The 72,089-nt window shown below is 44.4% G+C and overlaps 1 protein-coding gene and 1 pseudogene across 1 annotated transcript; both read left to right on the top strand.

The window, feature by feature from the left end:
- Nucleotides 1-17,684: 17,684 nt before the first annotated feature.
- On the top strand, nucleotides 17,685-62,779 carry ELOB (elongin B). The gene is made up of 4 exons (XM_086931705.1): nucleotides 17,685-17,820; nucleotides 51,906-52,040; nucleotides 55,417-55,525; nucleotides 62,202-62,779. Exons 1-4 carry the CDS (start codon nucleotides 17,818-17,820, stop codon nucleotides 62,312-62,314), a joined length of 360 nt encoding a protein of 119 aa, XP_086787831.1. The 5' UTR covers nucleotides 17,685-17,817; the 3' UTR covers nucleotides 62,315-62,779.
- Nucleotides 62,780-70,317: 7,538 nt separating this feature from the next.
- Nucleotides 70,318-72,089, top strand: part of LOC147703168 (small ribosomal subunit protein uS3 pseudogene) — a 2,406-nt pseudogene continuing 634 nt past the window's right edge.

Here is a 72,089-nt window from a genome sequence, read left to right as displayed (position 1 = left end):
CATCTGACTTAGACTACCGATGCTCTGGAATTGATGGTTGCACTGGGAAGCGCTGAGGCGAGACACAGTTTACGCTTGCTGCGGCTTACGTTTGGTTCTCCCATTAAGCTGTCTCCAGGGACGTCACTTCACCTTGGTGGCTGTCTTGTGTCTGTGGGAGCACTAGTGGTATGAGTCCTTGTTCTTCTCCGGTTGTTGATGTCTCGAGTGCACCTGTATTTGCACCTGTATTCGTCTGGTTCTTCAGTGTGACAGGAGTCGCTCTTTTCTTCCTTCATGATGTGGCGCTGTGCCACATTCTCTTCTCCGTGTTGCTGTGGAGGCAGCTTGCCCCTTGGGGACATGTGACTCTCATCCTGACTGTTGTGGGCCAATGTATGATGCAGACTTAAGGCAGTATTTGGGGCACTCCCTTGATTGTATCTGGTCCACTGCAGGGCTTTGCTGGTGCAGTGGAGATGTAGAGGCTCTCGCTCCTGCATTCATGCCATGCTAGGCCTTTCCTCTTATCTCTTCTCTGGGGAAATGCTGGGTTCCTGTCAGGCAACCAGGCCCTCTCTGTACATGACAGTCTCTCCAAGGGTGCTCTCACTCCTCTCAATTGTGGTGATGGTGGCCCTTTGCCACTAGGGACGTACAATGCTTTCTTTCGCCTTTTAGGAGAAAATCAGCCAGTTTGTCTTCTCTGCCCTGGTATCTTGCAGGGGCAGCAAGAGACCACTAGATGTGTGCAGTGCTGAGTGTGTTGCCAGCTGACAAGTTGGTCCTTGCGGTGCTCTAACAGTAGCTGTTTTGGCTGACTGAGGTGAGGTCACAGGACCATGAAGGCTCTTAGTGATCAGGGCAGCAGAGCATCCTTGTACAGATCACTATTGTTCTGCTGGGGCTGTTTATTTGCAGACTGCTGTGCTCTGATACAGAAGCTCGGTTTGCCCCTAGGTGGCACTACAGGCACTTTTGCTGCTGCAGCAGCTTTCTTCAATTCCGGGTCAGCAGTGATGGAACCGCGGGCCTCCTTACACTCTTCTTAGCATGCGCAGTTTCCGTTGAGGCAGCGGGGGCATTTCAGGCTTTATATACATGCCAGACGGCAACTACCTTTAAGCAGGCTTAGCCACGGGATGCTCAAGGTTTTTTTCCTGGTGTAGGGTGATGAGGCGGCAGCTAGGAGGCGCAGCCAGTGCTTCTCATACCATTCCCCTCAGCTGCAGTCTTCTCTGGAACCGCAGGCCGCAATGCAGGTTGAAAATGCAGGCTGGGGATCGGTTTGCAGGTGCAGCTAATTTTTATTGGTGACCCCTGTCAGGGCTTCCACTGCTCTGTGGACTGGTTTCCACTCCCTGTTAGCAGTGTTAGCCTGAATGCCTCAGAGAGGCATGCTCTTCTACGGCTTTGCTGCAACATGGTCAGGCAGCTTTCTCCATGTTTGGCTGTCACGGTAGCCTTCTATCACTCTGTGGGCCTACTTGTCTTTCTCGAGCACAGGAGGCACAGCAGAGGCACCTCCCACATGGTCGCACCACCCGAATCCCAATAAATTCAGACCACACAAATTTTTGTTTTATCGAAGAATTGAGGCCGCAGTTTATAAGGCATTTCCAACTTACAAGCGATCCTTTTACACACTATTATTTTTGTCCGACGAGCCTGTGTCCTTAACCCATCAGCCCTGCACTGTGCCCTACATTCAGTACAGCTCTCTTTGTCAAGGTGACCTATCTGGGGACGCAACCATTCCCTTTCACTCCGGGCAAGCTTTTTGCTTCCAACGCTACCGGGTAACCTTTTACTTCCGGTTGTCACACACTCCTTGGGTAAGCGTCTGCTTCAACCCAACCGGATGGCCCTTTCGCATCTGGTGCCCACACACTCCCAGGTAACCAGCCGGTTCCCACCCGGCAGGGTGACCTTTCACTTACGGTGCCCACACATTTCCTTCCGGGTAAGCGTTTGTTCCCACCCCCGCCAGGTGCCTACTGTTTCCCCACCCATCTCTCCGAAGGTGACCCGGTAACCGTTACCCAACTTCCTCCATGCCACAGGCTCTGCCCTCAGTTGCGTCATTGTTTACTTCCAGTTCACCTGAAAAAAGGGCCTTGGGGAGCTTGCCAGTGACCCCCTGGGTCCTGACTGCCCCGTTTGCGGTCTGTGCCCGCTTCTCAACCTGATTTTTTGTATTCCTCTTGGATCGCTTTGTATTTTTTAAATATGTGGCTGTCCCTTTTTCCGACCAAAGGACCTCTTGCAAGTCCGCTATGCCTCTGCGACAAATGTCTCCCCCCTTTGTCCCGCTCCCCCCTCAAAACCTTGTTTCTAAGCGGGTGGGTAGGCGGGTCTTCTCCTGACAAAATTCCCCGGAGAAAGAGGGCCTTGAGCCCGGTGCCCACCTTTAAATACCCCTGCCTCCCTACCACATTCCTAACCCTAGATTTACAGCTGAGCTGGCCCAGCCCTATTATCTGGTGGTCCCGCTCTTTCCTAGTCTCCCTTTTCTTATCTCTAACCAATCCTGTAGATTGGTGTTCGGGCTCTGCTCCCCAAGGGGTGGCCTCCACTGAGACCCCCGGTCCAGCCACTATCCCCCTCCCACTGGGTAGTGGGGGGGCCGAACCAAGGGGTACAGCAGATGCACCCCCCACATGGTCGCACCACTCGAATCCCAACAAATTCAGACCACACAAATTTCTGTTTTATGGAAGAATTGAGGCCGCAGTTTATTAGGCATTTCCAACTTACAAGCGATCCTTTTATACACCATTATTTTTGTCCGGCGAGCCTGTGTCCTTAACTCATCAGCTCCTCACTGTGCCCTAAATTCAGTGCAGCTCTCTTTGTCAAGGTGACCTATCTGGGGACGCAACCCTTCCCTTTCACTCCGGGCAAGCTTTTTACTTCAAACCCGACCAGCTAACCTTTTACTTCAGGTTGCCACACACTCCTTGGGTAAGTGTCTGCTTCAACCCAACCGGATAACCCATTTGCATCTGGTGCCCACACACTCCCGGGTAACCAGCCGGTTCCCACCCGGCTGGATGACCTTTCACTTCCGGTGCCCACACATTTCCTTCCGGGTAAGAGTTTGTTCCCACCCCCGCCAGGTGCCTACTGTTCCCCCACCCATCTCTGTGAAGGTGACCTGGTAACCGTTACCCAACTTCCTCCATACCACAGGCTCCGCCCTCAGTTGCGTCATTAATTGTTTACTTTCGGTTCACCTGAACAAAGGGCCTTGGGGAGCCTGCCAGTGATCCCCGGGGTCCTGACTGCCCCGTTTGCGGTCTGTGCCCGCCTTGCAACCTGCTTTTTTGTATTCCTCTTGGATCGCTTTGTAAGTACCGCCACGCCTCGCTGGGAGCTATCGCTGCCAGTGAGGCCCCCCATGCCATCCCTGCGGCCCCATTCTTGAGAACTACCAACAGCCCCTTGCATTCAATGCTGCTAGCATATTCCGTAGCAGGACATCCATTCCAGTGTCCGATAGGTACACCCCATCTGCACTGTAATAATGCGGCTGCCGCAAGTTCATCAGGGTGTGCCTGATGCTGCCTAAACCAGACTCCCCTAGAAATTTGGCCATGAGGCTGTTTAGTCTCTTCCTTGACAACTCCATGCCGTTTTGGGAGTGCGCACTCGCCCATACCCTTCTAGGAATGATCTCGGACAATACCACTTCCGTGGTGTCCATGCTCCTGGCTAAATTGGTGAGATCCTTCTTTAACATGTGAAGTAGTTTACCCCGCCCCAGCACTGGAAGGTCATTTCCCCCTAGGTCAATTACTAAAACATTTGGTTCCTTCAAGCAGGTGCAAAATTCTTCAATGACGCTCCCCAATTCACTCCAGTGCAACCCTGGCTTTCCAAACCATCACACCCTTGTCCGTTGAAACGGGAACGTTGCATTCCACCCAATGCTGTGGGCTGTGTTAGCAGCCCTGGACACGTAAGAGTGCCCGATGACCCACACTGTTTTGTATTCTGTGGAGTAGAACAGAAGCACAGAAAGGTTGAGAACGAGTCTTTAATCAGCCCTTTATTATACGTGTAATGTACATAAGTGTAGTAAAGACCCCTCCAACTAATTCCCCGCCACCCTCTCTTTTCTAACCTTTATCTGCTGAGTGTTGGGCGAATGTATACCAGAAACCTGTCTGATTCCCATCTTCCTATTCGTTTTATTGCGTTTGCCAACATACCCTCCTGGAAGGCTGTTGTGGCTGCCCCAATGAGTAAGGAATGTGTAGTGTAGTGATACCCTTGGAGCCCAGCTATTTGGACCGTTGCTGCTAACACCCTTTTAAACTGATAAAGTGTTGCCGGGGTCTCATCTTTGTGGGTGAGAAGGTAGTTGTCGCCGTTGACACCTTCCCTTTCCTGGATGTACCCTCCCAAAAGCTTAACTTAACACGCTGTGCTGCTCCATCCCATTCAGTTTAATGTACTGTCCCCTTCCAACTTGATCCGTCTTAGAGTGTCGCAGCCGTAGGGATACCTGAGTGTGCCTAGAGATATGTCCTTCACCAACAGGGCCCTGTTGCTTGTATCCCCTTTTGCTCTTGCTACCATTTCGCTAATGCCTAAGGCCCCAAAGAAGGCCAGGGAAAACGTTACTCTAAACAGTGTACTTTCAAATTCCGAGTAGCACACCAAAGGGAGGTGGTTCATTACGGTTTTTAGTGTGTTAAAATCAATTGGGGACCTGTGATCCTGCTTTTTGCTTTCCCCTTTGGCCCAACCTTTCAAGGCAGCCCTCAGAACAAAACCTGGAGTAGGATCGTCAAAACCCTGAATGGTATGCTATTGCTGATAGGCGCTCTCCAACCCATGACCTAGATTTACCGGCTCCACTGGCCTACACCACGAACTGTTTGACCCGCATCCCTAGTTGCTGAGCATTGTCTGGAAGCTTAGAAACATCTGCTTTAAACTTCTGAAAAGTGTCCACACAACGCTGATACCGTTGCATTGTTCCCACTGCTAAAGCCTCTTCAGGCATATTCTGTGGTTGACCTTCAAATGCATTAATCTCCAATATTCGTCTTCGAAGGGCGTCATTTCCTACTGCGCCTCTGGCCATTCTGCCCGGAATCTTTCCAACTGCGATCAAAACAAAGCATCAGCTGCCTTGTTCTGAACCCCTGGTACATGCTTAGCTGTTATCTGGATATTATACAGGAGAAACCTGCTCACTAAATGCCTTAATAAGCCTAATACTATGGGACATGACGCAGCCTGATTATTAATTGCCTGGACGGCTGCCATTTTGTCTGACCGGACGACCAGATTCTTGTTCGCCAAGGTGTTCGACCAGAGTGACAATGCCACCAGAATGGGAAAGAGTTCTAACGCTGTGATGTTGTTGGTGAGACCACATTGTCGCCAAGCAGGTGGCCACCCTTTATTTATTTATTTATTTATTTATAAAAACATTTGTAAAGCGCGAAACGAAGGCCTGTGGGCATCTCGGCGCTAAGTAGCTGCAATGCTTAACCAACAAGGGGACTGAAAGTTCACTGATTAAACAGCCAGGTTTTCAGGCTTTTGCGGAAAGACCAGAGGGAGGTGCTGGTCTTGATTGAGTGAGGCAGTGTGTTCCATAATTTTGGAGCGGCCACAAGGAATCTTCTGTCGCCCCAATTGACAGATTTAGTTCGGGGGATCACTAGTTCCAATGAACTGGAGGAGCGCAGTGTTCTGGACGGGCAGTAGGGGGTTAGGTTCTGAGTGAAGAACACTGGTCCGGCGTTGTGTAAAGCTTTGTATACCAAGCACAGGGACTTGAACTTAATCCTCTTTTTCACCGGGAGCCAGTGAAGCTGTCTTATGGTGGGTGAAACCGGTTGGAATTTGGGGATTCGCCCTAGGAGCCTGGCGGCCGCGTTCTGGATACCCTGCATTTTCGATAATACTCTCTCCTGGGCACCTAGAAACAGCGCGTTACAATATTCTAGGGTAGAGAGCACCAGGGAGCTTACCAACAAAACCTTCACTGTTCTACATTTAGGTAGAAAGGGCAGGATTTTTTTGATAAGCCTTAGTTTATGAAAGGCTGATGAGGATATTTGGTTGGCATGTGGTAGGAAGTTCAGACGGTTGTCGAACATGACTCCCAGGTTCCTCACCTTGTCAACCGGGTCTGGGGGCTGGCCCATGGGTGAAGGCCACCAAAGGGGGGACCACTCCGGGGAGAGAGTGCCAAAAATTACAACCTCCGATTTGTCGGACTTTAACTTCAAACAATTGTGTGACATCCAGTTCCCTATTGCCGACATGCCCTGGTTGAACAAGATGGCTTTCTGAGGCCCATCATTTTTGACGGCAAGGACCAATTGGGTGTCATCAGCGTATGACGTGAGGCTCATCCCGTGTGCCCTGATGACATTGGCAAGGTCCGACACATAAATGTTAAATAGTGTCGGACTAAGGGATGAGCCTTGGGGAACTCCACATGGTAGCGACAGGGGGGAGGATTCAAAAGGTCCTACAGTGACGACCTGGGTTCTGTTAGCCAGGAAGGAGGCAAGAAGATTTTTAGCATTGCCTTGAATGCCTATGCTCTCGACACGGTCGACCAAGGTGGTATGGTCGACCGTGTCGAAGGCCGCCGATAGATCCAGTAATATCAGGACAGCGGTGCCTCCCGCATCCCGGATAGATCTGATGTCGTCCGCCGCTTTGACCAAGGCCGTCTCAGTTCCGTGGAAACGACGGAAGCCAAACTGCGATTCATCAAGGCATTTGTTTTCCTCGATAAAGGAAGAGAGTTGGGCATTCAAGATTTTTTCCACTATCTTCGCTAATAGTGGGAGACTGGCGATAGGGCGGTAGCTTTTGGGTTCTTCTTTGTCAAGGGTGGGTTTTTTGAGAAGCGGCTTTATTAGAGTTTTCTTCAGTGTCTCGGGATAGATACCAGTGCTAAACATGGAATTGCAAATATTGGTTATAGTCGGTAGGACTGCATCCATGATTGGTCGCAGGACCTTCAGGGGACAAGGATCAAGGGCCGAGACGGATTTAATGGAGGATACAATGTTTAACACCTGCGGACACGTCACCTCTCTGAACTGAGGGAGGATAGGTCCTTCAAGTTGAGTTGATGGCCTGTGGGAGAGGGTTACGTTATTGGCGAAGACCCGGTAAATATCGTCAACTTTACTGAAGAAGAACTTTGACAAAGCGTCACAGAGATTTTGGGACGGGGGAGGTGTGAGATCAACTGAGAGACCTGCTAGTTGTTTAGTGGTCTCATATAGGGATTTATTCGAATTTTGTGCGCTTTCTATTTTGTTGCAGTAGTACTTTTTTTTTGCATCAAAAATAAGTTGTTTGTATTTTGCTACAGACTCCTTGTATAGGTATTTGGCCTCAGGAGAGTAGTCCTTCCGCCAGTGTCTCTCTCTATTTCGATACTGTTGCTTTTGTGTACGCAGTTCCTCCGTGTATCACGGGGCCGAAGGGGTAGATCGGTTGCGTGACCGTTGTTTAACTGGGACCAATTCTTTTGCTGCCGAGCTCACCCAGTTGTAAAATTGGGCTGTGGCGTTGTTAGGATCGGGAGATAGCGTGGGGAGGGTGTCATTAAGCAAGGTTTCCAACCTGCCTACATCTATGTCATCCCATGCCAGGTAGGGATGACGGGGATTGGGGTTGGGTTTGTTGACCAGGAGGTCGTCCACTTGTAACGATGCCAAGATGAGATGGTGATCCGACCAAATCAAGGGGAGTATTTTAGTGAGTTGGAGGCCCGTGGCGTTAGAGAAAATGCCGTCTAACGTGTGGCCTCCTTTGTGCGTAAGGGAATGAACCAGGGGAAGTAGGCCAAAGGTGGACATGTCTGCTAAGATTGTAGCCGTATCGGGATTGTCGGGCACATCAAAATGAAAATTAAAATCGCCTAGGATGGTGAAGGAGTTGTCCAGCGCGGATGTTTCCAAAAAAGACCTGTGAGCCCCCAGGAAATCGCTTCTGGGCCCCGGGGGTCGATAAAGGAGGATCCCTTTAAAGGTGTAAGAAGGGGACAGTTTGATAGCAAATTCTAAGGCTTCACAGGAAGTCTGCGGAATCATCGTGTGCCTTACGGTATAAGTGTCTCGAGCAATAATGGCGATACCACCACCTTTTTTCTTGGTTTGCCTATCCAGTCTGTAGGTGGTAAACCCTGCCGGAACGGCTATGACTAGATCCGGATCGGACGCTTGGCCCATCCATGTTTCTGTCATGAACATGATATCTATTTTATGGTCCTGGATCAGGTCATGGATGTCTTGGCTGTGTTTGCCAAGTGAGCGGACATTCGTAAGCGCTATGGTGTGAGATTCCGTAGGATAGTGCTTAGCACCGGGGAGTGATTTACGGGTGGACGGTAACATGGCGTGACAGCCTGGGCATTTTGCGGCTAGGTTTGTAGACAGAGAGTCAGGGTGAGATATTAGACATGATTGACTGGTGATGGGGCGAAGAAGCTGTAGCTGGGCGGCCGAGTAATGGATAAGTGGGGAAGGAAGGGGCAGACCAGGGGGGGAGGCCCTAGGCCCGGGCCAGGCGCGGACGGGCGCAGACAAGCTTGCCTTTGGCGCGCCTTCGGCGAGCCGCCGGCGTGCCCGCTGCGCAGCCGGGCGAACCTGTTGTTAATATGCATAGTAGGGCGGGGCGGGAGGAGGGTGGGAGGGGCGCAGAGCAAACCGGCCAGCCTTCCCAACTAAAGATGGCGCCCAAAGTGATGCTGCTAGCTTCCCAGCGCCTCAAACAGAGTCGCTGTGGGAAGATAAGGTACCAGAGCCTCGGCGAATTAATCTCGCCTTGAGGTGGGGGGGCGGGACTGTAAAATAGCACCTATTAAAATATAGTACAGATTTTAAAAAACGAATTTAATAAATCAATCGTTTTTTCACAACAGCAAAAAATTAACAGAGCAAACCTCCGGCTTCCGCCTCAGAGGGAAAACATTGACAGATTCTGGGGGAGTGAAGGTAATGCCTTTAAATACCCTGGGAGGGCGGAAGGGGCGCAGAGCAAACCGGCCAGCCTTCCCATCTAAAGATGGCGCCCAAAGTGATGCTGCTAGCTTCCCAGCGCCTCAAACAGCGTCGCTGTGGGAAGATAAGGTACCAGAGCCTCGGCGAATTAATCTCGCCTTGAGGTGGGGGGGCGGGACTGTAAAATAGCACCTATTAAAATATAGTACAGATTTTAAAAAACGAATTTAATAAATCAATCGTTTTTTTCACAACAGCAAAAAATTAACAGAGCAAACCTCCGGCTTCCGCCTCAGAGGGAAAACATTGGCACACCACGCAGAACCCAATATTGCCCCAAAACCCCCTTGCCTGGAGGCATCTGTGTACAGTTGCGACCTCTCATCAGCTGTCCATAGAGATGGCCATATTCTAACCCCTTTGAAATCTTGGAGAAAAGACAACCACATCTGCAAGTCTTGTTTCAGCCCCTTATTCAACCTTACAAAGTGATGTTTCTGAGTAATGCCCCCTGTAGCCCCTGCCAGCCTCCTTGAAAAAACTCTCCCCACCTGAATGACCCTGGATGCAAAATTGAGCTTCCCCATTAACTCTTGGATATCCCTTAATGTTGCCTTATGTTTTGCCAATACCTTTTCAATAGCTGCTGCAAAGTCCTGTACTTTTTCCACTGGAAGGTGTGACTCCCCTTCCACTGAATCCAACTCTATCCCCAAGAAAATTATCTTAGTTGTGAGGCTTTCTGTTTTCTCTGCTGCCAATGGTACTTCCAAGCCCTGCGACATGACCGTGAAGGCTGCCAATGCCTGGGCACACTCGGGGGAGTTAGCCTCGCCTACAAACAAGAAGTCATTCAGATAATGGAGCTTGCCACCAACTGGCTGGACCTTGTTTGTTGCCCACTCCAAAAAGGAACTAAATGCCTCAAAATAAGCACATGAAACTGAACATCCCATGGGTATACACATGTCATAGTACAGCTTTTCTCTGAACTGGAACCCCAGCAAATGAAAGCTGTCGGGATGCACTGGTAACAGCTTGAAAGCTGATTCAGTGTCTGCTTTCTCCATGAGGGCTCCTGTCCCCGCCTTCCTGACTAACTCAATGGCTTCATCAAATGTTGCATAGGAGACTGTACAAATATCCTGGCTTAGCCAGTCATTTACTGAGTTGCCTTTAGGATAAGAGAGGTGGTGGATCATTCTGTATTTGCCTTCTTCCTTTTGTTAACAATACCTAGTGGGGAAATAACAAAGTTGCTTAAGGGGGGGGGGGGTTCAAATGGGGCTGCTATTCTTCCTAGCTGCAACTCTTTTTGTATCATTTCCGCAACTATGTCCGGAAGTCCCTCCCTGCTGAGAGACTGTTCCTAGATGACCGGCTTGCTAAAGGGCCACTGTGAGGGATTTTTTAAACCCTTTTATAAAACCCCAAAAAAGTAGTTCCCTCTCCTCATCTTTTGGGTAATCATTCAAAAGTGTTGCCAGCAATTCAAAGTTTATTAGGGATGGGCCTTTTGTTAACCGGCCCAGACTATGGCTGCCCCAAGAAAGTGGTGGCAGGTGCCAGTCTAATGAGGGCTTTGCACGCCAAAGCGGAATGGTCTCCGCCACACCCGGAGCACCCATGCCGAAATCTGCATTGCATTCCCCGGGTAGAATTGCCTGCATTGAACAGGCGACAGGTATTATTCCTCGGTTTACGCTGCAGCAGCTGCTTAGCTCCGTCTGCCACTTTTGGCGCTCGAAATGCCTGCAGCTGCTCCTGGAGTGGCTGCTGTGCCTCCCCATGATCTGTCCCTGGTCTAGCACTGATCCTGGGGCAGTTGGTGTTGTCACCATGCCGCCCTGACCTTGTTCCCCTTGCTGCCCCGCTGTAATCTCCCCCACGCCAGCTGAGAACCCCAACGCCGTCAAGGGCTGATGAGCCCTTCCCCCGTTGAATTGCGCACTTGATAGCCCATTGTTGCCCTGCGGTAGCTGCCCCCCAGGCTGCATGGCGGAAATTGGAAAACCTGTGCCTGACTGCTGGCTAGGCCCCACTTGTGTGAACTGTGGTCCTGCTGATCCCAATTGCTGTTGTAGTGTTTGTCCTCCACTTGCCTGTTGCTGCATGGGACCTATCCACGTATGGTGTTGCCCCCCGCCATCCAGAAGGGACTGCTGACGTGGCCCAACTCCGGCACCTTGATGCTGGGACCCGTCCATCATTCCATTCCCTGCATAGGTGATCCCGTGTTGAAACTGTACCTGTCCCACTTGTTGCTGTGGGAAGCTTGCCCCTAGTTGTTGACCCAATCCGGATAGAGCATTCGCCAACAAATGTGCCTGTGTGTTGTTTGCCTGCCAACCCTGTCCTGATTGTCATGTGACCCACTGCTGCACTCCACCCTCTGCCCCCAATAATCCTAACCCGTAACCTGCTTTGGACCCCATCTGTTCCATCCATTCATTCGCCTCTCTTTGATCCCAAGACATCGAAGGTGACTCCTCCATGCGTTGGCGGAAGTTTAGATCATATTGCAGCCACCCCATGCCTCCATGGCGCCTGAACCTGTCCAGGATAGCTTGGTTGTATCTACTCAATGCTGGACCTTGCTCCAATACTTCTCTAACATTATGGCTGCCAGTAATGCAAAAGCGTCCAACCAGTTGTTAATATTTTCTTCGGGCCTGATCCTCTTCTTATCCTTGCTCTCTCTGCTGGGCCCGGATACCCGTAATGTGTCTACTCCCCTGCGCACATGCTCCAGTAGAGTGAAAATATCAATGAATTCCCTCTTCAATATTCTCTCTTTAACCTCCAGTGGGATATGCCATGCTTCTGACCGTGTTCTGTTCAGCCCCCCTAACCCTACCCTACTTGAGGGTGTGGTGTTTGTGTCACTATCCTGGGATGCATTTGGCAAGAGACCTTTTCCCAGTGTAATGGTGTTACTTTTAACGGACTGAGCCGAAACTTTCCTTCCTGCCTCCTCTTGGACACCATGCTCCCTACTCCCCCCTCCTAGACTTGTATTGGGGACCCATCCTGCGCTCCGCCTGCCTTGATCCCTTTAACACCTACTACCGCCTCCCCATTGTTTTTTTCAATGCGCTTAATCCAATTATTGACCAGTCTTTTGATTACTTCCGACAACTCATCCACTGAACCACTTTCCGATGTTAGTGCCCCTGCTTTGCTTGACTGGTCTTTATCCTCTCCTATTTGCCTACTTGGCACAAACGCCCGCAAATCTGCTGCTGCTGCCTGTGAATCCTCCCCCATTAATGCCTTTGTTATGTTCTCTGTAGGCATCCTTGCCTTTTTCGCTCCCTCGACTGAACCGCCCCACCCCCTAGCCTTCTTTTCCATACCCCGCTTTTCCACATGTGTCGCTGCATAAGTATGTATGAAACACAACAATTAGAGAGAGGGTCCAATGGCAGGATTAATTACCCACATCTAGATACATGCCCCAATAAATAGCACTAACAACAAACAATATCTAGGGGTCAAACAAAAGTGGAACTCAACTATGAAAACCGTCCAGGGCACGACTAATTGTTAATTATTAATAAAGGTGGGAAACCCAAGTGTGCAAATATGTGTAACAAACTATACGTGGGCAAAAACTCAAAGGCATAGGTGAAACTTTTCCCATCAGTAGCCGTTCTGTACCGCCCTTTTACATCATATGGGTTCTCCTTACCCAGGAGAGAATGTCCACAGCCTACAGATGTTGTCGGGGCTGTGGCATAACCATTGAGTAGTGTGTTAACAAATGGGTGGTGCAGGGATTAAATTAGTGTGGATGGCGACTGAGTAAGCAGTGCATAAGTGTATGTGAAAATTAATTAAAATTGGATAGGATTGAGTAAAAACCCAATTTTAATATTTTCTCTCAGCTCTTCTAAATCTAAAAAATATGTGAAAAAAATAACAGATTTAACATAATATCTGTTAGCAATAGAGGCCGACATGGTTCAGCATTAGTGTCAGGTATGCCACAGCTTTCTTCAGGACCAGAATGGTTGCTACTGTTATATAGTAAGAATAAAAAATTGTATCACCTGCAAGTTCCAGGTTATGTAATCCACCACAATACAATTAGTTGTAGGGATGGCTGCAGCTCAGGTTTAGAGGAGCACCGCTCTAACCGTCGGTGTCTCCCAGCGTCCTTCTGCGCTGTCTGTGGATTACGTAACCTGGAACTTGCAGGTGATACCATTTTTTATTCTCACTATATAGCAGTAGCAACCAATCTGGTCCTGAAGAAAGCTGCGGCATATTGGGTTTCTACTCAGTCCTATCCAATTTTAATTAATTTTCACATACACTTTTGCACTTCTTACCCCTCCCACCCCACTGCCTTGGTATGTCAGCATGCGCTTGTGGTGAATGCACCCCCCCCCACTCACTCTTTATCATTTTTTGTGTCAATGCCCCTGTCTTCTCCCCTCTGCACGCATCCCATCCATTTACTTATTGAAAGCAATTACTTGATCTTGACCCCCCCCTCCTTGTGCCGCACCTTCCGAACTCGCGGACCCACCAAACCCCCGCCCGCCGGATGCCCCGCGCATCACCTCCCACACCCGCTCTCTCCTTATCGACCGCACTGCAAACCCACCAACGACCCACCCCCACCCCCACCTCACCTTACACTCTGTCGCTGCCGCACCTCTTCTCCTGACAAAATCCCCCGGAGAAAGAGGGCCTTGTGCCCGGTCCCCACCTTTAAATACCCCTGCCTCCCTACCACATTCCTAACCCTAGACTTATGGCTGAGCTGGCCCAGCCCTATTATCTGGTGGTCCCGCTCTTTCCTAGTCTCCCTTTCCTTATCTCTAACCAATCCTGTACATTAGTGTTCGGGCACTGCTTCCCCCGGGGTGGCCTCCACTGAGACCCCAGTCCAGCCACTATCCCCCTCTGCTGGCCTTGCCTTGACTGCGCTGCGAGCTTCTCTGCAGTCTGCGACACACGCTGCTTCAGCAGGGTCACGGGGGCCTTTCTGGCTGTCGGTGACCCAGAGCAGTCATCTTTGTCGCAATTGTCTTTGTTTTCCTCCCCACATTCCCCCGGACAGGACCGCCACATTAGCTGGTGCTTACTTTGTATGTAGCTGGGCTTGAAGCTGGGTTAGAAGATGGCAATATGCCCAACCTCTCTGCTTTCTTGTTCCATTGAGGGAAAATGTATGTTTCAGTCAAAGGTGATGGCTTATTTGGATGGCCACAACAGAAGGTGTTCGGTGTTACTCTTAATTCTAGCAGCGCACTGTAAGTGCAGGTACAAGAAGTAATGGATACTTTTGTAAAATTTAAAAAGGAATTTGGAGCAGAGTTGGGCTTTCTGAATGCCTACAAGTGTAAAATAAGGTTACACAAGAAAGCACAACCAGTTGCAGTGAAAGTTAGAAAAGTATTACTGAGTGTGTAAAAGAGTATGTGCAAGGAATTGGAGTGATTGAATAACATGGGGGTAATCAAACAAATAGAAGCTACAGAGTGAATGGTGCCGGTGGTAGCTGCATAGAAGGCTAACGGGGATAATCGAATATGCACTGATTTAAGGGTATTAAATCAAGAAGTAATAGTAGATAAGTTTCCATTACTCACCATTGAAGAAATTGTCACAACTCTTGCTGGAGCCAAATATTTCACAACATCAGATTTGACTTTGATGTTTCATCAGATAGAGTTGAAAGAGAGTTCCCAAGATATTACCACTTTCATAATACTGATGCTCACATTTGAATGTAAGAGGATGCCATTTTCGACTTCTTTTGGTATCCTTTGTATTTCAGAGAATGATGATGGATGTTTTGGGATTAAATGGGCTAAATGTTATTAAGACAACTTATTAATTTAAGGAGAGAATTTTCAGGAACATGATATCCGTGTTCGTGAGGTGATGGGAAGGTTGATGGCTGCTGTGTTACACGGAGGTTAGAAAAATGCAAATTTGGCATATGTGAGGTGAATTATCTAGGGACATCTCATTATAGGTTCAGGCTCATCTCCCAAAAAAGACTTGGTAGACATGATTGTAAGATGGAAAGAACCAAGTTACAAAGAATAAGTAACTTCCCAAATTTATGAAATAATTTACTGACAAGCTGGTTCATTTGTGGAGGTTTCTCACTAAAAAAGTAGAATTCCAATGGGGAAATGAATGTCCAAAAGATTTTTAACAAATAAAACAGGATTTGCTAAGTGTACCACGTTTACAAGTATTTGTGCCTGATGATGCAAAAATGATAGCGACAGCTGCCAGTGCAAAAGATATACAAGCAGTACTTCCAAAGAAGAGTAAGGGAGAAGGAAAACTGATTGTGTGTGCTTCAAGGTGTTTAAAAGGTTTCAAGATAAATTACTCTGTAAGGGATAGAGAAGTGTTGACCATTGTTTGGGCGGTGAACAAATTTAGAAACTTGGCCTGGGGAACACGTTTTAAGGTATGCACTCATCTCAGACCATTAAAAGCGGTTTCTATGAAAAAAAAAGATTTGGATACAATGTAATCCTGTATAAGGAAGTGGGTAATATTTTCGCAAGAATTCACTTTTAGTGTGTAGTATTGAAAATGAGAGATATAGAAGAATGAGCAGGAAATTCAGCTAATAGGAAAATAAACTTTGATGGCGAAAAAAGGGTAAAGACTGCAAAGGCAAACTTAGGTGAATGAGCAAAACTGAAAGCACCTATTTAATATCAGGAATGGCCAAAATGTTTCAGGGCTATGAAAGTGCTAAAGACTTTTAAAAACGCTATCAAAACGAGAAATGGAAGGGAAGGATCTGGATTAAAAGCACATTGTAAATGTTCTTCCTCCGTTGTTGAGGAATGAGCAGAAAACAAAACAAACTGAGGTGAGAAGAAAAGGATGTGGTTGGTTAGGATGCTAGTGAGGGGAGGCAAACTGTGGGAGAAGAATTGAGAGAATACAAAGACTTCTGGGGTACATAAGTGAATAAGTAGGACACTTTTCACACTTCGCATTCATTATTTATCCATCTGAATCCAAATAAAGAAAATCATATTCTGTTGTTTCAATGGTTGTTGCACATAATTATGTTGAGAATGTTTTATATAAAGAAAGAGAATATGTGCTACGTGCAGGTATGTTCAATTTATGTTAATTGCTGTATGGGAAATTTATTATATAGCTATAATTTGTCATGAGGGAAAAGTGTGATATATGGATATGTTAGTATTTATTTAAGTAACGGTTGCCAGTCCAAGCCATTGAATGTTCTTGTGAAGCATTAAAATGTAATGATTCAAGTTGCAGGGGTGTTGGAGCAAGAGCCTGCGTGGATGAGGTGCATAATATTTCCTGCAGCATCTCATTATTTGGAGTTATTTGCAACGGTGATGTGATATGTGTAGAGTAGGTTGCAATTGGACACTGAGTCAGCTGGATGCAGCATGCCGTGGGTGGCAATTACTTCTAAATAAATAATCTCAAAGCTGTAACTTGCTCTATTGGCTTATTTACAACAGTGACACTGAAGTTATTCAGGGAAAACCAAGGATAACATGTAAATAATTGAACTCTGGGACCTCAAATTACAGAAACTAAAAGAAAGTTATACTCAGACTTTCAGCATTTACATTTAACTTCATGCGTGCTAGCGGAATTCCGCTCTCATGCTGTGATTTGCGAAAACGCATGTTACGTGACGAGCTGGGCTCGTCATCAGCGTGCGAGGAGGCTACGCCATGACGAGCCCAGCTCGCCATCAGCGTGGAAGGGGTTAAGCATAGTTGGAATGTATGACTGTAAACTGTGCCTGTTCCAATTAAAAAACAGTCTTATGGTCTGCATATTAATTCTCATGCAGGGCAGGTTAATCAGTGCACAATCCATACAGTCCACAATTTCACTTAACATTTGTGAGGATCATTGCCTTTCAAACAGCATAGTGTTGATTCCCTGCAAATAAGTATGCCTAGATCATTAATCACAGGATTTACTTTGCTTTAACACTACAAGAGCTAGGCATAAACAGACAAAATATGAATCAGTTTCACTTTTCACACAAACAGTACTCATCCTTGATATTAACAGGAGACTTTAGGTGATAGCAAACATTTTAATATAATGCAATGGTGTATTAGTGTTCATTTACCCAAAAGGTATATATTTTGTGCTACTTTTTATATTATTAATTAGTGCACAACTCTAATCAGTAAATACAAAAAAAATCCAGTTCACTTTGTAGGAGAGGAGCGCACTTAAAAAAAATTCCCTTATCCATGCTGCGCAGCATCGGGGCTGCTGTGCATTGCTAAAAAACCATTGGCAGAGCCAACAGCGATCAAAGAGGAGACCTGTTGGATTTGCCAGTGCTCGTTTGTCTGAAAAGTTGACAGGCAGTTGAGTTCTCAGTTATAATTTTAATATATTTTGAAAACTTCAGCAAGCGTATATCGAAAGTCCATTTGTCTGTAATAATTTTATCATTTTAGACAAAAATACCCGGGAGGCAAAAAAATAGATCCCTTGTATTAACTTTAAGGCGGCTATGCAATTTGCAACATAACCTTGTTGCTGCATACTTTCTTTTGTTGCCGTGAGGCGTTCTTCAGATTCTAAAATAGACTTCTGCTTTTTATTAAGCCAGCATGTGTTAGTAGCATTTCTTTTTATGAAAATGACAGTCGAAAGATGGCGGCATTTCCAGTAGCATTGTCCTCCCCAAGATGGGCACTAGTGGCACTTCCGGCGGATTGACGCGGCGCATGTCGGGAAGTAGGAGGGGGTACTTTCTATGGGCAGAGCGTCGCTTGACGGACCTCCGGGCTCTGCGAGAGAAGCCTTCTGAGCGCCCGGGCGGGACACAGCAGCTGCCTCCATGGTAAGCGCCTGCTAAAGAAGGGAGCAGTGTGTGAGGATGAGGATGGCTTTTCGTCCGCTCTCTTTTAGCGCAACAACAGGCGTACACTAACGGGGTAACACTGGGAGACCGAGCCCTGGTTCTGACCTTCTCAATATGGCGGACCTGCCAAGACTCAGTATTTTCGTAACGTCATTTTCAGGCATTGTTTGAGTATGCCTGGACTTCGTTCCCTATAGCAGTGGGCATTTGAGCCTAGTTGCGTTAAATCCTGGGTGACGCTATTTTGCTTTATTCATAAAATCGTTCTCTTCCTTCTAAATCGCTGCCTCCACCCCTTAAGATCCCCATTAGTGCAACCTCGCCTACACCGAGAGCGGGAAGGTAGTGATTTTGACATACTATCTCAGCATAATGGGAACATGATTTGGAAAAGGACTGGTCAGATACAACAACTCACCTTTACATACCCACTTTGGTGGAGTTTTGGCCGTTTCCGGTGCTCTTTTAGTGGACTGCCACACTTAATATGGCACCGCTTCCGCTTTAGCTCATTCTGGATTGTCAAGGGCTGGGGATTTTTTTGGGAAAGCCACTATGAGTTTTTTCTCATAAGAGCACAGCGAACCATACGAACTGCTTATTTCCTCTTATAGCCACACCGCTCCATACCATCCCAAATAAACGTTTTCAGTGAAAGTTGTAGGGCATTACTATTCCTAGTGACATCAATTTCAATCTGGTGTTCTTGATTCTATGCTTGTAGTTCAGTCTGTGCTGGTAGTAAAAGGTGAAATATCACAGCATCTAAGTAATCAAAATTCAACAATCGGGCTGTGTGTATTTTTCCGTCGTCCGATTCTAATAACTTCATGGAGATCCGATATTCTTTTCGTATTTCTGTGTAGTATTAATCCTTCTCATCCATTGTGCTTAATTGTAGACTGGCTCGCCAGCCCATAGGCCTAATAGTGAGGCCCATGTGCTCTCACCAGACACCCATCAGCGATCTAACGGATAGAATGTGTCATATGAAGTAAGGCAAGGTTCCTCGGATAGCTGAGCCAGCCCTTCTCTGAGTCTAATTTGTAACCTGGGAGTTACAAACGTCTCTAACCTGTCCTAAACAACTGAGCTGTTTTAGTGTCAAGGTTGTCATACAGTAGGGACATCGAATTACAAGCTTATTGCAATGGTTGTGGATAAAAACAGTACTGTTAATTTGTGACGAAGTGTAAAAAGCGACACCTCAGCCCTGTTGAGCGCTTGAAACAAATAATATATTGGCTTACATCTTAAAGTGAACCATCTTCGTGCCAATAGCTTCTTGTGTTATACTTGGCAGTCATCACTGGCCAAAAAGAAGTAGCAATTTTTGTTTAAAAAATGATTTGTGTAACAACTACATCACAAACGAACATTTCCAATGTTGGGGGTCTCGTATTAGTAAAAGTTTGAGCTATTGGCGCAGTAAATAATATTTGTTAGTTATTTTGTTGTTTAAAAATACCCCAGCAGTAGAATAAGTAAGAAAAAAAAGTTCTGCAAGGAAAGTGTGCAGTACCACAGGCTGTTACTATGTGTGTCTGTGGTGTTGTAAATGGGCCTCTATTAGCCACATTAGGTACTGCACCATTTCCTTGCTTCATGGAATTCTTTATTCCCTATGCAACTAAGGTGATATTTAAAAAAAATAAATGTAACAAACATTTGGATTTGCAACGCCAATAGCTCTGTCACTAATGCAAGGTCTATTGTGTTGTAAATGACAGTGTTCTAGCTACAGAAAAAGTTGTAAATGTAGTGTGTTCTAGCTACGGAAAGAGGAAAGAAAAAATGGAAACGGAAAGTATGCCGGAGAAAAAGGAAACTGGGATGGAACTCTAGAACTTGGAAGAAGCCTACATGACGAAGGCAACTGAAACAAAAGACAGGCCAGTTTGCCTAATGGCTGAGTGCTGTGACTATAGACATTATACTTGGCGGGCATTATAAATTGATAACATCCTTGTTAACCTTTAAAATCCTGAGCCAGTTACACAGGCAAGCTGAGCCTAATAATTTATTTGAGTGGAAAGAAACAGTTAACAGGGTAAGAAACAACATACTGTGACAGTACTTGATGCAACATAAACAGTTCAGTGAGTCGAAGTGCACATCAAACACCAGCGCTGATAGGTTTGACAATGTCACGTGACGTGGAGAACGCCCATTGGGAGACCAGGTATGTTCTGTGAGTTGACTTGCACAGAAGTAATGGAGGGAGGAGTAGAGAAACAATGAGTGAATGCTCCATGGGAGGGACCAAGTGCACAAAGGCAGGAGAATTATCACAAATACTGTACAAAGAAATCCTACTGATTATTATGAAAAGATCCTCGGGAGAAAATATAACTGCAGCTTCCAAAACTGGAAAACAATGCCTCCTATAAAAAGCAGAAACGCAACTTCTCCCAACTGTGCAGCTGTTACTGTACACAATCATAAACTCTAATGCGCACCCAACTAGGCACGCTGTTACTGTACAAGGCAATCCCACTGATCATTCTGAAAACATCCTGGGTAAAAAAAATTTAAGTGCGGCTTCAAGACCTGGAAAACAATGCCTCTGTTAAAAAGCCGAAACACAAAACTTCCTCCCAACTGTGCAGCTGTTACTGTACAAAGCAGTTGTGCTTATTATAATTAAGGGATCCTCGGGTAAAAATAAAGTTGCAGTCCGGAAAGTATGCGTTGTGTGTGGAGCATTCATTATAGGAGCTGTTGAGGAAAAAAAAAGCCACAGTCCGTAAGGTGGCCGCCGTACATGCAGAATGTTAATACACAAGCCATCGCCGAAAGGAACAAGCATTTACAATGCAATGGTTTCGCCTTTGGAAAAGTTAGACCTATTGGCATTGTAAATGACACATTTTGTATTTGTGTTGCTTTTGAAAACAGATAAATAAATGGCATTGTCATTTACATTGCCATTAGCTTAATCTCTGCACTCCCTAGTCACTCTGCACTCCCTAGTCACTCTGCACTCCCTAGCACTCCCTCGTCACTCTGCACTCCCTAGCACTCCCTCGTCACTCTGCAGTCACTCTGCACTCTGCCTTGCATCGCCTTGTGCAACGTACAGACAACGCAACACCTTTTATAAATCCGGGCCTCGGTATTCAATTTTACACAGAAATCAACTCGGCAAACACATTCTGCAAAGTCTGCCTTCCATCCAACATAAATAGCTCCACGCCGACTGCAGCCCCACCGCATGCAAATTAAAAGGTCCACTGGATTTTGGAATAAGTGATAGACTCTGGACATGTCACCGAGGGCAAAGGAACTCAGCCACGCTGTCTTGTGACCAGCACAACACCGGGGATGCGAAATCAGCAGAGCAATACTTCTGCGAAAAGAAAGCTGTTCAATTCCTGGCCGATTTTAGGAAGGTGCCCGATTTCATACGATATCCCTTTTCCCTGATGTGGCGGATATGTAAGAGTGCTATTTGTGTTATATTGAAAAACAAATATTAATAGCGTGTTCTTCACTGAGGGGTCTGGAGCCTCACTGTGCTCGACTCCAGAAGCCCCAAACTGATCCGCCGAATGTACACGCCTTATATTTCAACCACACAGTCGAAAACGCTCTTTGAAACTCACAACCGAGATAATACAACCTCAATAAAAACAAGAAAAGTGAAATGGCGCAGCCCACCCCTGCTCGGAGTAGGGAGTGGGTCGGGTCTGCGTCCTCACAGGGAGAGCGAGCAGGCTGGTGTGACGAAGGATGCCGGCCTGGAAAAAAATATTACATCCGCCCACCGCCGCATGACGTGGCGGAAAGCCTAAAAATCTCAGGAATGCCCACGAATCTGCTCGCAGAATGACTAGCAGTTCTCTGTTCCAATGGCTAGCCTCAATGCAACAGAGGGGCGGGACTACACACACATACTCTATACTTGCGCAGCTTTCGACAGGCGAAACCTAAGAATAAGGGGGCACATCCAGAAAACGAGAATAAACCACAACTTCCCTGCTTAACTCGTGTGATCTTGGGCTACATGGCCAAAAGACATTAACATAACAAAGCCAATAGCTCTCCCATCAGTGAGACCTAGTATTGGCTTTGCCAATGCGCTTTAATTATAAGAATAGCATATTGTTATTACTTGCTGCCATCCCTCCTCTCCCCCCCCCCCCCCCCCCACACACACACATTCAGCTGGTATTTTTCTATGCATCGCGAAGACACGTCATCAACATAAAAAGACTGGTGAAAGGCTGAGTCAGCCTGCTGGGATTCGAACGCGTTCACTACAGGTTGCACACTCATCTCGTGAAAGGCACAAACACCTGAATGCTGTATCTCGCTAGCCATGAAAGAAGCACAGAAGAGCAGAGGAATACATCACTTTTTCAGATCCAGGCTTTCTGGAGTGGTGGATGTAGGTCAGCGGTGCCATTTGAAGCCCTGGTTTCAGGGCGGATAATGCACTCCACGCCCACATAATCCGGTGGAAGGAGCTGGTCCGATTAAAGACATTATTCCACTTGGGCCTGAGCGATGGTACACGCAGCAGAGACTGGGTGGGGGGGTTGTAAAGAACGCCTGAGAGTGCGTCACAGAGCCAGGCTTGTGCCCCGGAAACTGACGCTTGCTGGGCGCGAGCACAGTCGCACAACACCTTCCGGTTAATCAGATCGGTCTGTACCTGGCATCATCCTCGATTCTAAGTATTCGATGCAATAAATTGTATATTTTATTCAACTACTAGAAAAAAATGCACTGTGACGGCATGCCAGGTTCTGGATAATCGTGCCTCTGCAAGGCTGGTAGCTCTAGGATGAAGTCAGTCACATGCAGCGTTCGAGGGAGTGTGCAGGTTTCGAGGCAGCTTGCAACTCCTGAAAGAGGGTACGATTGAGGCGCAGCCAGTCATGTGTCCGGCTGGAAATCTGGACATTACGCGACAGTTCCCTTCTGAATGGCTTCTAGGGCTGGGGCCGAGCCATTCATACGTCCAAGTCACGGAGCTCTGAAGCTATTGAGTCAGCCACTACCTGTGAATGGCTGATAGTTGGTCGCCCGTGGTAGTTTGAAAATTGTGTGATAAGCAACTGCCTCTGCAGGACAGGGAGGACCCGAGGAAGTATCTATCACTCGTCCACCTTGGGAACGCTGGAGATTCTGTGACAGGCTGCCGGCTGGTAGGGCGGGGATAGAGTCCTTCACATGGCAGGCTCACCAGGCTGTGGTGGTAACTCCTGCGCTCCCTATAGGTAAGCCAGGTATAGTGCACTGTCTGGCACCACCGTGAATGCAGGGACCTAATTCTGTGCAGGGAGCCCTACGTATGCAGCTCTGTATATGTAAGCGGAGGAAGGGCAGATTCTGGAGTACAGGGCTAATGGAGCAGCAGGTGGCCCACTCTGTCAGCCTCCCATCCCCCGGCCACACCGCGGGCAGAGGCGGCCATCCTGCTTTAAAATGGGGGGTTTGTGACGACCTCAAGCGAGTGTCGGTGGTCATCTGCAATGCAATTAACCCCTCCGCTTCGAAGGGCAACCCCCCAGGAGGAGGGGTACACGCGTCCAGTCCACGATGACTTATTCGAGAGACTTAATTGGTTCCTATAGCGCCACATTCTGCGTTCCTGCAGCTTCAGAGCGCTTTGATGCAGCACAGTACATACACAGGCATTGTGCGTGTACCGGAAGGAAGATGAACAGACAAGGGGTCATTCGGGCAAAGCAGAATTGCATATACCAATAGCCCATGACAATATATACAATGCAAGAGCATTCAAGTGTCTCATGAAGGATGTTGCAGATACATGTATAAGAACATGGAAATTGTATTTAAGAAAACTCATGTACATTTCATCTTCTAAGATAAAAGCGGAAAGAAGGAATTGTGCATGAAATGTGTAATCATGTGCTGCTAGGAAGCAGTGCAAACGTCCTATTCTTTTTATGGCGTCTAGGAGCGACACCGAGCCAGGTTCTAGGCGCTGTCAATCTTGGCAGAAACGGAAAGTGACTGTGGGACCATGGGAGATCACGTTTGAAGCACCATGCAGGACAGATAGAAGTAGGGAGGGAGATTCCAACGTGGTCATATCGTTGTGTACAGGATTCACGCACCCTATATATACGGACTTATACAACTGGTTCTTATGTAAAGCAAAAATGTGCAATTTTTTTTACGCATGTAACTCTTAGTCCTTATGTTTTCAACTGGATCTTATGTAAAGCGCTCTGACACCTTCCGGTAAAGTTCGCGCTATATAAAATTGCACAAATAAATAAATAAATATATGCATACATCTAACATGACGGAGCAGCAGAATTCAACGACCCTTTCCGCGCAGCAGCTGCCCCTGTAACGATCATTACAAGTGATACCCTGTTCCCAAATACATATCCCCGCCTTTGTAGACGAGACACGTCTAAGGGGCGGGATACTGGTACATGTCGCTTCGTATGCACGCGCACACACACGACATCTTTCGGGATATAAAACATGACATCTCTCAGGGTCTCAACCTTGCACACATGGGTGGGGTGGGGGGGGGCAGTAAATGTGTCTCAGTTAAAACACCTAATAATCGGGCACAACCAGCTGATAATCCCCCCCCCCCCCCAAAAAGAGAATTATCTGTATCTGACTTTGCTTATACACACACTATTTGCTCGCGGTGCAGCAGTTCTGCACACGGTTGACGGCGTAGGGAACGGGTCGGGGCCGGGCCGCCCCGCCCCGTTCAGTGCCCCTTTAACGCCACCACAGTCAGATGTTACACACACACGAGTGGTTTGCTAGAAGGAGTAGATGGGTCTCCGGTACCACGAGCCACACAACCGGCGAACCCAGCGTCACCATTTAGCAGACAATATGGTGGCAGACGACGGGGGCGGGTCGACGTGTCCCAATTGTGTCCGACCAAGGCAGCTGCGTTTATCTCCCAGAAACAATACCCAACAAGCATTTACAAGTGGGACCCGGACAGCGGGAGGGGGGAGGGGTGGGGGGCGGGAAGGCAAGAAAAACAAAGCACTCACCTGTACTTCTTCCGGCGGCCGTGGTCGGCATGGAATGACGAAAACAAACCCATAAAAATTAAAAACTAAACTCCGCCCACCGCCGCGATGAGGATCGGAGAGGGAAGAAATCACGGGAACGCCCACGAATCTGGTCCGGCCATGACGGACAGATCTCTGTTCCAATGGCTAGCTTCCATTTATGGAACTAGCCAATGGAACAGAGGGGCGGATTCCAACACACTCTTTTCTAACATTAGATTTCGTCTGCGCCGAAAAGCTGCGCAGAGCGCAGCCTTGGGCAAAGCGAAACCTAAAAAGGAGTGCGCACAAATGCATGTTAATTAAAAAAGGTGGAAAACCATATGTAGCAGGGGCAGCCCACAAGGAGGATCTTAAACTGCAAAAAAAAAACAGGAGTAATTCGACATGCTGACCAAACAGAAGCATGAATTTATAAAAGGCACAAACGGGAACGAATGGAAAAAAAAGAGAAGGGGCTTCAAGCCACAGTGTACGTCACATGTAGCCTCTTTGTAAACCCAAAGCAGCATAGGGAATGTAAAATCATCTCCGAACATCGAACCTGTTGTATATAGTGCATATCCCGACCACAAAGCTATTATCAATGATGCTTGGCTGTTAGGAAGGCCATGGAGATTCATCTGTACTTATTGACAGTCCATTGCATTCATCTAGCCATTTTAAACAATAGCCAACAATGTCTTTCTTACAGGCAATGTAGATGGCACATATGTTTTTACCCTGCGGTAGGAGAGCTCGTATCCTAGAAGCGGGTATCTCCCCACATCCAGCTGCACATTCTGTGCACCCACTTCTTTACCTGTGCAGTTTACTAAGCTTCTTTTGTATGGTTAACTCTTGTGCCTGTGAGTAAACGCCATAGTACCCCACGTTCACTCCCCTATAAACCTAGATAGTTGTCTAGTGTCAGCAGTGGGAGGTTCCAATCTACCGCTCTAATTTAGTTCAGATATCCAGGCTGTGCAGAGTAGAAAATCATTGTGAAGTGTGTGAAGTGCCCCTTCTTGAACACAGGTGGGCTGTCTGTTGAGACGTTGTGAACCGAGCAGGCATGGTCTGTGACTGTCTAATCTGGTCTTGTCACAGTGCTTGCGCTGTCATCACACATACAGTCTATCTCACTTCTTTATTGTGGATGTCTCAACCAGCTTTGACATTGAATATGACAGGAATGCTAACTCTGATGTTGCTGCATGCCTGAAAAGTGGCTCTGTTTTATGCACAACACTTAAAGTTAGTCCTTGCTTTTTGGCTAACAATACTTTCCGTTTGAACTTTTGAGCCCATGTTAAAATGGGAAGAATTGCCAGAATGCAATGCCATGTTGTCTAAATAGCAAGGACAAGTTGAATGTGTGCCACGCATAATATTGGGTGTATTTGATTTCAACAGCGAGCCTGGTTACAGGGAAAACAAGTCATTTTGTTTTATCCCCAACCATGAGGGATATGCTTTTGTGTGGAAATGCTCATCCACATGCCGGGACCCTGTCAAAATAACAAATGGACTTTAAGCAGGGCCAGCCTTTCAATGCCAAAGGTTCCTTTTACAGTGTTCAAAGCCTTGCATAAAAGTATCCTGGAAGTAGAATATTTATACTATAGAAACATTCATTTAGATTCCCCCAACCTCTTCTGCTTCAGAGCAGAAAGCAATAATTCATTAGCAAATTTATTTTACACACTATTTTCTTTTCACATCCTCCACCCTGAATTCACACCTACCTTCCAGGTTGAGTCCAGTTCCTAGTGGCTCCAGGCTGATGTACAATGTACATCATAGTTGCAAGGAAAAGGGTTGTAGCAAATCTGCCTTCCTTTAACAGGCAGACGGCGGCGACTATACAGGACGGATGCCTGTTTTTCGCTCATCAGCACCGAATCTTCCTGTGCGCAGATACTTTGAGTCACTGCCTGGGCCAACTCTGAATCTACCTCCAGGCGTCGCAAGAGGATTGCTTAACCTGGATTCACTCTGGTACATTTTGGGCTGTCGCTGCCTTACCCCCGGTCTGTCCTGATGAACACCCGCCTTGACTACCTTAAGGGAGCATAGTTTGGGTTGAAACGTCGACGACTTCGCCAGGTCCAGATTGACCAAGGCTCTGCACACCAAAAGAATAATCAATATCCAGCCGTGATTATATATGTGAAAATATACATGAATGATTTAATTCAGATAAAACAAAACAGTATACAGCAATTTGAGGCACATGTTTTATTATTTGTTAAAATGTTTGCTATGTTTAGGCGGTTGAGATACGAATCGTGTGACACTAAGTGCTCTGAAAAAAAGTATCTGATAAACCCGACAGAACCACTTTATTTTTGTTTCCTTTTCTGCATGTCACCTTAGATTTTTTTTGCCTTTTTCCAGACACTATTTTTGCTGGGTTTTGACTTCTGCATTTTACTCCAGCTAAACAGGAGGAAAATGCCTGTGCTTCCCCGTTAAACATGTTTACATTAGCTATCCTTAATTTACATATTTAACTTGCCAATAGATCCCTAGTATATGGTGTAGGAAGTTCACCCAGGGATTGTCATGTTACCTGTGGACTTAAGCATCCTATGGTGCTACTCAAAGGGTTGGCCTGTAAAACATGGCTTCAGGCCTAACATGTGTAACCTGAAAGCAGCAGTCTAAAACCTGCTTTCAAACCTGTTTAGTAACTTTTTGTGACTGGCAAGAGACCCTGTTTTTAAGTGTTAATAAGTTACCCCTGTTTACATTTTGTTGCTCACAAGGTAGGATGCTTAATATTTAAAAGTGTGAAGCAGTGGAGAAGGCCAGAACCTGTATTTTTTGTGCGTCTTTAAATTAGCGCTAGACCAAACTTTTTTAGTTAATTTGATCAAATGAACTAAAAAAGTTTGGTCTAGCGCTAATTTAAAGACGCACAAAAAATACAGGTTCTGGCCTTCTCCACTGCTTCACAGTTATATACGGCCCAGTCAGAACCTGGCTCACCGGGCCCAACTCCCCATGTTATCACTTAATATTTAAAAGTGGAACATGTACGAAAGGACAGTTGGCATGTTCCTTAAGCGTCTATATCCCAAAAGCTGGTTTTTGTGGCCGGGCTGTAGGTGCATTCAAGAAAATGTCAAAGTACATATTATAAACTTTAATGTGTAAGTTTTGACAGGAAATGGCTAAAATAGTTATTCAGAGACTGTTTCATATTTATTAAAAGTCCAGTTCATTGGTGGTTAGGTTTTTTAAAATAAATATTTAGAAAAAGTAACTTTCAGAAACTTACTGTTCTCTGCCTAAAGCTCCTGGAGGCAAATTTGCATTCGACTGACAGCAGCTGCCTAGCAAGTGCTTGACCACAAAGAAGTATGAAAACTGCTCCCAGAGCAGAACAATAGATTATGCCTGGTTACAGGATAGATTGGGTGTGGGATATTTGATCCCTTTCAGCTCAAAGTACAGTTGGGCTGGGCCCCGGAATGTTTATTAACATGAAAGGGCAGGGTTGAGGCCTGCCCATTCATAAGTAAATCTAAGGAGAGGCCTGCAGAAGGAAAAAACCTTTTTTTCCTAAGCCCCCCACTAGCCCATCTATCTCCAGAAGTAGTATTGAGTGGGCAAGGGAGGTGCCTGTTCATTTCCCTGGCACGCAAGAGCTCTGCGCAGGGAATGACGGATCCCCTCATCTTGGATTTTTGGATTGAGTGGCCTTGTCGGATTGTTTGCAGTAGGGCAAACAGGAACAGCTGGAAAAGTGGGTAGGGTTGCTCCTGGGAACATTTGCTCCATTGATTAGGAAGTATCCAGAAATAACGCCACCCACTAGCTAGTGCCAACCATGAATTTGGCATCCTGGGGCACCCTCCTCGTAGCAATTTCTGGACCTGCAGAACATACTTTTTTTTAATGGTTGCACCTGCTGTCTTTGACCTGAGAGGAACTCTGAAGGATTGGGCTTGCGCCCTTTTGGACCTAGGGCAAATAAGTGGACTTCAAGGTTTATTTGGCTGACATTGTTTGTGACTACAGGGACATAATTAGCTGCAAGAGGCCTTTTTCCTTGACCCCATGCATGCGGTGCACCTTTCCCGCTGTGTGCTGAAGAATGCAGAATCCCATTGTTCATGACGAGCTCAGCTCGTCATGAGCACACGACCAGTGTGCTGCATGACGAGCTGAGCTCGTCATGAGCAGCGAAGGGGTTAAGTGACCAGCTGACCAGGAGCTACTGGACCTTGTTGGTGGTGTCTGGTGAAGTAAGTTGTGGGCCATAAGTACTGTCCTCGCGGTCCTGGGAAACTTAGAAGTGACTCAGAGGAACTGCTCCAGAAACTCTGCAATGTTGGGACGTAGAACATTTTGGGACTTCCAAGACAAGCCCGAGACAAATGTCAAGCGGTCTGGGCCAAGGTATTCAATTTCGGTTCAGCTTCTTCAGATACAGCCTCATTCTTGCCCCATTGGAGGATTTTGAGCTCCATAAAAACAGGGTAAGTCAGACGGTAAAATCTCTGATTAGGACAAACCTGCTTAATGTATGTGGACCACACCCAATTGTGCTTGGCCTGAAATTGTGCCTAAGTTTCATTCTACTGAATCATTGGCGCTTAGTGTTTTTTGGATGCTATAGTTACTTAAAACGTGAAAAATTAATCTCCCCAGTTTGATGTTTGTGTAATTTTTGTAATTTAAATGTCTTCTATTTTTCTATTTCAGCTTGGGATTTTTTTTATGGTTTGGTGTTTTCATTTTTACTGTTTGGTACTGTAGATATACTTTACACATTGCCCTAAGTTAAGCCAGAGCTACTATGGGGTTGAGCTTAGGTCAATTTAGTGATTCTGAAGTTCTATCTGACATGTTAGTAGTGTTGTTCCTTGGTGTGGGCTTCTACCTACTCAAAGTTATGCACAACATTACAGGCTTTGATATTGAATAAACTTTTTTTTTCAAAGTCCTTTTAAAATTTTCTAACGTAGCACAGATGTTGACAATGTGTTAATACACTGTTACAATTCAAGCTTTGTAAAGCTACATAGTTTCCTGTATCTTTTAAATGATCAAATGAAAGCCAAGAAATCTGTTCGAGATAATCACATTAGTTTGTCTTCCTCAGATTGCATCTCAGGAGAGACATGGCCAAGCCTGGTATGTTACTGCTGGCTGACCATACGCTGTATCAACTCACCCATGCCTAGTTTTCAAGAGATGTCCTCTTCATTTCAAGTGCATTGAATAGTCCTCAAGAGGTCCAAGTAAGCTAGTAATAGCACTAGTTGCCTTTTTATATATGCCCAGGTCTGTATTTGTTTCTATAGAATAGCCAAAGAATGGATTACTGGATTTTATGCTCTTTGAAGTGTGGGAGTGAAGACTGTGATGCGTTCACTGACCATCTACTCGGTGTGCACGGTTTTCAGCCAGAATATCATATCCAGCTTTTTGTAGCTGGAAAACACATTAAAAAGAACTTTTAATGTATGATTTAGGTCTTCCATAAGTAAACACTTTGTGAGTGTGCCTGCATAGTAGTACTACTTTTTAGGTCTCGCGTGGTCGTGGCAGCGTTAACTGCCCCGCCTCTGTGAGAGATATTGTTAGAAAAAGGGTACTGTAAGCCCCACCTCCTTTTCATTGGGTAGCGTCAGCGTTTATGGTAAATGCTGGCTTCCCACTGAAAAGGAGCGTTTTTAGTTGCCACCCTGTCCGCTTTTTGGACCGCCCCTCCGGACACAATGGCCTGCTTTTCTTTTGTCATAAAAAGATTTATCAGAGGCTCCATCATGCTGCCTTCATGGCTGGAGTACTCGCCAAGGCTCTCTGATTGAGCCTGTAGGGATGGATCACGCGCCTCTATTTATGAGGAGAGAGAACGGCACGCAGTCTCGCTTCCCTCCGAGCCGCTGCGGTGAGGTCACTGCCTGCCCCTCGTCCTCCCCGCCCACCCGAGCTCTGCTGCCTCCCGGGCTCGTACAGGGGGCAGACAGCAGACCATTCACTCACATCCCATCAGGACAGACGCAGGCAGGTAGTGTCTCCGGGTACACATGGGTAAAGCTGGAAACCTGGTAGGGAAGCGGCCCCTGGACGGCCCAGTGACCCTTGGACGAGCTCAGCGTGGTGGGCTAATTGGTAGTGGGTGGGGGCAATATGGTGGCTATTACAGGCAATTGGAGGGGCACAAACAGGCAGAGGCTTTGAAGTTCAAATTAGGAGGGGGAGGGGTGTGACCCAGCAGACTAGAGCCGGAAGAAACAGGACACTGGAGAGTTTAATGTCATTCATAATCTCACCAGGCGTGGTGGCCTCTTAGGGGCTTTAACCCCCACCGCCTCCCCCAATGCTGCTAGAGGACATTCTTTTCATCTGGAGGCACTCAATTCCGAGCTACGAGCTTCTTCGAGTCTCGGCTCCACCCTCTTATTATTTGATCCTGTGCACGTCATGTTTTCTCTCTGGGGCTTGTTTTTTTTCTACCCCGTCTTGTTTTCACAATGCTGAGACAATCGCAGGAAGCCTGCTCCCCTCCGCCTGTACTTGTGTGTAAATCACTCACAGCAGACAGACACCCGTGAAAGAGGAGCAGGGCTGCGGAGGGGTGCTCAAAATTCAAAGGAAGGGTGGGGGTGTCTGTGGTGCGCCTGCTGGGGGGGCACACGATTCACCTCTGAGGGGGGTTTCAAAGTGAGAGGAAAGCAGCCCCCGCCCCATCAGAAATCAAGCCCCTCATTTTCACCCAGGGATTTAGTGTTTTGGCACCAAACAAAGCACTACAAAGTATTGGGATATTCCAAAAATACCGCAGGGAGTGAACGCTAAACTTTCATGGAGGCCCCTGACTTAGCGCTGGGGTGAGAGGCTTTCCTGGTGCTCACGCTGAGATCGCGGCGTCTGTGGCCCGTCTGTACTAAGGAGGGACTACTAAGCCTATTGACCAATGAAAAGCCATAGTTTACAAAGGACAATGACACAAGCCAATGAAAAATGTGTGGAGAATGGGCAGATCTTCACACCCATACCTGAATACAGCATGTCTCGCAGAGCAGCATGCGCTGCCTAGACTCGACCTAAAAAGAAATGGAAATTATTGTATATAGACTCTCTTGTTTACACCCACTTCAGGCATAGCTGGAGCAACCCTACCCCAAACTGAAATGTCTTTCAACTGAATTACGGTCTAAAAACGTATTCAATGCAACCAACCTGCCGCCTTTTCTAGTTCTTCTGCATCATCCCTCCTTTCCTTAGGAAAAGTGCCCACTCAGCTGGAGGGACACAGTGTTGCATCACATTCATTAAATACTCTATATAATAAGCATTACTTAAAAAAAATACAATGGTTTGGCTAGTACCTCTGTTTCAATGGCTACAGATTGATACTTCACTTATTCAAGATTTGTCCAAGATTTTCACCTTATCTTCAGCACCAGTTGCTACTTTTGAGAGAGCCTGTGGGGGTACATATCTCTGTGCCGTATCAGATAACGTCATCTCTTCATTCCCTGATGTAGTATTGAGTAAGCACCCCTGTTCTTCTTTTCTCTTATGAGTAGAACCAGCAAATATTTGGACCAGTGGATCTTAAAACCCGAGTCGTCTAAACGGATTTCTTGTGGACAAGATCCCAGAAATAAATGCAATGGCATCAAACTATTTCAAAAGGACATACTTCTCTTTCTCTTTCTCTTTCTCTTTCTCTTTCTCTCGTTGCTTCTTGAGCAATTAAAATGGTCTTTTCAAATGGCAGATTCAACCATGCGGTACCAGCCAGCCCTACCAGATTTACATGAACAGCTTGCCTTAACTTTATAACCTAGGCATAGTGCAACTTACAAACCAGCTTGCTTAACTAAGTGGGCCTGTTCCTGTTTCAGCTTTATATTTAGAAGAATTTTATACAGCCTTTGCCAAGGCAAAGAGTCAAACACTTTCCTCAAATTCTTTTTTGCCTTCATCCATGGTCAGATATATTAACCTCTTTGGCTGTTCCTATGGTTGGAACTACAGAGCCAGTCGCCAGTACTTTAGTCATCATTTGTTTGTCCCTGTTTAGTAAAGGAAGAGGCTTATGGAAAAGGCATTCAACCCTCCTCTGTAGTCCAATAGCACAGTATATTGAAACACCGTCATCGATAAAGCCTTTCTGTTAGGCCGTGCTGTAAAGTGTATCCAAGTGCAACATAATCAGAGCAGCTTATTCTTGGTGGCCCCCTGAACCCATAGTTCAGGAGCGTTTCCCATAGCCCAGATGTATATAACCGCACATTTTCTTTTTTGCCTGACTCCAGTCCCGGCTCTAGGTTCATTTTCACTGTACTGAATAAGAATTTTGCCAATAACCTATCTGTGCATACATCGTCTGTTGCTTCTGTCTTTGGAACTTTTTTGTATATAAATCCTAAACTCCTCATTAATGTTGATAGAGCGCGGGCTCACCTGCTTGTTTACCATACTCACCTGGGCCCATAAAACTATATACACATTGAACACGTAAACCTACACTCAACCAATTTTAATTTAACCATTAGGGACCTGTACCATTTTGACTTACCAATCCAAGTAACCAATACCTAAAGTCCTAGAGGATCAAGGGAGTTAGCAAGAAAATAGGTATTGGAATAACATTAGCGTTTCATAAATAACCACAAACTCAGGAAAGGTTTAAGTTCTTTTATCTAAAGTAAAATTCTTAAATGTTGAAACCATAATTAAATCAATGATTTCTTGTTCTATTAGAATGATGAAGATTGAAATGAAATTGCGATAATTTTGCAAAATATCATTAAGCTTTAAAACACAGGGTGGGTAGAGAACGGAAAACAGTACAATGACAAACCCACACTTTATAGTTACCTAGAATGGTGTGAAGACCAACCCTGGCCACGGGCTGGTACAAAGGACAGAACCCCAAAAGGTGAGGTGCCAGCGAGAAAGAACAGGTGCAGACCGGAATCGGGACAGGTTACGGACCAAATTGGATCAGGACTGGACCACCACAGGCTAAGATCGGCACCACAGCTCAAGTTCAGAATGCTAGCGTTGTAAACCTTCTCTGCAGCTAACAGTCGAACCCCAATCGGGTTATCGAACTCCTTTCCAGAACCCCGATTGTGTTATCGAATCTTCTGACAAAGTGCTCCACTTGCACCTCTGCTCTCGATCACCTATTGAGTGCGTTGGGTCAGTGACTGGTCAGCTATTCGGACATGTCAGACAATCTAACTACCTAAGCCTACCCTAGTTATACTATTTTCCAGGTCAGTGTACCACCCTCCAATGTTGCAAATGTGTAACTCCCACAATTTTATTGGTCAAAAGACGAGGAGCGGTCATCACACCATAATAATATGAGGTAATTGTCATTCAGTATTCAAATTATGTTTCCTCCCAAAACTTTATCTTCCCATGCACTTTTATTCCACCCGGCAGTGAATGTATCAATAACATACAATGTTTTAACAAATTGTACAATTCAGCTATGTCTGGCAGGGTTAGGAGGTCATGTTCTCATAGTTTTCACAGGTCATGTCTGATGCTGGCATTGGTTCAATGCCATGGCTTGAATAGCTTGAGTTTCTTTGTGCAGGCGCCGTTCCTCCAAAGATGGAGTTCAGAAGTACATTTCAGGCCCAAATGCGATACATGCAAAAACAAAAGATAAACAGTTTTAGAAATACAGAATAAATGAACGCACCGAATACCACCTTTCTCTATTCTATTCCCATTATCTTATTTAAACGATTATATTAAGGATTAGACAGAACAAACCGCTTAGCAAAAGCAGCGATGCAAGCTTCTTGCACGTTAAGACACAGAACAGCCATCTTAATTCTAGTGCGCAGAAGCAAGTTTCCCACCAAGCAAAATGCTTCTCGTCACATGAGTGTGACAGACGCATGCTCAGTAGAAAATCCCGCGTAGCAGCAGTCATTTTAATGCAAGCAGATTAGTTAGTAAAAGCACATTGTCAACGAAAGAATAAAGTTAAAACCTTTTACTGTACTGGGGCTGAGGTGACCAGAGTGACAGTTTTGACATATTTGGGGTTTTTATTTGATGACAGATGCTCTTGGTTCCCCAGCTCAAAACCAAAAAGAATGCAGTAGTGCGATCGTCAGCTCTACTTGGTTTTGCACGGCAACTGGGAGCCAAGCCCTGTGAGGCAATTCTCGCCATTTACAGGTTGAAATGTTTGGCTATCGCCACATGTGGCACTGCTATCTGGGGGTACAAGCAAGCGGTAGGGGTCCAGATGAATAAATTTTTCCGCTCCCTCTAGTCTGTCCCCAATCAACCCCAACTTTCATTATTCACCAGGAACTGGGGATGGGTTGGGGTATGTGACTGACTTGGTGAGTCTGGCCCCCTTGGTCTGTTGGATAAAAACCTGGCTTAACCCAGAACTAACGTTGAACCACCAGATTTTAAGGGATTGTGTTTAGATAAAGCCAGAAACATCCAGTGGTTGTCATATGTTAAGGGCATGTTCATTAAACTAGGGCGTCCAGACATTTATAATGCCCCTGAAGGGATCAAGAAAACTGAACTAATATGGGTAAAAACGCAGTTCTTGAACACACTCTGGCTGGAATGGGAGGATCAGGAATTAAAAAAACCTTTGGTCAGGGCTCATTATTTAATAACTTCGCCATCCATAGAGCCTTACTTCAGAATTGTGACAAAGCCTTTCAAATTGGCTTCTGACCAGGTTTCGCTTTAACCTGATCCACTTTCTCAGGTTGGTGTAAACCTGAAGACATAGTCCCGTGTAACTGTGACAGCTTTTCAAATCAGGACCCCATGCACTTTATAATGTTTTGTGATTTTTACACTGACATCAGGAAGACGTTTTTAATTCCACTCCTGAGAGGAAAGGACTTCTTGCATGTTAGACCAGCCCTAATGTACCTTCAACTGTTCGATAATACCTGAAATATTTTTAACATTGCCAGTTTTCTTGTTGCTGCTGTTCGCCTCAGGAGAAAAAGATTCCCTATGATGATTGAACTATGAACTTTTCTGAATTTTAACATTATGTAACCGTTTTTATCTGATATATCTTCTTAGTCTTAAATTATTTATATTTTTGTGTAGAAATTGTTTACATTTATGTATCGCCCATTTGTATTTTATTGTGTTTTGTATCTGTACTTTTATGATTTTAATTTATCGAATAAAGTGGTTTGACTGACTGAAAAGCACATTGTCAAGCTTTCTCTAGATACTAGAAATGTTGTGTAATGTAATATTAATACGACAAAACATTTTAGTTAGTACATTAATATTATTTTGAGAGGTCTTAATCCAAGCAAGTCGCTTTACATGTGCAACCTTGCTCCATCAATGTGGACTTGGTGAATACTCCTATCAGTTTCTGATAAGAGGTGTGTGATGTTTGGGGTCATCCTTCTAGCCAGCAGTTACTGTGTGTTGACTCTTACTGGTGCAATACTCCTTCATATCGATGGGTGTCTGTGATTCAGTCTGCCTATGCCCTAACTCGCATAGGTCTCAAGGTGATGTCATTCGGACAACTTGGCTATACGCCCCAGTCTCTGGATAAACTGGTTGAACACACCCTGATTTAAAGCTTGGCAACTTTCCACAGTGAAGGAAAACTCAATGTGTACTTCAGATTTGTATTGAAATAGTTTATGTATTCTCACTGTCCATCAAAGTAGGATCCTGCTTAGGTAATGGTTGGTAACCTCCTGTGGGGAGCAGCATCACAATTCATGTTACTGTAGAATAGCTTCCTGAGGCTCGTAAGCAAAATATCGTACTCTTAGTTAAGATTCAAATGCAGACTGTTGAAAGGTCTATCTTGATGCGCAAATTATGCATATTGGAATAGTAATAAAAGTTTACATGACTCCTCTTCCCCCCCACACCCCCACACACACACGTTTATGCTACACTTTGCATGTATGTTTTGCAGAGAGCTTCAGGATCGCTTTTAAGCACCATGTTAGTTTAGACCATACAGTGCCATCAAGTGCAAAGGCTTCATGTAGGATTGCTTACAGTGAGTTCCAACTATGTATGTGCATGTGTACGTATTAATAGTAGGAAAAAATACATCAGATCAACAGAGTGCTGTTAATTGGGACATTGTGTGGAAGTGTAGCAGGGATTCTGCTCCTACACAGAACTGTGCATAGAGACTTGGAACCTCAGTGAATTAGGGTGTGCCAAAACTCCCCTTAGTAGCAAATATGCCCTACCAGACTAGCAATCAGTGTCTCATTGGTTCTTTCATAACACCAATAATTAGACAACCCAGAACATGGAACTTAGAATACCTCAGGCAATGTGGAACACATGAACACTCTTTTGTTATACTCTCATACCAATCAAGATCAGGGAGTAAAAGGAGACATGAGCAAGTTTGAAATATTTATTTCTAATGCCGTGTTCTCAGGGGCAGTATCTTTGCTAATACAAGCAGACCTAATTTAAGCAACAAGATCATCGTTACTATTCCTTAAAATACAAAGCGAGAAAGCATGTTACAATGCTAAATGGAAAACAGGTTAGAATGCACCTATATCTCTCCCTCCCTTGCTAGTAGGTTATTTTATATCTACAGAAGGTCTCTTGGGATTACAAAGGCGGCCCCGCACCTCTGGTCCTAGCAGAAATGGATCACATCAGTTTCTGCACCAGCACTCTGCATGTAATGTTCTCCAAGTGTGTGTGATCATGCCTACGCAGTGCATTATTAAACGCGCCAAAATCAGAGGTGGCCACAGCTGCATATATGTTATGTCTAGAATGTGCGCTGATCAGTCCGAACAGCAACCACTGTGTTGAAATAACCTTGAAGGCCTCGGCACTCACTGTTCAGACGAGGCTTACCAAGCAAGGCTGCTAATATAGAACAAGCATTTACAATGCAATGGTTTCGCCTTTGTTAAAGTTTGAGCTTTTGGTATTGCTTTTGACAAATGGTCTTTTCTAACTTCTTTGAATTATGTGTAAAACGTTGATGTGTTTTACTTTACACAAAAATATGTATTGCATTTATAATGCAATTAGTTGCAGATGCACAGTGAATTAGAATACAAGTTATTTCATAAAGCATGTTAGCATGTTAGTGAAGCCAGGAGTGTGAGAGAAGACAGGAGAGAGAGGGCAAGAGGGAGAGAGATAGAGACTGAGTGCAAGAGAAGAAGTGATAGATTTAGAAGTTAAAGGAGAGCAGGAGTAAGAAGGAAGAGAGGTCAAAAGGAAGAGAGGGCAGGAGAGAGAGGGAGGGCAGGAAGGAAAAGAGGCAGAAAGGAGAGGGAGGGCAAGAAGGAGTGGGAGGGCAGGAGGGAAGGTAGTAGTGTGTGAGGACAGAAAGGAGAGGGCGGCAGGTAGGAGAGGGAGGGCAGGAAGGAAAAGGCGGGCTAGAGGAGGAGAGGACAGGAAGGAGAGAGACGGAGGACAAGAAGGTGAGAGAGATGGCGGACAAGAAGGTGAAAGAGCTGAAGAGAGGTGGAAAGGGAGGGCAGGAGGGAGTTAGAAGGCAGAAAAGAAAGGGATGGTAGAGAGAGAGCAAGAAGGAGGGCAGAAGGAATAGAGAGAGAAGGCAAAAGGGATAGGGAGGACAGGAAAGAAGAAGAGCGCAGGAAGGAGGGCAGAAGCGAGAGAGTGTGAAAAGAAAAGCTAAGGAGTGCAGGATAGAGAGTGAGGAGAAAATGGGGAGGTAGACCCTTGACAACTCGTCCAATGCAGAATGTTGCCTAAATGAGAGGCCTCCACTGCTTGAAATTCAACATTCATGTGAAAATATTGTCAATTGGAAAAGCAGCGCACAACATCGAACAGAAATCGAGCAGCCTTGCCACTACACTTTTGATAATGATACGTATTGCCAAGTATAAAGAAACCATGCGTTTGCCAGATTTTAAACTTGTAGCCTGCAGATTATAAATAGTGTTTTACAAAGAGTGCTGCTATTAAGCTCAGGTGACGTGCGGAAGCGTTATTCATTAGCCCTCCAGCATTCTCCCCCACCCCCACAGCCCCTCTCTCTCCCCCTCCCGACCAGGGCTGGAAGCCACTACTCGTCACGCAATATAACTGGCTTCAAATTAAATTAATGGCGGACATTGCAGGTGGTTGAGGGACCTACTTCTGTTAGTTATTTTTGCACATCATCTTCTTAATCTCCATACAAGGCACAATTACAACTTTAGATTAAAAGCACAAAAACCATTGCACGCTGGAAGAGCTCCTTTACTAGTGTATATTCCTAGGATGGGCTCATGTATTACGTGTGTGTGGTCTGTTTGGGAAGGAATGGAGGATTCTTCAAGGGCAGGGGCAGGCCTTTAACTTCTTAACCCCGGCCGCTACTAGGCCAGGGAAGGCACAGTGCGTCATCGTGTCTTGTGGACCTGCCGCCGGAACTACGTAGGAATAATTTCTATCACTACGAAGTACAAAGTCAGGGGCCGGGCAGGGCCTTTAACTTTAACGCCGGCCGGCTGACCCAGCCCTATTGGCGGCGCTGGCGGAGTCGTTCGGGGCCCAGATCGTATCCTACGCCGACGACACCCAGCTCCTCTTCTCTTGTAAGAGAGGAGGAGACTTTGATGGAGAGAGTATCCGGGATTGCCTTGGGGCTGTTTTCAAATGGTTCCAGCTGAACAGCCTCAAGTGCAATTCCGATAAGTCCGAGGTACTCTTCTTCGGGTGTGCTACGGAGCCAGACTGGCAAGCTTGGTGGCCCATTAACATGTTCCCTCCGTCTTGCTCATCCCAAATTGCTAAGAACTTGGGGGTCAAGATGGACAAGGGTCTGACGTTAAGATCCCATATCCTTGGTGTGACGGGCACATGCTTCGGCCTCCTTAAGATGCTGCAGAGGTTTCTACCTCTTCTGTCTGATGAACATAGGAAGCTGACTGTGCAGGCTCTGATCGGCTCTAGGTTGGATTATTCCAACGTTCTCTACCTGGGCCTGCCAGAGTACCTGCTGCAGCGGCTCCAAGTTGTGCAGAACGCGGCCGCGAGGGCCATTTTTGGCCTTAACAGGCGAGCCAATGCTGCTGGCTTGTTGCAGACTTTACATTGGCTGCCTATCCGTAAACGGATTGTCTTCAAGGCATTAACTTTGGCCTATAAAGCTCTTCATGCGGTGGGAGCGAAGTACCTCCAAAGGAGACTTGCCTTTTACCATCCGGCTCTCTTTCTTAGGTCAGAATCTCTGTTCCTGGCGGCTGTGCCGCGAGTGAAGAGAGCCCGCATTGGAGGCCGCTCCTTCGGACTGCTGGCGCCACAGTTGTGGAACACCTTGCTGCTAACACTCCGGGGAGCCACCAGCCTACTTGCATTTAGGAAAGGCCTCAAAACCTGTCTGCTTACCCTTTAGGCTGTTCTGCTGTTCTCTCTGTTCTCTTTCTGTTTTTCACCTTGTTTTTTATTACTGTGTTGTGTTATTTTGCTGTAGGTCTCCTTATTTAAAGCACCGGGACACTCTTTTTGAGTAGCCGTGCGCTATGCAAAAACAAATATAACATAACATAATAATGTGTGTACAGCGTCGTCGACTGCTACTAGGCCAAGCAGCAGGCCAGGAACAAAGACTGCATCATCAAATGGAGCCGGAGCTACTACGGTGCCCGACACCACTGACTGGGCATGTCGCATGTGGCACGATGTCTGACTAAATGCTACAGTACTTAGTTTCACTCGTCGTGGTCGGGGGGGGGGGGGCACTTTATTAACTGATAGGCCGCCTGGTGGTGCTGTCTGCCATCAATGTGGTCGGAGTGGCTCGCATTTAAGTCGTGGGGTGCGGGTGTTCTAGAGATTGGCAAGCGGGAAAAAAACAGCGCGCACAACCAAAACTGACCCAATCAATGCCTGACTCCCGCCCAGTACTGCTCCTGAGTCCCGCCCACCACCGACAACAGTCCTGACCTAAGGGCCGTGCCCTCGCGATGCTGCGCGGCCATGGCAGCCATGATAACCCAGAGTCCATGAGAACCTGTATGTATCGTTATTATGCTTAATGAATGCAGCCAGCAATTGCTTTGCTCCGGACCTCCGGCTCACATTCTCACAAACTCCTGAATCAACGGAAGCACACTGGAGTCAGGAGACCCAGAGCGCCAACTCCGAGTCAGAGTCAGTATTGCACCAGGTCATCATATGTGACGACGTGCAGTCGTGCTGATGCGTGCAAAGCGGAAAAAATAACACTTACATAGCAGCTCACACGGCACTGGCAAACCTTTCTTACCTGATCGCTTCGTGGGAACTTAAATCTTGCAGCCAACTCCAGCAACAGACACTTCTAAAAAGAACAAAACAGGCCGGCACAAAAAAAAATAGCACCCACCCACCGCCGCGATGACGATCAGAAAAGGGTGGAGAGGGAAGAAATCGCGGGAACGCCCACGAATCTGGTCCGGCCATGACGGACAGATCTCTGTTCCAATGGCTAGCCTCCATTTATGGAGCTAGCCAATGGAACAGAGGGCGGATTCCCAAGCCACATAGTATTCTCATTAGGTTTTCGCCTGCGTGAAAAGCTGCGCAGTTTTCACTTAGGCGAAACCTAAAAACATTATTCTCATGTGAAGCAAAACACTAAACATTTATAATAATGTGTGCCATGTGCAAAGGCAGCAGAAAGGAAAAATGGCGTTTAAACTTCTAATAAGCTCATGCCAACTTAACACCGTGTAAATGCAAGGCTCATCCCCATGACATGAAGAACTTGGCACGAGGTGATTCAAAATCATATACATAACCCTGGAAGGTTAAGTGTGTTGTCTTTTATCGACTAAATAAATGCTCCTTGAAGAGGTCTTTCCTGAACTGCAGGAGCAGTTGATAACAACTGATGTTTTAGGAGATGTGTTCTGTTTTCTCATTTGCTCTTCATCTCCAGTCTGGTGATGTGCAGACCTCTTTTTGAGATGCTAAGTGTTTGAACCCCTTTCGGAGGGCTACAGGCCAAGCAGGAGTTAGTGGGCCCAACTGTTGACTCCAGTCCTGGTTATGGGCAAAAGTTTTGCATAGCTTCTCCTCGCACAGCGTGACTCACTGTTTGACAGTTGACAATTTTGGAGGCCTCGAGCTCCCCTTCTTACAGTCCATTTCCAGACACTAAATGTGATTTAGAGTCCGAGTCTTTAAAGTTTGTTGGTGGTCTGCTTCAGACTGAAGTGCCCACTCCTCTGCCCTACCCCTCTCCACAAAGCAGTCTGTCACAGCAGGAGCAACTCCAAATCTGATAGCCCCACAACTCCGGCTATGGGAGGATGCCAGCTACAGTGATGTATGTATCAAAAGATTACCCCAGGGCCTCAGCCTTACACTTTGTTGCTCTTATCAGCCCCCCTTGTCCTTTCCGAAATGTGCCCAGGTCACTTCCCAGTGACATTTCTGAATCACAGAGCACCCTTTGAAGTGTACCTCCAGTGTGTCCCTCCAGCTTACAAAACTGCAGCAAGTCACAAATCTGCCTTGATGGATTCCTTTACCTCCTCTCCCCCTTTTCCACCATTTAGCCCAGGGTCTCCCAAAATGCAACCAAGAGTCTGTCATGGACCATTCACAGGCACACACCGACCCAGCACATGCATATTGCATACATGTGCTGCACAGCATTACATCCTTGATATAAATTTCCCTTTGCAGGCATCCATGCGCCCAACACATGCATATAAGATGCATGCTCTGGACAGCACTAAAATATCAGTGTATGGTACCATTCACTGGCACACATACACTCAGCACATGTGTACCACTCACACACAGTGTGTAGCGCAACACACCAAAATGATGTAGGCCAGAGTTGAGTTAAGCACATAGCATAGGAACTTTAAATGAGTGAGTCTGTAGACCTCATTCCAGTGACACAGGTAACAAGCATTGGCGTTGCCAATAGGTTTCGCATTTGGAAAGTTGGAGCTATTGGTTTTGTAAATGACATTTTATATTTATATATCGTTATTGGCATTGTCCATAACAATATATAAATATAAAATGTCATTTACAAAACCAATAGCTCCAACTTTCCAAATGCGAAACCTATTGGCAACGCCAGTGCTTTTTTTTTTTTTTTGCTTTGCACCAATGAGCGCTGCTGCAAAATGTAAACAACAAGGGACTAACAAGCCTATTCCCAAATGAAAGGCAACCATTTATTAAGGACAGTAACAGGAGCCAATTAAAAAGATGGGCAGGGAAATGGGCGGAGCTTGTATGCCATACCTCAATACAGTGCACTGTCCAGGCTCCACCTAAAAAACGACCCCTACATTTCTGTGAAAGTAAAATTGCAGAATGATAAGCTGGGTTGGGAAAAAAAAGAGCCACTAAAAAGTAGTTTTCGAATCTTGAGTGTCTACCATTGTTCAATGCGCGTGGGAGGCTCGAGTTTAACCTTATAATGCACAGAATCTGCTTATATTCACCCAAGGAGACCAGGCCTACGTTAGATGTTGGTATAAATTGTAAATTCACGAGCTTTAGTGTCAACCAGTAAGTCATGCCTCACAGCCAATGAGCTGGCTCTGCAGTGATATCATGCACTTTAAATGAAAGACTCGAGAAAAAAAATCAATGGTTTGAGCGTCCGCCTCGTGCACTATTAATGACCAGGAGATGTTATCACAGCCACGCTTCCTGTATATACTCCCTGCATATCCGCCGCTGTCTCTCTGATCATACAATCTGCAACAAATTGTAAGTCCCTTCAGTCACACACTCTGAACTAACTGGAACGGGAGACTTAGCTCCTTATAAACTTTTTTTTTTACAAATAAATTCTTTGTATGTAGAGCTTTTAATTTTTCTGTTTATATTGTGGCATTTTCTGCTCATGTCACTTTAAGACCTGCAACGACCCCCCTCGCGCGGAGAGAGGATGGTGTTTCTAGGAAATAACGCGTTACGAGGCCGTTGTCTGAGCTGCATTCCGGCTCTCTCCTCTCTGCACGCTGTGAAATGCCGCGTCCCTATACGAGATGTGTAGGACGTGATGTAAGGCGAGTGGGGGGGGAAGGCGCTCCTAGTAAAAGCAGGGAAATATTTTTGTCAACTCATCGTCTGGGGAGTGTGAGTGTCAGTCCGCCCTCCCTCCATCCCTTGTAAAGGCTTCTCACCATGTAGTGGCTGTGTTTGTCATCAGACCAGCCCCTTCCCCGCTCACCGTGTATTACCATGGCAACAGTTCTAAGGCATTCTACAGGCTGAAAAGTACTTTTGCCCCGTCAGCCTCCAAGCTGGCATTGAGGGGGGCTCAGCGCGCTCCGACTTTGCAGCGGCTTTGGAAGCGAAAAATAGAAACGAAAAAATGACAAGCTAAAACCGGGAAAGCAAGAAAAAAAAGCAGAGGGGACACGAAAAGGGAAACAGAATACAAGTGTGGGAGATTAACAGAGGGAAATAAAAAAAAATGATTGCAAAACAAAACAAGGGAAGCCGGATGGGGGCGGGAGAGCCTGATGGGAGGGCGGGAATGCGAGCGAGGGGAGAAGTGTGGCAGGCAGATGCGCGGAGGGAAGCCGGATGGGGGCGGGAGAGCCTGGTGGGGGGGCGGGATTGCGAGCGAGGAGAGAGAAGTGTGGCAGGCGGATTAGGGAGAGGAGATGCGCGTGCTTGTGTGGTCACGTGACCCGCTTTTGTGGTCACGTGACTCACATGCACTGTGAAGAAACCGCAGTGGTTCGACGAGTCGATCGAGCCCTTGAATTTTCGCCTATTACATTCGCAAGCGAATGATAATAGGCGAAACCTAAAAAGGACCTTTTCACTTTTACTGATCAATACACTGAATGCTGCCACCACTGCACTTGTGCTACTTAACTTGACTCCTGGTGAAAGCAGTAGCCCTCCACCACTATGAGGGTAGTGCTTTGGGAGCCCCTACTGCTACAAGACTACGATCCTTGAGGCAGGCCTATGTCCTTATACACACACCTTGTGTTTGTTCGCCTTTGAAAACAAAAATCGCATCAGGGGTCCATCCAGGCATCAATACAGCTGGGGCACACAGTGCGAGGGAGGCATGTCCATCACCGTGTGAGGGACTTTTCAGTCTCAATGCTTCAGTTATTTTACAATGGATACTGCAATGTTAATGTCAGAGAGAAGGCAGTTTCTTGAATGTTAGTCTAGACTCCTGTAGCAGATGTCCATCTTTTTCCTAACTTTACTTGTTGATTGTTAAAATAGTTTGTCTCAGCAGGATGGGTGTTTGCACCCTATTATGTTTCATATTCTGTCCTCCTAGGAGTTTGTTGATTCGCCCCACCCTGTTAACATTCAAAGACATCGATCAAGTCCCTATATCTGTATTTTAATTTCCATGCCTCATTCCATACTTTGCCATTTCAGTGCCCGTCCCACTGCCCAAAACTATTTCAGTTCTCACTGTCTGCAGAGAAACCCAATACCAAAAGGAACCATTGAAACTAGAACTCAATTATGGATCCCCACTTACAGTCTACTTCGGCAGTTCGGCTTCGGTCTGGTTGGTGGAACCATCATGCCCCACTGTAAGAGACCTTATAGCCAGGTCTTTGGGGTAAATTGTGGCACGCTAGCTATCTTGGACTGTTTAAGCAATTGAAACCACAAATGTGCACAACAAACAAACTTTGCATTTCCTATCTTCTCGGTATTCACCTTGAGTAAAGGCCATGTATCATAGCCAACGCAGCCAACTTTCAGATTGGACACCATTCATCATTTCAGTGAGGGCTTCTACATATGAGCCAATGCCACCAATACTATATATATTCACTGCCAATCAGGCAGTATGTAAGTATTTGCACTTCTATTGCATAATCCTAGCTAGAGAGCAGCAAATGCAGGCAGGGATTGCGGTTAGCATTCAGGAGAGAGACCATTTACATAGTGTTAAAATGTTTTGTCCTACTACTCTACCCAATGCCGTAACACACCTCCACATACAGGAATAAAACCTCCTCTAATCACAAGAAACCAAGGAACTTCCATCAATACAATGGCTTTTCAGGAGTGTTATAAGTCTAAAGAAAGTGTGTTGGGCACTTCTCAGTGAAGACGCTTACCCCATGGGATGCGTATTCCTGCTGTAGCATTTCAGCATAGTTCTGACTTGGTTGGGCTGGAAATAGGTGTCCCCTGACTTTAGTCTTGTTTTGATTGGTGTGGGAAGTTAGGCCATTCCTGTAATAAACTCTTGTTGGTGACTGCGAAGGCACTGATGTATGCCCAGCTCTCCATCAGTCTTGTGCGGACTGTTTATGGGAAGCTAAAAATGTGGTATCTACATCCTAAGAATAGTGCTATTATAAAGCAATGCATATTGCTGTGTGGTAAGAAAAATCTTAGCCAGCTAGTATGTGTCATGACTGATGTCACAATGACAGTGGCCCAGTAGGTTGAGCTAGTTAGTCTTTCTGTGGGGTGACTTTACACATGAAATAAAATGACGGGGGATACAGCTGTAGGTGAAGCTTTGGTAAGTTGAGCAATTATTAACAATAATGATTAGTATGTCAAATCTAGGTGGCACACATCGCTTGTTTGAGTTGATCAGGTGAATTGGGGTTTTATGACCACTCATTGTTTCAGTTCTTGCTTCAAAGTTTTCTGGTGACTTTATGTATATGCTAGCTGACTCGAGGGAGAGAACGGTATGTTCGAGCAGCATGTAAATGTGGATTCCTAATTATTAAAGTGACCGAGAGCGAGGATACCGCTCCACGATACAAGTAACTGCTCTGGAGTGATTTAATAACAGAACAAAGCGGCTCCTCCACTACGATTATTTTTTTCTGCCCAGGGGAAAATATAGAGCAGTTCCCTGCATAAGATATAATCATTCTTGAAAGTGGAGCATATTGTGCGTATTGCGATACCCGCTACATTAAGTTGGAAGTTTTAACAAAAGGGCGTCCCCATCAAGCCTGGGTCTTATCGATATTCTCAGTTCAAAGATAATAAAAGAGTGCAACTAGGGGAGTCTCTCTTATTAAAGCAGGTGATTGCATGAAAGTGTTTACCAAGAGACAGAGTGTTCATATAAGAGTCTTGAGAAAGATGGATTTATAAAGCTTTTCCCATTGAAACGCGTCAACGCTATATCTTGAGACACAATCCGCTATTGGGCTTTGGTGAAAGAAAGCTAATTACAGATAGCATATTTCCATGCCTTTGATGTGATATTATGACAGATGTGTAAACTGTTAAGACTGATTTTTTTTCTGTCTAGCCCTTGTTTTTTCACTCTTTGTTTTCATGCGTATTGTGATTTTATTAATTTTTGTGATATTAAGTGCATTGATTGATGGGTTATTCCCGTGTTTTCAATGAGAACTTTTTACTATGTGAACAATAAATATATGTGATTTTTTTTATACTAAGTTTTGAAGTGGTTTCCCGATTATATATGGTCCAATTTCGGAATGTGTGGATAGTGAGGAATGTGAAATGAGTGCATACGGGTGAGCGATATTTGAGAACCGGTTCTACTCTGTAATGAAATTTACCCAAGGGGATCTTTCTTTTCTCACTAATAAAAATCTTAGCCAGCTAGTATGCGTCGTATCCAAACGTAAAGCAGCCACAAACTATTTTGATTAACTTTTCAGACTACAGGGACAAGGAACCGATTCGATCAGGTGCTATTCATTAGAAGGCATTTGTATTGGAGGATGGCTCAAATGTTCAGAATTATTTTTTTCTTATTTCTCTATTGCGGCAGCTCTACATAGGAGAGAATTTAAGGACATGATTGGGGTGTTTAAATTGTCCGGAGCACAAACTGTTATTTATCAGAAATCAAAACTAAAAGGGCTTTTATAAGAGTCAGTTTTTAGGTGCTTTCCTCAGGTACAGAGGCTAATGATTTGCTAAAACTGGTTCAGATGAATTCAGTTGAAGGGGGTCCTTGATATGTGATATGATTAAAATACTACAATTTTACTTGGTTGTTGACTTGGTTTTCTATTTATTGTGAGGGTTAGTTGGAGTGAGGGTTCAGCGGTCAGTGGCGGCTCCTCCGCTATGGCAGAGGCGCAACACCCCTCTGCTTTGATGCAGTGAAGTACAGGAAAAATAAAATGATCACTCAATGTTACCATTTTATTTTTTCCTGCTGCTGCAGCTTTGTGGGTGGTGCTGATCTCATCTCCGAGCAGGGGAGAGGAGTTGTGGGCGCACACTGTAAGTGCGCATGACTATTTTGGTCGGCTTTCTCGGGCCGGCCAACCAGTCGGGCATGTCCTGGGTGGAGAACATGCTCGGGTTCCCATTCCCTAGCTGAGCTCCGAACCACAGCGCTCAGACATCTCAACGCTGCAATGAAGCGTTGTGATTGACTCAGGTGCTTCCTGTTCCAGCCCGACGCGGAGGAGAGATGTTGTGATAAGGTAAGTTGATTTTGTTTTTTTTTAACACCCCATGGCCACCCGATCCGTGACAGCCACCACTGTATGCAGAGCAACTCCAGGGTGTCCATCAATTGGGGAGTGAATAGTGCAGAAGGGTGTCGTTGTGGGGTTTCCTTCTTTGTTTGGGAAGGGGTGATGGGCCTTGGGGGTAGTTCTGGGGATGTTGGGTAGGTGGTGGGCCTGAAAGATGGGAGGTGGGCAGGGTGATGGAGGGGGCTGCATGCATTAGTATCTGGCAGGTTGAGACTGGTTTGATCAAATCTAGAGATATCAGATGGAACTTTGATAGGACTCTTCTATTGGATGAGAGCTGGAAAAACGCTATCCGTTTTTTATAGAAGAGTTTTTCAGGGCCAACAGTAACTCTTCCTTCATGTTAATTATCTGGGAAGCCTTTAAGGCATGTTTTCGTCGCCAGATTTATTTTAAAGAAAAAAACAAGTCTATTCTCACAGACCAATTTTCAAGGAAATGCAAGATAACAGAGAAGGAAATCAGGATGAGTACAACCAAAGTCCTGTTACTGCTTAAATGAGAGAACTGTGATCAGGGAGCATATGAGAAGGTTGAAAATGTGAATCGTGCCTTGGCATGATCTGTAAGATTTAGAGCCAATGGGATAATCGAGGTGATGGATCCAGTCACTAATTTGTTTACTTCTTATAGAGAGGCTATACAAAGAATTATTTTTGAATCCATATTCTGCTCTTTATTAGACTCCCACGGAGACAATCGGCAGCTGCTCCAAATCCAATTTCCCATTTCTCGACCGAACAACAAGATAGTTTAATTAAACCAATATTAGAAACAGAGTTTTCTGAGGCCTTGGCCTTCATGGCTAATGCGGAGTGAGCAGGCATTGGTGGTATTCCAGTTGGGTTTTAGAAGGAAATTGCCCAACTCTTTCAAAGATTTCTTGATTAAACATTTTAATGAAATCATGTCCAGTGGTTCTATATCTATATCCTTTACTGAATCCATTGTATTAAGTTTAAAAATCAAAAAGATAAACCATCTCTTAATCCTAACTGTTATAGGCCAATTCATTTGTTAAATGCAGACTAATTAATTTTGATGAATATCTTAATGAATATGCTCCTGCTGCACAGAAATGTATTCTTGGCAAAAAGAACGGGGTTCTTCCTTACAGGGCAATGGTAATTAATACTGTCTGATTAAGGCCATTAATTATTTTGTGACCAATAAATTCTGCTTTGTATTGCTTTGAAGGAGTATGTTCCCATTGCAATTATGGGTCAGTGGGTGCCTACTCGACCTTATAGATTTCTTGGGCTGTTTGTATGGTCCAATATTAGACCTTTTTAAAGTTAAATTAATGTGCCTCGCTGTGTATTGTTAAGAGATTGTTAGAGCAATGCCATTTTCTACCTTTGTCAATTGGTTGAGTTGCCTTAATTAAAATGTCGATCCAGCATTCTTGTTTTTATTTTCTAATGTCCTGATTAAGCTCAGTAAGAACTTTTTTAGGAAGATTGATTGCTTAATTAGAAAGTTTATTTGGAAACAGCAGCGCTCATGTATCAATTTGACCATCATTAAATTAAGCAGAGGAGGAGAGTTTGGTGCTACCTGATTTTTATCTTTATCAGGTTGCCTTTGACTATCGCGTTCATCTATGTGCTGAACTCATTAATGTATTTTTAAGGGCAATGGTTTAGGAGTTAGAGCTTCATTTTTTTTCTTTATATACGGAATTGCCCCAAACTAGGTATAAAGTTGTAAAAGAAATGATTTTCCAAAAAAATTATATTGGTGTACAGTAATAATATACTTGGTTGCCGCTGCTTTTGGTTATTTGCAGGATTGTAGTAGTCTGGGTTAAAGGTCCTGGAATATGTAATTACACTTTTGAATAGACACAGGTTTGGAATATAATCGGGTTTTATAATTAATGGTAGGTGGGATATTTGGTAACAGTTAGCTATCCAGGACTATGAGAGCACTTCTGTTCTTTGGCTCAGTGTTGCACAAATTTCCAGGTTCTGCAGGACTTTAACCATGATTATAGACCTGTTAATTTGTATTTTTTTTAAAATATTATGGTAGGGTTCAGCAGCTGGTACCGGAGGATTCAGGAATAAATTACTCCCAAATACATAAGATAACATCAGTTATGGGGTGTGTCATTTCCGACATGAGTGGTTTGATATTTCCATTATGGTCTTAAACTGTTTAGAGCAGCAACATTTAAACAAACAAATTTTGCTAGATGGACGCTTTGTTATACCCCCAATGTTGGAATAAATGTTTTCCTAATGTTTCTAATAAGTGTTTTAGATGTACTACAATGTACAAGGAGATTGGGCTTCTATTATGTTTACCTAGCCAGTTTTGCAACTGTTCTAGGACCAGATATTTTGTTTTAGAACTCAATAGTTATCAAAAAGAGGGATACTGGACTTACTAGTAGTTTTGGCTTGCTTGGCAATCATGAGGCTTATGGGAGGTCAGAACAAATGTTTACGTTTATTAGCGGTCTCAATTGTAAGATCACCCATTTTACAATTTTGTAAGACTTCTAGGTGTCCATTTGCTCAATAGCAAGCTAAAATGACCCATGTGTGACAGATGGAATATGTTTATGCCAAGAGGAATAATCAATTGCAAAATGTGAACAGTTGTGGCGGGTTCTTTCCCCGCTGATCAAGAGGGTGAACAGTTGTTTACAAGAGATGTGGGGCCATGCACTTGCACTCTTGGATTTGTCTCTGTATTTTTTAGAATGTCCTGTTTGCTCAGTGATCCCTGTACTTTATTGACATCTTTGCACTATTTACAACTGCACTTAGTTTCTAATTGCATGTTTAACGCATAGATGGATTTTGTTGGCCTCTTTTGGGCAAATAGAAGTATTATTTTTGTGTGACTGTTTTACTCCTGGAAGTGGTATTATAAGATTTGTATCATAAACCTATTTATAGTTTTCAATCCTTGTATTAGGTGATCATTCTAGGCAGTCCAGATCGTAACAGTAATTCCTTTGTCTCTTGGGGTTAAATTATTGGGATATCAAGGAGGGATTAGCTAATATCTATCTGTGCTATAAAATATTCTCTGCATTGTCTATTTATTGGGTATGTGTGCTAAATAGGTGGCTGTATGATTATTGAACCATCTAAATATTATTATATAAAACAAGTGACGGACACAAAACCCAGTTATTCACGTTTATCAAACACTCTTAACTGATAATGAAAACTCCAGTTGGAATTTTACTCAACTGTGGTCTAAAGTCTGCACTTGTGTGGTGTCTGTTCAGGAAGCTAAATGTGCTTTTGTGCATAATTAAGGTCTTTGAAATTAGAGGGTCGGTGTATAGTGAGGAATAATTCTACTATCTTGGGCCTTCTAGATTTGTGTATACACTGTAGCTCTGTTCTCTTTTGTCTTCAAACATACAATTTGTGTTGCATGAGCATCAGAGAGCAGGTTAATCGGGAGCAATAGCCATTCCTTCAGGGCTAATGGGGCCAATTAACTTTTCAGTGGTTCATTCTAGATAATAAAGGACACTTTCTGTTCGAGCTACACATGTTATTCATTGGCAGTGCTTTCCTACAACATTGCTTGTGCCTTTTTAATTTTATAAAGCATAGAGCACATTCAGCACAAGACTTTATCACCAATCCCTTCTCCTTTTCTGCTACAGGATGTCTTTCTTATGATCCGCCATCAGAAGACGACCATCTTCACAGATGCCAAGGAGTCCACCACGGTTTATGATCTGAAGCGGATTGTGGAGGGTATCCTGAAGAGGCCCCCTGAGGACCAGCGACTATACAAGGTGACTTGTGACTGAGCTGGGCTCCACATTTTGTGTATTTTTACCCTTGAGCTCTTTTAGAAAAACACCCGTTACCTTGGGCTGATAAAATAAAATGTATTGCCTTACAATTTGAGGGGGGAATGTGGGTGGCTATCTTCCAACCCCATTCTATGTTGGGAAGCCATGAAATGTTAATGAAATTGGAGTGAACTATTTCTGTGCAATTTGACAGGACCGTGGTGACTTACTTTAACGCTATATACTTTTGCATCTCTTGCTTTGAACAATAAGCTGCTGGGGTGAAACTCATCTGCATTGCTGGTGCAAGTTGTTTTCAGTGAAAGGAACCAAACGTGGCGGTGTTGATGTGCAAAGTAGCGGGCTCCTAGTTAAACACATGCCTCTGATGTGTCTGGTCATCCCAGTTAATGGTTTATGACTCCCAGGGCAGCTCTGACAGCAGCAGCCTTCTTAAAACCAGATTCAGCAAATAGTAGGAAAGTGTTGTCCTTAGCAAACATTTCTCTAAAGATTAAACTGGAGGAAAGGGGAGGTTGAGTCCTGTCTGCCTGCCATGGTAGTGACATTATTATGCGTCTGTTTGTTTCTCGCAATGATCTGCTAGCCTGCTGTAAAACTAAACCCCCACTAAAGAAATGAACCCATGTGGAGCATGGAAAAGGATGGAGCAGCTATCATAAAAATGTGAAAGCTGTAGTATGTTAATTGCGGCACCTAGGGCTGGGTAGCAGAGCCAGACCTCAAAGACCCGGCTGTGACAGGGACAGCTGTTAAGTTAGTCGGAGGCTGGCCTGAAGAACACCTGTGTTGTCAACTGTCCACCTCGTGCAACTGTGAACTCTGCAGATCCCCCCCGGCGGTTCAAGTGGTGCAGCTTCAGTGGAGCTGGACACCTAACAGGACGATGTGTGGCATCTACCTAAGGAGGCGGTGCAGCCGTGGCTCCAGCAGTTCTAAAATTAATAGAACTAGTAGTAAAGATCCAACTGATCATCGACTATTCAGTGGCAGCAGGCAGATACTGACTGCATATTGAACTCTGTATGCTGAGGGCTGAATAAACAAGGTGACTCTACCAGCAGAATATTCACTCAAGCTGAACTTGCAGGTGTGGTTCTTTGGTAATCCTGATGTTGGAAAGGGGTGCTACTGATTGGTGAAGAGTAATTAACAAGTGTCAGGCAAGCACCAGTTGTTTGGACACTCGCTGAATGACAATCTGGGTCTGCACGGTAATATTGGTGATTTGTCCCCTGCTTGCATACCTTTACTAACACAGGTTTTCTGGCAATAGTCATGACAGGCTTTGGAGACAGAGGAAACAGGCATGTGAACAGCACTCAGTGTTCAGGGGTGAACACCCGGAAGCAATCATTATGAACGAGGATAGTACAGACTCTTCACGGATACAAAAACGATTTTACTAGACCTAAAGATGGGCATCAAAGCTATTGTTAGCAAGATCAATACAGTTAAAGCGTGTATGGATCATCTAAGTAAATAGCTGAAACACCACAATGAGTAAGTTCTCATAGAACCCATAGTGTGTCCTTTGGGTTCTTCCTCATGTTACAGGACAAGGAAGGATGTTGAAGTGGGAATGGAGACTACTCTGCTGACCATATTTCTATGATTTACAGAATATCAATAAGGCTTTCTATGGTGTCGTGGATATTAAATATCTTCTTGCTTGCTGATCTATCAGGTTGGGTCTATTTATGAATCTGAAGAATATCTATTACTGCACTTCCGTCAATAATATGAGGAGGTAGTTACTGTTTATGCCCTTAGGTGTTCTTTACTGGTTAAGTAAGTTGGTGTGCACGTAGATTGATTACCTGTTGCCAACCACCAAAAACAGTTCTTTTTCATTGATCTCAAAGTTTGATGAGAAGCAAGAAAAAAAGATTGGAGATAATTTTCCTTTCTGACTCTAGCCTGTAGGTGAAAGAAGACTACAAAGCATGTCGCTTTATGAGCAATACTAAGCTGCTAAATTAATAGAAGTAGTTAGTAACTTATTTCATTATGGTATGCTGTTTACGAGTAAAGGTGATCTCAGGAGAGCAGAGGTGGCTATGCTGAAAATGCCAGCATAACACAGTGAAGTTAACATATCGCTCATGAAGCTTAAAGAGAAGTGATTTCACATTCTACTGCAGTGTATCCATTTAGCATTGGATACAGGACATTAGAACCGCAGGGTTTATGACACCATCTTTATATATTGATCCACTAATGCTAAATTTGTCTGGAGCTGTTAGGTTTAGTTATCTCTCAAAAGTTAATTAAGTAGAAATGTCACTACAATTATTTATTGATGCACACCAATTAAATGTGTGTTTGGAGGCTAGCATGAGTGTTCAGATATGTAAGACTGGTGAAAGTTACTTTTGAAAACAGTTAGAGACGTTGCTCACAGGCTGCTGGAAAGTGCGCTTTTCTTAAGGGGAATGTAGGAATATGTTGCCCGTTTCCTTTTCCAGTCTAGCCAAGGTCCTTGTAGGAAGCTTTTTGGCAGAAGGGACTAAGCCTTTCCATCTTTTTACCCTCCCCTTCTTCCCTGCCTCCCTCCCCAGTGATATGTTTCAGTGAATCTGATTAGAGCTTCCACCACATAGTTCGTTCAGGTTTATTAAGCACATCTTGGCCGGTTTAAACACCAGAAATGTACTGGGACACTTTACAGAAAATAAACTCAACAAGGGACTGAAAAAGAGTACATGAACTAAGTAAAGTGAAAAAATACTCCCATTGTTGGAGATTGGGAAGGGATTTGTTATCTATTGGACTGTCGGTGGAGGGCGGTTTAAAATGGATCTAGTTGAAAAGTATGCAGTCTGGGCATTTATAATAGAGGGGTTTGCTTCAAAAGTTGCTATCTAGGGGCAGTTGAGGTGTTGAGTCATGTGGTTTGATGCACAGGTTTGAGAATAGACTACACTAATGATTGTAGATTAGGTAATTAAACGGTTCCCAGAGCAGAAACACAACTCAAAATTGCTAACTGGTTCAGGTGCCTTCAAGAGAGCAGCACTTGAGACCACGTGCTCAGAAAGTAGAATTGCTGAAAGTAGGGGCTCCTCGGCAAAGAGTCACTGGAACTGAAGGTCAAGCATTTTGCTGCTTTTGCTTAAATGATGTGTGGTTTGAGGTGGCAGTGAGTTTTTGTGGTGTTTTGGAGAATCTTAGTGTTTGGAATTTGTCTGTGGGAATGGGTATTGGGTAAATGTGGGGTTGAGAGGCAAGACTTGTTGGGTGAAGGGCTTTGTTGGCCATACATGTTGGACAGTGGGGGTTATTGTTACAGTGGATGTGGAAGATACATCACTCAAGGTCTTCTCCTCTTCTTCCTGGCTGTTTCCTCCAATAGGATGACCAGCTCCTGGATGACAGCAAAACACTGGGAGACTGTGGCTTCACCAGCCAGACTGCCCGGCCACAGGCCCCGGCTACCGTTGGGCTTGCCTTCAGAGCCTCAGGTACGTAGCTCTGGCACCCTGTCTACTTCAGGCCTTCCCTGTTCTAGATCTGCCATCCCAGTCTTGTATGGACCTGGCACCCCTGCAGTGGACCAGGCACACTCCTGCACTCAGTATGTCCTAAAGTATGTCAATATGTTTATTCCCATTGAAGTGTACACTAAACTGAATGGCCTTGATACAGATTCTGTGGGATCTGAAAGAGTTCTCATGTTAACCTATGAGCTTCGCATGACTGTTTCTAACCTGCTCCACCAAGGTTTTCTGATCTCTGAGAAATCCGGTAAAAGCTGCCTATTGTCTTGGGATCCCCTAAAAATATTTGTGGCTCCTTTTTAAGAGATTGGGAGAGGGTAGTGAACACTGGTTTGTTGGATGGAAAGACACCAATGAAAGTATGGGATGAAATGTTTTAATGGAAGGGTTAGAGTATCTCGTTAAGGTTCTCGATTTCAGAGTCCGCCTAGAATTTTCATGAGGTGTGACGGCCTTGTGCCTAAGTAGACGTCAGCTGTATGATCTCACCTCCGAGCCAGAGAATCCAGTCCAACGCCCAACAATTTTGAAGCTCTTGTTTTTATACCTGAAGAGTGTTTTCTTAACATTGCAAGTTCCAAACCAGCTCCCTTTCCTTCATCGCAGGCCTCTAAAATACTCCAGCACTAGGAAGCACTGTACTCTTCTCTAGATTCTTTTCATTGCGGCATAGTTTAGAAATCATGTGTTCGAAATTGTGTGCTCATTAGTGCCTTAGTTGGGAGTGGCCACAATGGTTTCATGGTTTTTCTTATTTTTTACAGAAATGCTACAGTTGCTGCTTTATCAGTTCATTCATCCAAGTTTTTGAGAACCTTGGACTAGGAGCTCAATTGCTTCTAAGGGTGCCTATTTTTCTACCTTGCTGTGCTGCCTTATAAACCTCTCTTTGCATTGTTCTCTCTCCTCTATTCCTCTTTGATGGGCTCATCACTTCCTATTTCGTGAGCGCTCATGCTGCCCATCTGTGCTGTTCTCTTCCGCCTTAGGTGCCTCTGTTGGGATGCATCCCAACCCTCCTATCCCTCCTCCCATATGTTAAATTCTGCTCCAGCTCAGTCCACCCTTGTGTAAGCCCTTCTGTTTTACCTCCAATGACTGCATGACTTCTTCCCACCATAAGTTCTCACCATTTAGTGCATGTTCACGGTTTGCCCTCATCTCTGTTCCTTGGCCCAATTGGTTCCTCTGAGTGTGCACATCCAGGCCATTCTCTTAATTGAATCCCTCCCAATTCATCTGAAGGCTCGCACTCTGTTTTGCATCCTCTGAGGACCCACCCTGGGTCAATGCACTTGTCTGGCACTTTTCTTCCATGATCACCCTTGCCTCTGTTCCTCCCTGCCCCACCATGTTTCTTGCTTGATATCTGTGTGGTCCTCCCAGTTTTTTTCTTCTTAAAGTTGTTTAAATATGATGGTTTTATGAGGTGTACTGCCTCCCCAGCCATCTCCCATTCGTTCCAAACCCTGATCCCAGGGATCATCTGTGATCTTCCACACAATCTGTCCTATTTTATTTTTCTCCTCCTGAGCCTTTTATATAACCGTGGTTCATTGCACCTTGAACCCGACCCTCTTGAAGCATTGGCACCCTCTTGTTTTTAATTTTTTGTTTCAAACTTCCATCTCTCGTCTGGAAACCCTGAAAAAGTACACCCTCCCCTCTTGCCCCGCTCAATCATTCTTTTTGTCACTTTCTGAATTTCTGCCTCAGGTGCTGCATCACTAAGGTTTGTTGCCCCGTGCCTCTAAATGTATTGCTCTTTTTTTTTTCTTCTGAATCTCGACTCTACAAATTTAAACCCTCTTCTTGCTTGGCTTTTCCTTTAAATCCCTTGTTTTGTCTGCTCATAAGCCCCTCTTAGTTCCCCGTATTACCTATTATTTCAACGTTTTGCAATCCACCACCATCCGCTTAATAAACCCTAGAATTTTCCCATCCTAGTCTTCTATCCATGCATGTGCCTCTTGGTTCCATTTCCTCCCCGTGTTAATTTGATTGCATAGGTCTTCATCTTCTCCATCACAAGATCTTCAGTGGTGTTTGTGAATTCTATTGTTTCGCCAATGTTCGCGATTCTGGCACACTGACGTTGTAGGGATGCAACAGCTAGGCAGACACAGCTATCCCAAAGACTTCAGGTCTTTGCATCTTGCTGGCAGCTTACTTTTTGGCTCTATGCACTTAGGTTTGGATTCATTTTATGGGCCGAGTAGATTCATATGGCCAATGCCAATTTACAAACGCCTGAAATTTACGGTAACCCTTTTCAGTTCAAAGTTTGGCATTCTTACTCAAATCTGCATAGATACATGTCTGCTGTTGCACAATGTCAGTGGCCTAAAGTAAACAATTTCTTCCTATCCGGTCGGTCTTGCTGGTCACAGGATGGCCACGTCACCATATAGTGTCACTGGATCCCGAGAACAGTAACAATTGTGGCAATTCCACCTCTTTTCCTGTGCAAATGTTTCACTGATAAGGATAATTCATAGCTCCAAATCGTGGGAAAGTATCCTTCAGAGGTGATGTTTTCATAAAATGCTGAGCCCTGTTTAGTCCAGTGGCTTGACACATTGATGGATTGCATTCCACGAGTTGTCTCTACTGACTGCATCTTTGTAGTTTGCAATATTTATTATGAAAAGATACCTTCAATAGATGTTCTGCACTAATCTGTGTGATAAAGGAAAATAAAGCACGTGTTGAACAGTGTACTGTTACACACTCTCCTCTATGGCCATATTGTTGAATGCCTACTTTCTGTGGTGGCAAACAAAAAGAGTGATTGAAAGAATGCCTTGAATTAATGTCCACGGTTGGTGATTACTTTAGGACACATTGCTATCGAGTGACATGGCAGATGACAGCCTGCATCCAGGCATATGCAAATCAGTCTTGGTCCTACTACAAAAGAACAGCCCAGCCCCAAGTATGTGACCGATTTCTCCCTCCCCCCCCCAAATGTGAGTACAGGCAACAGTAGACCACTTTTGGTCTCATTTGGCTTCATCAGGAAGTATTTTTCGAGTCATGTCACAATTGTCGCAGGACCCACAACTGGGCATACCCATCACACTTAGGACAGCTACTACATCAAAATGATAGGAGGAATGCCTGGATTAATCTCCGTCACTAATGTTTGCTTCGGCCATATTCTAGTCCATTGTTTTTCACCCGCCCTGCTATTTTAAGTAGGAAGCAGCCATATGCAGTCACTCTTGGTCATAACTCCCACCTTCTTCTAATAACAAGCATTTGTTCCTCCAACCAAATGGCATGAAGCTTGCGCTGTCTAGTATACAAGGCCCAAAAATGAGAAGCATATATACCCCAAAAAAGGAAAACCTTGCATTTTCTTATGGAAAGTGAAGGATGATGCTTTAGTTGAAGCGATTCAGCGTACATGAATTAAGTGAAGATTTCAATCCGGAACAGCTAGGATTATGAACAAAGTCATCCCCCACACCACGTCATGGCAGTTTGTTGGACCCTTTCTGCCCTCCCCTGCCTCTCCCACTCAGTAGTTCGAACTCTAACATCTCGGGCCCCCTCAGCCCCTATTTTCGCCATTTTGAGCTCTCTGATAAGGTTTTCTTCCCTTGTCAATCTTGATTCAACTGGTCCTGATCTTTGCTACTTCGGAATAGACACCCAAAAGCCATCCCTGGCTTGGACACTTTCTGCTCCTCCACAACTCTGGTACCTTGGGTGCAACATTCTGTTTATTGCTTATATATAAGACTCCTGGTTTTCCGTTTTTACTGATTTTCACAGATAATTACAGACAGAAAACGGTGTTTCCTGTCTGTATTTATTTTTAAAAGCAAAAATACAGAAAATTGTGCTTCTTGTGGATGACTCTCCATGCTGTTTTTCGTGATTTCTAGGGGCAACAGCTGAGCAGTTAGGCTGCATGGGGAGTTAAAAATAGGTTGAGATTTCCCTAAAAGCGGGTGTATGGTAACACATTTGTATTATAGTGCTCATGTTTACCTGTAGGCGTAGCGTTTTGCTATATTTGGCTGCTTAATTTGCTAACCCAACAGGCAGCAAAGTATGAGTGCATGTTTCAGTAAAAAATGCAGAAATATACCATTTTATGACTCCATATATTCTCAAAATAGAAAATAAATATGGATAAATACCAATAAGATGGGTAAAGAATAAATATGGATAAATACGGACGGATATGTTAAAAAAAAAAAAAACACCATAAACCAGGAGCCCTACTTGTATATCACTATACTTTATTCGGTGTCCCAAGCTTTAGTTTTTGTGAAGGAAGAGGTTTTGTGTCCTTAAACAACCCTTTTTTTTTTCTTTCAAATAAATCGGACACCCCGAGGAAGAGTTCTCACAGCTTTCAACATGACCATGGCAGCACTTGATTGTGGTTTCAGTGGTCACACTTAAATCTGAATGACCCAAATCATAAGTGTCCTCTCAGAACGTTTGGTTACACTACCATTGTAGGTAAATGTTAAAGTATCGTCTGTCTTGTGCTCCTCATGTTGGAGCCCAAATAGATGATTGCAGCGGTAAAAGTGGGTTCCCAAAAACTGGAAGGTTCAGTAATAGGGCTAAGTGGTGTATGGTTCTTTGTCCATTCGGGCTGGAGATACCAGGGAATTTTGCAGTAGTTTGAGCACCCAGCACCTGAGCAAATTTCCCCTGTTTCCGTTTTCTGTGTTTCTGTGAGTGTCTGTTTCACTTTTCTGAGGCTTTGAAAGCTTCTGTAGTACTCTTCTTGTGAACAAAAGGGTTCATTGACGCACTAGACAATATGTTAAATGGTTAAAAATTGTACCAATATTGTTCTTTTTTCTGTTGTATACAGGTGAGCAAATGCACACGGGCAAAAATAAAATCTTAAAACTCCAAGTGACATCACACTTTTTTTAAAGTTTGCATTACAAATGCATTAGTTTCTGATGCAGGCTTTTCGGTGGTATCGATTTCCACTATTGGAGAAGACCACACAGAACCTTTAGTTGAGTTAATCTTATTTGCATGGTTAATAAAAACCATTGCATTACAGTTCAAAAGAGCCAGATCTCCTACATAAAAATTCATTTAAACAAGACATCAGTTAAAAAAAATCCCATGATTTAGTCTGTTATTAAAACCATTTCTAACAAACTCTAGAGTTTGAGATGAAACATGTTGACGCCGTTAACGGAAAGTAAAAGCTATGACTGATAGACCCTACAGTCTGGGTTTGTTTCTAAAATGGCTCGCAGGCCTGATTGATTCTTTATGTGCGTTCCCTGTGCGTTACTAGGGCAAGTTTACCTTTATGTGAGCCCCTTTGTTCCAAACCGTAAAGTGCTGCTTGTTGGTGCAAATGAGGACCCCTTTAACCTGGTTATAGAGAGCAAATGTCATGTGCAAAAGAGCTCAATTTAAGTTAACTTGACCCCACGCCTTCATGTTCCCCCAAACAATTCAGGCAAGAAAGTCAACCTCTTGAAGTGAGAATATGAAGAGCAGTTCTACACCTTAGGCACAGATGTATGTCCTATTTCTAAAATCTGGGATTTCCATTTCTAACAAACACCAAGATCCCACCACATTTAAGTGAGGGTCTAAACATTTCTATTGCGATAGCAAAAAAGTGAGACTGAGTGCGGGACGAAGGTGGTCGACCATAAATATTCAGGAATGATGGGCAGATTAACTGCTTACTCGCCCTCTTAGCTGCACAAGTCAATTTTTTTTAATAATGTTACCGTTTAGAGATAGTAGTAGGTAGCACATGCTTGTATTTATCTGCTATGCTTTCTTCATACTTTGGTCAGTGGGAGGTTCGGTGAGGTTCTTTGGTGTGATGCCTTTCCAAGTTGGTGTTGATGGTAAGATTGTTATAATTTCTTGTATTAAAGATGATTCTTATCACGAAAATTAATGTTTAGGCATTGTTGAGCCTGAATTCTGTGCAGTTGATCCTGGTGCCTTAATGTTCTTTATCTTAGTAGTTATATTGTATGTCTTTGCCTTGGTAAAATCCGTTTAGGTTCTTGTTGCTTTATTTTGATGTCAGTGAGATCTGCAAAGCCCCTTTCCTGGTTGGTGTTAATGAGACCTCGTAATATTGTTGGCTGAGGTGGTGGTGGTGGTTGGGGGTAGGGGCAGTGCCAATAACGGTAGTTAGTGGTGAGAATGTAAACGTCTCAGTTGTCTGTGAGGTCATATAATGCTCTTGTCAATAGGAATGGTCTGTAAATGTCTTGATAGGTGTTATCTTTCCTAGTTGGGATCAACAGTGAGATCTAGTGAGTGGTTATTACCTTCAAAAAGTACCACTGTTCTAAGCTTGTATGTAGGTGGGGTTGGTGCCCATTGTGACTATTTTTGGGTCATAGCTTAATCATTGGCATTAGTGATGATAGCTGTGCTTTTGTCTACTGTGACAGCAGTAGACTTTTTGTTTTCTGGCATTGGCATATTGCAGGTACTTCTTGAGATGTTGTACTAGGCTGGGCACATGAAATGTTAAAGCAATTGGTTATAGTTGTCTCCGTATGAAGCATGTTAGTCTGTTTTTAGTTATTGTGGGAATACCAAAATGTTTGATGGCTGGAAAAGGGTGGGTGCCTCATTTCCAATGTTTAACTTATTTCTTGTCTTCTCTCAGACGATTCCTTTGAGCCGCTACGCATAGACACCTTCTCGAGCCCACCAGAACTGCCCGATGTCATGAAACCCCAGGACTCCAGCAGCAGCGCCAATGAACAAGCTGTGCAGTGAGGGGGCATCCGACGGAGAGGAGAGATCCGTCCTCCATACAGTTCCTCCCACTCTCGCACCTGTTCCCTTCTTTCCTGTACCCCATCACCCTCCTCCCTCTACCTTATCTACCCACCATTGCGCTGAAGTGGACTCCACCCTTCACCTTTCACCCTATGTAGTGGCCGAGGGAGCATGGGAGTGCGTATACCAAGGCTCATTAAAGATGCACGTTTATTAGCCGCGTGTGTTGGACTCAAAAACGGTGACGGCGTCTCTGTAGAAAAAGCTACTATTTGACAAAGGTTCTTTTTTGTTTTTGAAAGTATTTTTTTTTCTTTTTTGCTCAATAAAGGTTTGTCCTGTTTTTCTTTCTTTCCCTTTTTTCTCTTTAATGAAAGGGCGCAGTTGTGTGTCCTCCCTGCAACCCTGACAACTCTGTACTCTTAAGTTAAGTTTGGAAAAAAATACACGTTTTTAATTTAACATTTGGATTGTCTTTTGTGCACTTTGTCATTTATTTGTTTGTTTGTTTGAGTGAATTTGTAATTGTAAGTTGATGGACTTGGTAAATGGACCTCTGGTTAATTTGAAAACTGACATACATTATGAATAATGACCAGTTGCAGGGAGCCATTGAATTTTATGTGTTACAGGTATCAGCAGAATAGTGAGTCACTGATCTATCTAGCCATGAAAATTTGTTTCAATGTACACCTTTTATTTTTATAGGTAACTAGCAGCCCATCCCGACATTGTTCGGGTACGAATTGCTGCCGGCCAGTAGTATATTGTTTTGTAGGATTTCGTTTTGATAGCATGTCTTATCTGTGACAGCCCTGTGAAACGCTCCGATTCACAGAGCACTTCTGATGCGCGTTCAGTAGTGTGTGAACTCGAGGTTCCCTACTTTATTTTTCTTTGCAATATTATATAGCGCGAACTCAACAATATGGCATGAGCACAATTTACATTACAGAAGAACACATTCATTTGTGATGGGCACGGGGAGACAAATCAATTTGCCTGGAATCACAGGATGTTGAGCTGATGCCGAGATTCGAAGGTAGCTCCGCAGCTCTAAAGTTCGCAATTCTTGAACTTGTGACGGGAGGTGTGTCTAAAAGTGTATGTTGGTGCTGGCCATCAATGAGAGAGACCTGTGCATTTTTCAAATTGGTGGTGAAAAAATATGAGTATGTTGATGGAGATGTGGGCCGCCGTGCCACCAATGTACTTACCGGGGGAGGGTAAACGCCCATTATTCCGCAACTTTCTTTCCGCATACCATCACTCCGCATACTTTAATTACGAAAGAACCATGACTCCGTAATGTCATTATAACGCATGGCATTACATTTTATATGCTTTTACCACGCATACATTTACAACGAAATTCGTTGTAAATGCATGAATGGTAAAAGCATGTTTTTTTAAAAATGTTTGGATAAGGTAAGTATGGGTATAGGGGTATATGTTTTGCGGTACTGAGGTATGTTTTGGGGGGTTTGGGTATTTTAAGGGTTCAGATATAGTTTTGGGTTATGGGGTACAGGGGTAGTTTTAGGGTTTAGGGATAGGTATGGGTTTTGGGGTACATGGGTATTTTTAGGTTTCAGCGCTAGGTTTGGATGTTGGGGTATAGGGGTATTTTAGGGTTCAGGGCTAGGTTTGGGTTTTGGGGTACAGGGGGTATTTTAGGGTTCAGGGCAAGGTTTGGGTTTTGGGGTACAGGGGTATTTTAGGGTTCAGGTTTTTGGGTACATGGTTATTTTTAGGGTTCAGGGCTAGGTTTGGGTTTTGGGGTACAGGGGTATTTTAGGGTTCAGGTTTTTGGGTACATGGTTATTTTTAGGGTTCAGGGCTAGGTTTGGGTTTTGGGGTACAGGGGTATTTTAGGGTAAGGTTTGGGTTTTGGGGTACAGGGGTATTTTAGGGTTCAGGTTTTTGGGTACATGGTTATTTTTAGGGTTCAGGGCTAGGTTTGGGTTTTGGGGTACAGGGGTATTTTAGGGTTCAGGTTTTTGGGTACATGGTTATTTTTAGGGTTAGGTTTGGGTTTTGGGGTACAGGGGCAGTAGGGTTAGGTTTGGGTTTTGGGGTACAGGGATATTTTTAGGGTTAGGTTTGGGTTTTGGGGTACAGGGGTATTTTTAGGGTTTAGGGATAGGTTTGGGGGTACAGGGTATATTTATAGGGTTAAGATCGGTTAGCGTTTAAGGGTGGGGTATTTTAAGGAGTAAGGGTGGGTTAGGATTATGGGGTGCAGGGGTATTTAAAGGGAGCAGGGTGGGATTAGCACACGATATGAGACATGGCATGAAGGGCGGAACGTATCACACACACCCCCAGTGTTTGTCACGCCCCCAGCACACGCCCACAGCACAGCGCAGACACGCCCACAAGGGACTACTTTGCTGGCACGGTTCTTTTACCTTTTAATTGTATATGGTGGGCGTCTGCATAGCCTATGTCCTTCTGCTGCAACTGCCTTTTCCAACGCTATATTGGGTGTTGTGATTGGTGCTGTGGTTCCTGAGATTACCCGCCTCAAAGGTTTGGGCTCTCTCTTTATTATATTAGTATGGATATGGATTTAGAGGGAACTTTGCAGAACAGTGTTGTGACAGCGATGTTAAGCACACATACTGGTCATCCTGCAGTAACAGAGCTCTTCACTGATAACTAAACTCCTAGCTGAAAGCTTTTACTAAAACATGGAACTAAGAGCTCCTCCCATACATTTGTTAAGGTTTCATCCTTAACCCTATCTGATCTCAAGTCAGATTGCTGGGTTTGAAATGTGTTTTGGGCTTCAGTATAATGATCTAGTAAAGTTTTGCGTTTTTTTTCATTAGCTTACATAGAAGTTGTAAGGTTGAGCTTGGTCAACTGCTGTTATTGGAGGTCGGCTGTAGATCAACCCCACCCCCAGGAAGTGCGATCACTGAAAGTTTTAGTTGATTTAGAATAAATCCATGCAGGAACCAGGCCTTGATGAAGTTTTATTTTTTTTCTAGCACAAACTTGACCCTAAGGTATCCGAGCGCTTTACATGAGCACCACATTCATTTTTTTGTTTTAGAGTTTTATATAGCGCGAACTTGACCCGAATCGGGTATTGGAGCGTTTTACATAGCACCAGTTACGTTACATGAGGACACGCATTCATTTTTGTTAGGAACGGGGAGATTAAGTGATTTGCCCAGAATCGCAGGATGTGTTTTTGGTGTTGTTACCAAGACTCTAATCCGGTGTTCTCCAGGTCCGAGGGCGAGCTCCCTAGCAGTTAGGTCTCAAGCAAAAGAAAGAAAGAATTGGCTAAAACAAACCTCAAAATTCTGTGTTTCTGGGATGTTTGAGGCTATTTTGAAGATGAGATTTCTTCTTCCGCGTTGGGACTTAAGAAATGTAGTAGGGGTGGGGGAGAAATGCAACACTTGAGCTTGTTCATTTCTTGTTTCAGATTATCTTTGTCAATGTTGATTTAAAGGGTACTTTGTAAAATGCTGCTGTGATGCTGTGTTTTTAGTGTGTCTGTCTTATAGGTAATTGTAAATGTAGATATGGATCTATGATGTTACAACGCGTTATTTTACAACGCAGGCTGTAACATCGCAACTTTTACAACGCAGGTTCCATTACAACGCAGGACATTACATAGCAGATGCTATTACAACGCATACCATTACATCGTAAGTATAGGTAATTATAACTTTTTAATAAAAAAGTAATTAAGTTAATTTAATTAATTTAATTTAACTAATATAATTAAATTAATTTTAAAATTGTAATTAATTTAATTTATTTAAATAAGTTTAATTTAATTTAAAATTGGAATTTTAATGTAATTTAATTAATTTAATATAAATTTATTAATTTAATGTAATAAATTTTATTATAGTAATTATTTTAATTTAATTAATTTAATTTAATTAATATAATTGAATTAATCTTAAAATTGTAATTAATATGATTTAATAAATTTAATTAAATTTAATTAATTTAATTAAAGTCGTACTTTAAAAAAAATAAACCCTAAAAATACCCCTGTACCCCAAAACCAGCCCTAAAACCTAAAAATACCCCTGTACCCCAAAACCCAAACCCAGCCCTAAAACCTAAAAATACCCCTGTACCCCAAAACCCAAACCCCACCCTAAAACCTAAAAATACCCTGTACCCCAAAACCCAAACCCAGCCCTAAAACCTAAAAATACCCCTGTACTCCAAAACCCAGCCCTAAAACCACCCCTGTACCCCAAAACCCAAACCCAGCCCTAAAACCTAAAAATACCCCTGTACCCCAAAACCCAAACCCAGCCCCAAAACCTAAAAATACCCCTCTACCCCAAAACCCAAACCCAGCCCTGAAACCTAAAAATACCCCTGTACCCCAAAACCCAAACCCAGCCATGAAACCTAAAAATACCCCTGTAACCCAAACCCAGCCCTGAAACCTAAAAATACCCCTGTACCCCAAAACCCAAACCCAGCCCTAAAACCTAAAAATACTCCTGTACCCCAAAACCCAAACCCAGCCCTAAAACCTAAAAATACCCCTGTACCCCAAACCCAGCCCTGAAACCTAAAAATACCCCTGTACCCCCAAACCCAGCCCTAAAACCTAAAAATACCCAAACACCCCAAAACATATACCTCAGTACCCCAAAACATATACTCCTATACTCATACTTATTTTAAAAATTACTTACATTAATATATTTAATTTATAATATTAAAAATAAATAAATAAATATATTTATTTATAATTAATATTAATAAAATTAATTAAATAATATTAAATAATTTTTTTTAAAAATTATATACTTACCAATACTTACGATGTAATGGTATGCGTTGTAATAGCATCTGCTATGTAATGTCCTGCATTGTAATAGCATCCGATGTAATGGAACCAGCGTTGTAAAAGCTGCGTTGTAACAGCATTACGATGAAAAAGTTGCGATGTAACAGTAACATACCGTAGATATACATTCTTAAAAGTTAGACTCACTACTTTTTATGTTAACCTATACGTAATGCTGTATAGATTTGCATTGTATAGGCTATTAATGTGAAATATACACCACATAAGAAACCAAGCTAAGTTGGGACAAGAACAATCACTTACTGACAAGGGAAAAATCCCAGCGCCTGCTACGATTTTAAATGTTGCATACATATTTGGACAATGCATTTCACCATGAAATAACAAAACAAATACTTGAGTAAGGAAAATCAATTGAGTGCATAAGGGATATGGTGTGTGTGTGTGTGTTTATTTTCATGCAAGGGCTCTTTGGTGCAATTAAATTTACAGTTATGCTAAACTTCCCTTTAGATTTATTGCTTCATTTGTCATGTTTCCACTTTCCTTTACTTTTAAGACCTTCAAGTTGCTTCCTCAAGTCTTGCAAGTGATTCCACCACGCCCGAGCTTCAGGGACTCTGGCCTGTGTGGATGTTGTCGCCTTAGCATGTTAACTTGATGGTAATGTGCAACAATTTCACCAGTTTCTGAAGGTCTTCCAGAAAATGTAAAGACGTTGGGTAGCAAAGACTGAATCAATTGCAGCCTCCTTGCTGATCTAGCCCCAATCTGGAGCAGAGTACACATAAAGCAGCAGTGGCTTTGTTTTCCTCATCCATAATCTTCCATGAAGAAAAGCTAGTTCTAAGACCAAAGAATCTATTCTAGAGTAAAACAACAAGGGGAATAAAATTCTCATCCAAAAGATCCTCATCAGTAGTCATAAGCACCAAATATTCCTGCCTACGTGCTGGGACCCAGGAGCACACATTTTATTTTTATATATATATAAGAGAGCCCAAACCTTTGAGGCGGGTAATCTCAGGAACCACAGCACCAATCACAACACCCAATATCGCGTTGGAAAGGGCAGTTGCAGCAGAAGGACATAGGCTATGCAGACGCCCACCATATACATTTAGAAGGTAAAAGAACCGTGCCAGCAAAGTAGTCCCTTGTGGGCGTGTCTGCGTTGTGCTGGGGGGGGCGTGACAAACGCTGGGGGTGTGTGGTACGTTCTGCCCTTCATGCCATGTCTCATATCGTGTGCTAATCCCACCCTGCTCCCTTTAAATACCCCTGCACCCCATAATCATAACCCAGCCTTACTCCTTAAAATACCCCAGCACCCTTAAACACTAACCGATCTTACCCCTATAAATATACCCTGTACCCCAAAACCATCCCTAAACCCTAAAAATACCCCTGTACCCCAAAACTAGCCCTGAACCCTAAAAATAACCATGTACCCCAAAACTCAAACCTTGCCCTGAACCCTAAAATACCCCTGTACCCCAAAACCCAAACCTAGCCCTGAACCCTAAAATACCCCTATACCCCCAAACCTAGCGCTGAACCCTAAAAATACCCCTGTACCCCAAAACCCATACCTATCCCTAAACCCTAAAACTACCCCTGTACCCCATAACCCAAAACTATATCTGAACCCCTAAAATAACCAAACACCCCAAACATATACCTCAGTACCGCAATACATATACCCCTATACCCATACTTACCTTATCCAAACATTTTAAAAAAACATGCTTTTACCATTCATGCGTGGTAAAAGCATATAAAATGTAATGCCATGCTTTATATTGGCATTACGGAGTCATGGTTCTTTCGTAATGAAAGTATGCTGAGATGGTATGCGGAAAGAAAGTTGCAGAATAATGGGTGTTTACCCTCCCCCGGTAAGTACATTGGTGGCACGGAGGCCCACATCTCCAGCAACATACTCCTATTTTTTCACCACCAATTTGAAAAATGCACAGGTCTCTCTCCTTGATGGCCAGCACCGACATACACTTTTAGACACACCTCCCGTCACAAGTTCTAGAATTGCGAACTTTAGAGCTGGGGAGCTACGTTCGAATCTCGGCATCAGCTCAACATCCTGTGATTCCAGGCAAATCGCTTTGTCTCCCCGTGCCTACCACAAATGAATGTGTTCTTCTGTAATGTAAATTGTGCTCATGCCATATTGTAGAGTTCGCGCTATATAATATTGCAAAAAAAAAATAAAGTAGGGAAACTCGAGTTCACACACTACTGAACGCGCACTCTTAAGTACATCAGCAGTGCACTGTGAATCTGAGCGTTTCACAGGGCTGTCACAGATAAGAAATGCTATCAAAACGAAATCCTACAAAACAATATACTACTGGCCGGCAGCAATTCGTACCCGAACAACGTCGGGATGGGCTGCTAGTGTGTGTAGATATATAGGTGTGTGTGTGTGTGTGTGTGTGTGTGTGTATATATATATATAAATATATATATATATATATATCTCCAAGTATACAAATATGTATGCAGTACTAAAGACATTTGTATGTATCTATGCAGCCTATGTTAAGGGCAAAAAGTGCCCTATGTACATTGCATTTTAAATCTATTACAAGACTAGTATTTCAGTAAATCAGAAACACAGACCATACATTTAAAGAATACATTATTTATTGAAGAGAACTGCACAGGAAGTCAATTCATTGTTAACCAACAGGCTGTACTAAAATTCTAACAGGCGAAAACTGGCACTGTGCCTTTGAGACCTCCTGGACCCACTGTATCCCATCATGCTTTAGAGGTGACGGGTCAGTTATTTTTTCCGCCTCCTGCCGTCAGGACCCTGGAGTACAGTCCCAGAGGCAGATTTCCAACCAGTCATGAGAAGAGAACAAGATTCACTTCCGAAGGTAAAAGAAATTCCTGTTTGTTCTCCCTTGGCTTCGAATGTGCCCTCTGGACACCACTTGCCTGCAACATCTAAGGTGAAATAACAAAGACTGATGTCGACACTCACCTAAAAGAGTTCTGTTGACAGTGACTCATCTACGCAAGCTGTCAAAGTCCACACTGTCGAGAGAACGCCATAGGTCTTCATCGCTACTCCATCATTCAACTATGAGCCAGGTTCACTTGTTGGCCACAAGTAGATGCCATTCGTTGTTGAGACAGACATCGCATGTGTGGCATCAAACAGGCAATGGTCGACGTCAAGGCACACCCCTCTGTCAATGCCAGTGAGACTGCATTCGATGTTGAGGCAACCTCCGTCAATGTTGACCAGGCGATGATCGATGTCAAGGCATACTGCTTCACCAATGAGACATACTCCACCTCCGTCAACGTCCACTAGGTGACCATCGGCGTTGAGCCATACATCTCTGCTGGCAGAAACCAGGTGCCGTACAAGGTCGAGAGACACTTATGTCGTCGCCAGAGTCATGCTGCCCGATGTTGCGGCAAGTATCTTCCAGGCAGTCTCCAGCCCCAGTGGAGAAGCGCAAATCAATGTTGAAACCTCATTCCTCGCCAAGACATTGACATGTCTAAGCAGAGGTCGATCTGGGAAGGAAGGTTTTCTCCTGCCATCACTAGATCCTCTTCACTGTCTTCTCTGCAGGGACAAGAACCTCTCCATTCCACAGAGGCTCCCATCCACCCATCTCCCTGGTGGCTAGAGTGTCCGCAAGTTGCCTGTTCTACGAAGTCCAGATTCTCCGTACTCTCGGGCATGCTAGTCTTCAAGGTCTTTTCCACAAACACCTTCTTCAAGACCACCACCATGTGCCTAGACTACTCTGGCTCATTTGGCAGAGGCCATATCTCCATCTCCTTCAGGCATGGTGCCTGGAGATACCACTCAGAGAGCGAGAATGAGATCAAGTAGTCTGTCACATCGTAGAGACAGACCAAGGTCTACTACTCCTGGTCGGTGGCCTCATCGCACCATCGGTCACACAGATATCCCGTATGTGGTCTACATCAATACACTGTTCAAAAAGAGACTATTCACCAGCTCTTACTGATAGTCCATCAGTGTGAATATATCCAGTGGATGACTTAAATACGTTCAATGAGGCATTGGTCAGGGGGGCTGCCAAACTGAATATTGACATTCCAGTAATCCAAACAACCTCTTCTGTCATTTTCGGGATCTTACATTACAAGTCCTCCTCACAACCCTTGCTACCGCTGGTCCCAGGTCTTATCCAACCAGTTATGGAGATTATTTTTTTGTCTACCCTCCCTTTGAGTGGCTCCAGTACAAGGCTCTGGAACAAGACCCTTTATTACTACAGTCCGCCCCACCACCAGACTCTGTTTTTATTGCTGCTGCCAAAAAAGCTCACTCGTGGTAGCCTCTTTTTCTGTACCTCCGTACAAATATAGCAAACACTTGGATTCCTTAGACAGGTAGATGTGCAACACTTCGGCCTTATTTATGAAAGTATCTACTGCCACAGCTATTCTGGGACTTTTTGACCGGTGTCTCTGGGACTGGCTTTCCAGATTCTCAGAAAAAATCCCCAGAGAAAACAGTCAGACTTTGAGGATATTCTATAGGAAGGAGCTTTAGTGGCTAACTAACTAATTAGTGCAACTGCAGATTGCACTGATCTCGCTGCTCATGGATATTCATATGGCGTGTGTGCAAGACTTTCCTCTTGGTTTTTTCTGACCGCTCTGATGCCAAGGTTCAGCAACGCATACTAACCCTACTTTTCATGGGCACCTCGTTGTTTGGGTCACATATGGATGATGAGATAGCTAGAATTAATACAAACCTCAAGAAGTGCCTGAGGAGGTTTAAAGACTAGCTGGGGACAGCTCCCATCTCTCCTAACTAGAAATACACAAAAAAGCACCTGGGTCTCAATATTGAAAAAGAGTGCTGGAGTATCCCTTTTACAGTACGGTGTCGTGTAGTTCCTATAGGGATTTCTGAGAATAGCACGACTGAACTACTCTGAT

The sequence above is a fragment of the Lissotriton vulgaris genome, chromosome 7 (assembly GCF_964263255.1).
Source record: "Lissotriton vulgaris chromosome 7, aLisVul1.2, whole genome shotgun sequence".
Classification (NCBI taxonomy): domain Eukaryota; kingdom Metazoa; phylum Chordata; class Amphibia; order Caudata; family Salamandridae; genus Lissotriton; species Lissotriton vulgaris.
Note: the sequence above shows the minus strand (reverse complement) of the source record. Positions and strands in the feature narration are given on the sequence as shown.

Coding starts and splice junctions, on each gene's coding strand:
- ELOB (XM_086931705.1), top strand. Junction 52,041..55,416: donor AGGACCAGCGACTATACAAG/GTGACTTGTGAC, acceptor TTCCTCCAATAG/GATGACCAGCTCCTGGATGA. Junction 55,526..62,201: donor GCTTGCCTTCAGAGCCTCAG/GTACGTAGCTCT, acceptor GTCTTCTCTCAG/ACGATTCCTTTGAGCCGCTA.